Source organism: Metopolophium dirhodum, chromosome 1 (assembly GCF_019925205.1).
Source record: "Metopolophium dirhodum isolate CAU chromosome 1, ASM1992520v1, whole genome shotgun sequence".
Taxonomy (NCBI): domain Eukaryota; kingdom Metazoa; phylum Arthropoda; class Insecta; order Hemiptera; family Aphididae; genus Metopolophium; species Metopolophium dirhodum.
This window is the reverse complement of record NC_083560.1, coordinates 5,345,927-5,418,015: the sequence shown is the minus strand read 5'-3', so window position 1 is coordinate 5,418,015 and position 72,089 is coordinate 5,345,927. Positions and strand designations below refer to the sequence as shown.

Sequence of the window (72,089 nt, the reverse complement as noted above, 5' to 3'; positions counted from 1 at the left end):
AAAAAATAATTAAATATTACAAAATGTTGTTTTTCTAATGCATCTAATGTACAGGGTGTATCTTATGTCATTGTGCGAATTTCGTTTAAGTAGCCCGCGTACTTTTTGTTGATTTTACGTATTATAATTCATATTCCAGTTTAGGAAGCTTAATCATAAGCAAAAAGACAAGTTTGCACAAACCCTCCCCCCCTCCACTGTTAAACATTTCTGGATTCGCTTTGTTGTGTAAAATCGGTTTGTAGTGGTGGACGAGAAATAATTATTATCCTCGTCTGTAAAAGCGTTTCGAGTTGCCGCCGAAAACTAAGGCGGTGTCTAATCAAGTATTATCAACTCAATCAAACCAGCTGCGGCTGCAATTGGCTAAAGTTCCAGTAACCTGTAGTAAATACAGTGCCAAATTATAGGTGTGTCTACGGACTAATATGGGTGGAGTGATTAAATTATCTATTATCCTAATTATAATCATATTTATCTTATAATGTTCCTTAATTAATATAGAACTGCTAGAGCTTTATTGATCAGTTATCATCAAAATGTCATTATAGACTCATTTTTTATACCACCATATTCCGAAAGCTATATATATATCTTACACTCCATCGAATTTCTAAATGTCTTCTAGAAAATATACAATTTTTTTTTATTAAAGAAAAAATAGAATACATTACAGTATACATAAAAAAATTTACAAGTTAAAACTAGAACTCTTACAATGTATTATTATGTTTAATCTACCTCATTAAGCAGTGCTTGAGGCGAGGTAGACGCAAGTTGAACATTATATTATTTAAAAGTAAAAATAAGAAAATTAACTTTAAAACTATTAAGCAATATTTAAAATATTTAAACTCGTATTTAATACAGAAGGAAGTCTATATAACGACAGTAAGTAAAACAATAATAAGTAAAAATTTTATTAAAACTAAAACAAACCTAAAATTGTGATTTTAAATAATATTAAAATACTTAAATTCTAGATATTTTAATATTGTTTTAATTAATCATATACATTTTTCTTTTTTATCATCTCCTTAAGTAATTATTTATTAATTTATTCTTATATTAAACTTACACTTCTTTTTTGATTATTGTATTATATAGTATATTATATATATATTATAGTATTTTATAGTTTATCTTGTTTTATATTTATATTTTTACTTTCTGTTATGTATTACTAATATTAGTTATCGTCCGTTAAACAAAATAAACTATAAACAACAATTTAACTTGCCACCAGCTATCTTATTATTGTCATTAATTAAATATTTAATGTCATCATAAATAGCTCATTGCGTTCCTGTTGGAGGTATGATCTTTGGCTATAGCTATTATGACCTATAAATAATTGTTAGGCTGTCGAGCTCTTGTCGCACAGTACAACGGTTTTTAACACTTATAATTAATAAATAAGAAAGAATAATATTATATATTATATGCTAAACAACATTGTATTGAATATTGCAAATAATAATAATTGTGTTATACAGACTAATCTTGACGAGGACGTTTCCCAGATCGATTCACGCATAAGTGTTTATAATAATAATTGAATAATAAAAAGTAATACAAGATACAAAAAATATAATAATATATTATAAATAATAAGATGATAGGACTCATCACTTAACGCTGTTGTCCCGGAACGCGCTGGTGGACAGCGGCCGTTGACCTATTTTCGTCGAATTTATAGATGTGGCTGACGTCCGCGTTGTCGGCGATGGCGTATTCGACGACGGTGAGTGGCGGTGTCAACGACGGGGTAAGAAACGACGGTAAATGTGCCGACCTAAGGTTGATGTAGTTACTAGACTGGGGCAATAACCCCAGTTACCCCCCCCCCCCCCCCCAATGACGCCACTGAGCACATGACAACGCACACGCTACAAACTGCCAAAGAACCCACTTCCGCCCGCTCACTGGAATAAAATATATTACTCGCGGCAACTCGGCGAATATGGGTCGTACGCGCCCGTATTGTTCACCACGACGACGGCGATGATGCGTCCGACGGCGGATTAAAATGTTAATTCGTCCGAACGCGCCGTGTGGAAAGAATAACACGAGGTTTTGTATAGCTGCTGTGGCCCTGTGGGTTTCAGCGACGTCGTACAGGACGTGCGACACAGGCAATAGAAACCACAGCAGCTTACGGCAGACTGACTCGTTGTCGTGCGCACGAATATAATCAGCAACAAAACCGTCCATGATAACGGACAATGCGCGACAACGAGCGATACGGGCAAATTTCTCTGAGATTCCTCGTCCGTCACGAGCTCGCTGAGCGGACTGATTCGAGAAAAAAGGCAGCGGCTTGAACAATAATTAATAAACGACGAAAATTCATCCATCTAAATAAGCTGTTTATCTAGATAAATTCGTCTCTATATATAAAATGAAATCCACTTTTTACTATCAATTTATTATTTTTGATAACCTCGTATACAATTTAAAGGTAAGATTATTAACTAGGCAATATCATAAGATTTTTAATATATATTAATTTTAAAGTGAGTTATGAGTATTTTAACCCATTACAATTGTACAATTATTTAAACAGAGTGTATCTCTAATCTTATGTCATTGTACGCAGGGGTTTTTAACGATTATGCATCGATGACATAAAATTTCGTTAAAACGAAAAAAGTTGTGTTTCTTCATTTTTAACAGGAAACTTTATTTTTCAAAAGGTAACTACCATATTTTTTAATGGATTCCGGTAAAGCTTTTTTTTCTGAAAATTTTGATAGTCAAATCATCAGTGTTGAGACTTATCTAGATAAATTCGTCTCCATACAAAAAAATTAAATACACTTTTTATTGTCAATTTATTTTTTTTTGATATTAAATACTTTAAATTTGAATTGTCGTCATCTCAGTAAAAAAATTGTATATTCATAATAATATTATATATTAGGTACCTACCTATTATATTTTATTAATGATATTTTCGATAGGGGCCCTTCTTAGTGCTCAAATGTACCTACATTTCATTGTTATCTTGTGTTGGTGACTCGTCAACAGTATTTAATTGTGTTTTCCTAGTTCCGACGTGTATTGTACCAATACAGGTCAACTGTGTCAACCAACTGCAATGGGCTTGAATTTTTAATTAGGTTTAGGTACGATTGATATTTTAAGTAATCGGAGCTACATAAATCTTTATATAATTATTATTTATCAGTAATAAATTAATAACTAATGAGTAAAAACATTACATTTGCAACAGTGTATATCGTTGTAGATGCGTTTGAATAAATAATATTATAAATTAATTCTATAAATAGTATATTGGTCTTTGTTGTATCATTAATGTTATAAATATTATATTTATAAATAATTCATATTACCTGTCACCTGTGTATAAATTATATTATCATTATATGACATGATCATCACGTAAAATAAAATGTTCTCTTATTTATTGTATAGTATATACTTATGCAATGTACATAATATAGTATACATGATATTAGATGTACTTTACATTATATTAACAATAATTGTATATTTACTAAAAAAAATTTAAATACATACTAAAAATGTTGTAAATGTTCATAATAATTAAAGTTTACTATGACGAGTTGTTTAAAATAGTTTTTTCTTGATATTTAAACCTAATTTTGAAAATGTATTTTCAGATTGTACGGGCCGGAGTATATAATAATAATATACGAGTCCGGACACCAAACTCCTTTTTTTACGCCACTAACACCTAGGTCTAAAAAATATAAAATGGAGGACTAGCTGGTGTGTAGTGTTGTAATAGCTCCAACAGTAGTGGTCGGGATCGCCTAGCAAATACTGTCGGCTATGTAGTGCTTGTTGTGGATTATGTGTATTTGTGTATTAATATGTGTATGTATGTGGGTGTGTGTACAATAAAACAAATAATAATAAAATGGTAACACGGTTTCTGGTAATAAGTTGCTGTTGTTGTATAATTCACAATAATAATAATAACAGATATATAATAAAATCACAGCAACACAATTGTATAAAAATATGATAGTAATAAATAATTAGTGCACGGCTCTTATAGCCAGCAGCATGAATAATATAATAATTAACAAAATAATAATGCACGACCCTTATGGCCTAACAGAATATATATAAATTGACCAGCTATTTAAGCTGTTAGCTCGTGTAGAGGTAAGTATGAAATATAAAAAGAACACGTGGCCCTTCTGGCACACGATACTATAATAATTAGAAGATATCTGCGGCCCTATGGTTCAACATATTCAATATATTATTATAAATAAATAATAATATAATAATAAAAACTTACAGTTTGTGGAGCGCAGTCTAGCTAGCTGGTCCTGTGCTGAAAGATGATATAAAATAATACAAGGCAATGCTACAATAAATTAACAATAATATAATGATAAAAGGTGACGATTCACACACGTAAAATCTGGACAAATATAATAATAATAATGCCTTTATGGCTCACAATAATAAAGGATGCGGTTGTGCCGATACGGCGACATATACTTGACGATTAACGCACACTCAGTAAAAAATAATAAATGAGTATTGCCCTTATGGCTCACAATGATCAAGAAAAAAAAATAATACAATTAATACGTATATAGGCTCGAGCCTGGTCACTGTCACGTTAAAAATTATAATATTAACCCTTTACCTTTAGAGTAGTATACAATAAAAAATAGTTGACATACGTCGGTGTTCTCGGTAAGACGTACAAAACAGGACAGATTCACGGCGGCCATGCTAAATAATATTCGCATAGACGGCGCGGCGGCGTGCGATAACGTTTAATCTACATAATATTATTATATAACTCACAAGACACATTCAATACCAAAAAAAAACAATACAAATAAGGTGGTATGTGTGTGTGAGACCAGCTGTCTTCAATGACCACTGATAATTAAACTATAAAAATAATATTGTTGTTATGTTGCGGCGGCAACACAGATATACCTTAGTTATTGATTAATAATAATGTTCACTGCTAACATTAATTTAAACATATAACTGGTGTTTATATACCTAATATTGAAGTCCTAAGTAGTATCTAAGCTGCTACTCTCAAAAGTTAGACTTTATATGATTCCTCATAAGTAGGGTCCGGATTTATATGCAAATGCATATTTTGAAATCTGATGAAAATTTTCCCCGATTTAGATCAGTCTTATTAAAATAACACTAATTTTACTTTGCATTTTTTGCATATTTCAACGTTTTTACCTATTAAATGCAAATTGAATGCATATTTGTAGTTTTAAAGTGCATATTATTATTTATAGGTAACACATATATTCGTTTTTCGTCGTATTTTCACGTTTACAGCCACATAATATCGATAAAATTTTTTTAAAAGCTCCATCACGTACGATACTTTTCCGAAACTTGGCCCCTAATCTCGCACTTCCACCACAACCTATATTAACGCGTTGGGGTACATGACAACTTGGAAATTTTTAAAGAATTCAAAGACTCTATTTCAATTAAAAAATCGCAAGATTTGATATAAGATCCTAATTTAATTTACATTAAATCAAATTTTGAAATAATTCCGAGCACGATGAAAATGTTAGAACCAAAAGATTATACTTGTTATCAGAAACCATAATCAAAATTAAAAACCCAAAAACCACATTAAAAAAAACAAAAAACAAAATTGGTGGTATTATAAATGCCAACTTACAACCGTACTAAGAAAAAACCTTGGGTATAAAATAATGAAGACAATTTCAAAGATTTTGGAATGAGAAATAGACGGAAACTATGAACTACCTGAAGATTTTAATGCAAGTGATATTTCATGTATGAAGTACGCTCCTATAAATACTTCTGAGGTCGAGCGAAGTTTTTCAATGTATAAAAATGTACTTACTGATAATCGGAGGAATTAACGTTTGAACACATTAAGGATGGCAAAATTTACAAATTTAAAATTTAAAATTATTTTGTAGTTAAAAATATATAAAATGTTTAGCTTTTATAGCTATAAGGATTGAAAATTTAAAACAAAGTTCCATGTAAATAGGTACCTAAATAAATTACTTTATTCACAAAAATATCATCAAATATACTTCATAATATTATAGTCTTCGCTCAGAATCGTTTTTCTTATTATACAATGATATTATATCATTGAATTCGAATTTAACACCATCCATTAAAGACGACAGTGATCCAATTGTAATTTACTGTACAGCAGAGTGGTACACACTTACCCAACTTTTTTTTGAGCACCCGCTGTTTATAATCTTCTAGATTCACGCCTGGTTAAATTGTTAATAGTTTCACTTAAAAATGATCAATTTTAAACATTATTATTATAAGCCTGCTATAAGGAATTTCATTGATTTTTGTTTATTCATAATCTAAATTCTAAAATGTGTGAAATAACATTTCTTGTTTATAAGAAAAATAAGTTCTAAAGTTGTGGTTGTCCGTGGCGCATCGAAAGTTCTCAAAGTGGGCCGTCTAGTGTTTGTTCGAACGCGGAACGGGGTCGCCGCCAAAATCATGAACGCTCCAAGTCGCGCGAGATGTCGAAGCTCCGCGCGACGCGTTCCCCCTCCGGAGTTACCGCGCCGCCGTCAACATCCGGCGAGCTGGCCATCGACCGCGGGCGCCGGGCCGTCGCGTACTTTGTGGTTTTTTGTCTCTGTCCAGCGGTCGAGCCCGACGCATAGTTGCGTCCGTCGCCGCCGCCGTGTGCTTGGTACCAGTAGTAACCGCGTGTGCGGACAACGCGTTGTCGTATTTTATCGGCCCAATCTGTCGCCGAATTTGCCGTTTGTTGTACTGTTGACCATTACCGTGCCGCCGTCGACCAGCCGTGCCGCCGCCAACCAGTGTGTATCGCCGTTTGCCGTGCCGCCGTAGGCGTTTAGGAACACACCGGCCATCGCCAACTACAGCGGATCAGGTCTAACATATATTTTGTATTGTCACACTTAATTGCATTATTATGTTATTTGTTGGGGACCCTTTTGTTTCGGTACTATTACCGCTGATTGTTTAATATAATAGGTATATTGTTTATTTTTTGGTGACCCGAACATTGAAAATTACATACAGGCATTTATTATTTGCAATTATATATTTTTTTTTTTGGTAACCCTTCTCGCTCCTGTCCCTAGCCCAATCGCGAGTCGTTGCCGACAACCGCCATCTTCGTAGGATCGGTATCGGCGCAAACAGTGTCAAAAAGATTGGGAATCACTGTTATAGACTGACAGACCACCTTCGTTCAGAATTGTTTTTCGTATAAAATTGTTTTATATCATTGGATTCAAATTTACCCACATAAGTAACCACGAATAATAATTTTATATTAAAAAAATTTTTATAAAATGTTTATTCTTCGTTTAAATATCTATAGTTTCATCGAACTTTGAACTTGAAATATCTATAAAACAAAAACTGTAGATTTTTTCTAACATATTGACAAATACAAAAAATGAAAAAAATTTAATTTAATTTGTAGGGTGTCTGGTAAAATACAAAAGCATGAAAATGCCTTAAAAATTCGTCAATTCATGAAAATTAGCAAATTATTTTTATTGTTAAATATGTATACCTTTTTCAATTTTTATAGTCGAAGCATGATTTCAGAATCTGAAAAATAAATTTGTAAATATATAGGTATTGTGTATGAGCAAAAATTATATTTTATGTTCATTTTGTTATTTATTGATTATGCTGTTATAGGTATACCGCTACTATAAATCAAATTATAGATTTCTACAATTAAATTAACAACGATTCGTCGTGATGTTTCTTGGAGGATAGTTCCAATATTGTCATATGCTTTGTGTTTAAGAGATTTGTGTCGAAAGTATAATATAATAGTAGGTACTTATATCTCTTTGTGACTTCCCGCGATCAAAAACTATTTAATTCGTAAAATTTCAACTTGCAGATTTACAATCGTGACCAAACAATTTTATGCAGCACATTAACTATAATACAAAATATATTATTATGTGTTACTTTTAACAATTCGAAATTTAAAAAGTATATTTACAACACTTAGAAATATATTATAATTTATATTTTATTTTTTAATATAAGTAATAAATAATAATTTTCACTACGGGCTTACGGAAATGGCAATATTTTACTTTATTGTTTAGGATAAATAAAATATTAAATTTATGTTAAATTTCGTATTTTTATTTTACAATTGTGCATATAATAATTTACAATAAGCATCTGCAATAAACTTATACTACGTATAACTATCGTATGTAATTCACGGAAGAAAATTTTGATAGTACCTATACTGGGGAATTACCCGTTCGCGCCAAAAGAAATTAATTAGTTTTGGGTACAATTACATGTTATTTCAAATTGTAAGAATTTTTTAGTAATTGTATACCATTAAAAACAATTTTTTTTTAAATTTGTTTTAAAAGGGGAGATGTAATATGAGGCAACATTGTTGAAATATACTGACAACAGAGTGTTCATGTGTGTGTAAAATATATTATCATCACAAGTGTGGCTCACGTTTTCTCTCTAATAAATATGTTGTCATAAACCTTAACTTTCTTTCATTTTTTTAAAAATATATTTTATAACTGAAATACTATATCAAATATAAAACATAAAACACAGTCTATTTGTGCCAAAATAAAATAGGTGTTTTTTGCGACTGTCTATTTGCGCTAAATTTACCTGTACAAACATTTTACATTAACGACTTGGTTTAATTATTATATTTAAAAGACACAGCGTACGTTATAACACTTGTAAGTTGTAACTCATAATAAAATTATTTTTATAAGCCTAAAGATTTAAAAGTTTTACATATTATTGCGCAGACAGATTGACAACAAGTTTTATATCAGTTTTCTTATGTTGTACTATGTACGATGTAGCCTTGTAGTATGTGTATATTTTCTGGCTAAATCCAGTACAAATATCCACGTTGTGTTGTGTTGTACCGTTGCAAGTAAACAACTTAATAAAATATAATTACCTACGTAAAGTCGCTAATATCATAACGATTAAAGCGATAAACATTCGGCTTTTACTCAAATAAAAATGAACAACAGTATAATTTAAACTATTGGTACCTATCGATGAATTTAAGGTTTTTTAGATACTGTGGGCCTAATTTATTATACCTATTTTAGATAAATACCAGTTCACTATACTATATTTACTACCTATTCGCTGTGGGCGTAATTTACAATCGTACAAACATCTGGATCCGCCACTGTGTAATAAAAAAGGTAGGTACTTTTGTAGTGTTGTATGCGGGCTGCCTGAAATTCATATATTGATGGTTTTTGAAATATGGTTGAAGACAATTTCAAAAGTGAATTATAATATAGTGTACATATTTCTATTTAAACAAAATTATAAAAGTATACAATATGTGTGTGACCTGTGAGTGGCCGAGTACTAACCTTTTAGTAAATTATACCGTAAAAGTATGCCCTGTACAAATAGTGCAAATACTTACGTATACCTTAACATTTAAAAAAAATACATGGCATGTGATTTAATAATTAAACAAACTGTATAAATGTATTATCATGTAACTCGCACCTCTAGAACAAGACTGTCAAAATGTTTAGTTTTAGGAAAAAGTGATTTAAAGTTCAAATATAAGATTTTTGAGAGTTTTTTACCTATGCGTTTGAAAATAAAACTTAAACACTTGCAAAAATACTTTACAATATGACTTTTTCAAATATTATAAAATACTTTCTTAAACCAAAAAATACAACTTGTGCCTTTTTACAATTTTTTAGGTAAGTGTAAGACTGTTATATTTTTAGATGTGGCTGTATTACATACAGAAATTGATTTTAAGACAGCCATATATTCTGTAGAATCAACCGGTGTTGTTTTAACTATAATAGAGGGTAATATTCTACAGGACACATCAAACTCCATTTTTTAATATTTTAATCTCAAACTTTTTAATATGTCTTCAAAATAATACAATTTATTTTATGAGTTTTTTTACAAATTATATTATATTATTATTTGGAATAAAATTAAAAGAGTTCGATACGGCCTGTAGGAAATCTTCTTCTCTCAGATTTAAAAATAGTAATCGAAATCTGAAATTCTCAAAGGCCTGAGAATTATTCCCGTGAAGTAATTTTTTCAATACAATATACAGTATACACAGCCCATCATCAACCCCCCTCCCCTCCTCCCTCGAAATAGGTATCGGGCAGTAGATAAGTGGAAAAATATTATAATAAAATGGGAAACTAAAATATAAAATTAAGTTTTGAAATTTAAAAAACTGGCACTGCGTGAGCTCCTTAAAAATAAAAATAAACACTGGGTTTGGTTTAGGTACACGATATAATATTATGTTCTTCCGTCATCAACTATATGTCTTGTAAGAATTTGGAGTTTTTACACTACCAAAAACTACCCACGACCAAAGGGGAAAACTTTGTTCGTAACCTATGAGCCGCACCGCGTGTGATCTGAGGGCCAAGTCAGTGGAACTCATAGGTTTTGTTACACGCATTAATAAATGAATTTTAAAAATTTATATAAAGGGGAAAAAGGTTGTATGTGATTGTATTTTACATGGTTATATAATAAAATAGGTGAAGAAAATAATAACAATAAATTTGGCACATGGCGATGCATACAAAAAAAAAATAATAATCAATTTGGCACATGGCAATGGCAATAAAATTATAGAATTGTTCCATTTTTTCCCGGCCCACGGGAGGCGACGCACCATATCACAGGGCGACGCCCTCACAGGGTTACTGAGGAAAATCATGTGTGAGAATAAAAAATTTAGGGACTTGCGTCTTGTGACGCCTCAACAATATACGTGCTTGTGTAGGGGGGGGGGGGACAGGGAAAGAAACAAAATGAATATATTACGAACAAATGCGATGTGATGGTAACATGGACTGCTGTATTTTCGCCCGCCTCGGGTCCGTAGTCGTTGTCCTTAGCCCATCATTTTGTTGGTGCAGACCGGGTGGACGAAAAAATCAACTCGGCGTAGTATGGTTTGTCGTGCCGGATATCACGAGGTTCCTTCGGAAGATATTTGACAACGTCGGTATAATGTCTAGAGTAGCGACGTCTGGTCGGTAGGCCGTTGAAAAAAGAATTGAAAAGACGGCGGCGGTGGAGTCCAGCCGTTGGTCTCGACGGAGCTTTTTGTCGTCCCTCGAAGTGGGGCAGGTCAGTGTGGTCGTTTTAACATTTATTTACGATATTTTCGGCGGAGTACAGCTTGCCCTGCGGCCTGTACCGGCGGACGTGACAAAAGCGCCGATGGCAGGCGGGTGGCGGACAACTGCGACTCGTCAACGACGGACACTGCGTGATGTAGGGGGTCGGGGGGACAAGGTGTTACATAACTCTGTTGTGGCTTCATTTGTATACGTGCAATAACTTATTTATAATATGGTGTGCTGATAGCTAAAATAACTGTAGACAGAGGTATGCTCGCGGGGCGTATTTTAATAATAATGATGCCTAAAGTTCTGTGATGTTACATTCTATTAGAGTGCGGATCGGCTATAGCCTATAGCCTATCTACCTAAAGCATTATAGGTATTTAATTATTCATATTATTCAATCATTTATATTCGAGTGAAATAATTTGAAACGTAATAACTTTTTTCAACATAATATCCTTTTTGGAAATTTTCAGTCTTACGTAAATATAATATATTATATGTTAAGGTCTTTATTTTTAATTCCTTAAGTGAGAACCGTGTTGGGAACTTTTAACAATAAATAGACACGCCGGGTCTGTGTATTTTATTATGTTTTATTAGTTGTCAGTGTCAATTGAAAACCTTTTGAATTGCGTGGTTATGATGACAACTAAAACACCTAACTGTAGCAGAAAAAATTACTGTTAGAATTTTACGAAAAAGAAAATGTGAGCGCGCGTGCTCTCGTAGATAAATTTGGAATAGGAGAACTCAATCCACTGATTTAATAAATAATAGATATATGGTTTTTAAATGTTGGAAATCCAACGGTAATGAAATAAAAATTATAAAACGTCGTTGTTGACGCCGAGTCCGATCCTAGTTTTGGTATTCGCGGTTATCGGACACGACTCGCGATGTGTTGGGCTGGAGGAAAGGTTACCCAATGTATATAAAAAATATTAATAATAATTAACGGTGTTCGTTACACCAAATACCATGTATTTTACCACCCAAATAACAATAAATAATTCTTCAATATTATAATTACATAAACCTAATTGAGAGCGCCCCAAGCGTATTGATACGAACTAAATAAATAATAAGATTTACAAATACCCATTCGAACACACTGGAATCGGTGTTCGGTTACAACTACAGTAATGACAATAGTAAATAATAATAATTAATAATACAATTAATACACAAACCGAATGACCTGGTTTGCGGCCGCTTTGTCGGTACACAGATCCACCGTCAACTCGATGCTCCGGCAAGGGGGGTTGCAGGTCCAAAGGCGGCAACGGGCTGTAGGGAAAAATGATGCGGAACTTCGATGATGAATATTGACACACAAACAAAGGCTCTTCGTGGCCGCTAAACGGCAAGACAACAGTGACGTTTGTGCTGAGTCCACGCCGACTCGAACGGTATAACAGCCGAAGAATCCGACAACGACGCATCTCGCGGTTTTTGGCGACGACAATAGCGGCACGCACCACTTGGGTTTGCGGATAACCGAATTGCTCCCCTAGTGCCCTACGTACGCGCATACCACAACGATGAATAATAATTGTGGCCACAGACGGATTCGCTTCGTGGAACCGATAACGCATCGACTTCTTACACGCGACAACTTATCGGCGCAAATCATGCGGTTTTGAGCGGCGGCATAAAGGGAGGCACGCAAAAAAAACACGGCTGGTGGACAGGTACGTGCAAACTGCACGGAGCGGAACGACGACTTAACATAACAATGTGTACGCGTCAGGGCTTATTCTAAGGATTTTTATCAACTGCGCATTTTTTAAGCCTATAAAAATAGAACTATAATAATCTCAAAATATGATATCAAGTTATAGTTAAAAATGATAATATTTTTAGCTTTAAGGTGTAACAAATTAAAATTTAACCTATTTGTTTAAACTGCCGCCTTTTCATATTTGAATGTCACCACCGATGCGCGCGATTCCCGAACTTTAGACTCCATAATCTGGACGGCTCGGACGTCGTCTCCGCGACGCCAGTCAGTCTGCGTTCCACGGTGCCGATGTACAACGGCCCGTGCGTTTTGAGTTACACTCGTGACTGCCGTGGCATTTCGTGTTGATTCCACGTGGTACGTTTGCAAGTACTTACATCGTTCGAGTCGATATAATATTGTGCGTTGTTATTTTTCGTCGTGTTCCGATCGCCATTCGGACGATTTGATTCGGCTGTACATTGGTACATAATAATCTGTAATCGTGGGTGAGTGGGCCTATAAATATTCGAGTGCGTATACCGTGTCGGTTTGATAGCACTAAAATTTTGAACGTGATCCGTTAAAAATTAAATAAGTACTCGTCGCCGCCGCAGCCGTGACGTCATTGTGCCGCCGCCGTCAGCAGCTGGGGTCACCGTCCTATCATCTGCCGCCGCCGCCGACGTTGTCATCATCGTAACACATCAACGACTATCAGTTATCACTGCCATCGTCGCCGTGGTATCGTTATCAATTATTATTGTTTTGTATTTTACAATTGTCATAAAGACATATCATTATTGTTTATGATCGTAATTATTATTATTCGCTGACCGTCAAAGAGACGTCTTCACGGTCGCGACTCTGTGCAATATTTATCTATGTACATTATTATTAATTCAATTCCATATATTATACACTATCATTTAACGATTAAACTTTGTGTTAGAATTTAATATCAAAAGACCAGTGTCACCTCACTCCCATACCGACGCGAGTCGTCGTGGCTAACCGCCATATATCGTAGGAGTTACGTCGGCGCCAACACTATTACGATAGCGACAGATTTAATAGTAGGTAGGTACTAACAAAATATTCATCAATATCTATACGGTCTTGCAAAAAATTAGCCAAAGTTTCTACTATTTCATGACATATGGATCTATTTTCAGTTACATACATATGCGCCTATGTTTTCGTTTTTTTGAAAATCAATTAATTTTATATCTTTTAGAGCTTTTCCATCGGTACCCTTCAGTTCATCATTGAGTACATCTGAATCGCTAACTGCAGAAAGAGGACAAGTCCATTAATCACTCGTAAATACATCGTTTACTGCAGAAAGGAGTCAAATCCTACTATCCAAACGCGAAATATAGTGTTTGGAAATTTCAGTTTACTACAGAAAAGGGACATGTTATGATTTCGTTATTTGTCTCTCCTGAAAAGTTATAAAAAATGGACCTATCCCCTTTCTGCAGTTAGCGATTCATCTACCCAACCACCAACTAAATTAATTGAACTCAATGATTTAATTTTGTTTACAACTGACTCAGTATGTTTAACAAGATTTCTTTATCGGTATTAGAAAATCCTAACTCCAAAGAGCCTACGGTTTCTAATAATAAACATAATTTAGTAATTTCATTAATTTATAATCAATGGTAGGTACTTAGTTTACATTTTTAAATTATAATTATTAATCGTTAACGTACTACCTAACTACTAAGTATAGGTAGGTAGTATATAGGTATATATAAAATGATTATCTTATTGCAAATAATTTCTTAGAAACTACAGATCTACTATTTTGCTTGTCTTATTTTATTAATTTAACAATAAATTAACTTAAATTAAATTGATTATCCAATGCGCATTTAGCTATTCCAAATACGCAAAATTAGCCCAACTGCACTTTAGAATAAGGCCTGATACGCGTCGTCCGTTCCAGCGGTCGGTTCTGCCGGGACACATGTGCACACGGCGGCGGCGAGCGGACTCGACGTTGCGTCAAGCTCGGCCGCTAGAAAAAGACAAGTGTTTATGTATTATGTACAACAGAACGAGTACTCCCGGCGGCGACATGCACAGCCAACGGCCGGCGCTGAACGGCGGAGGAGGTGGTAAGCCACCTCACGAACTTCGTTGGTCCGCTGCACAACCGAGAGAGAATATGTCGAAGCTACGGTGGCGCGAAAACACGTCTTTGAACATAATCACATGCGCCACCGGAGAACCGGACGCACGACGTAGCAAGGGATGAAGGTCCGAAGCAGATGGATGTTCAGTGGCTGGTCACATATGCGCATAACCTGTGGGTGTACATTATTTTTTTTTTACATTGAAAACAAAATATTCGAAAAAAAATCATTACGTAATTATAAATTATAATTAATGACCAAGGCATAGCCATATACAATTTATTAATAATATAAATAATTGAAAAATAAACCAATGAACATAATATGGTTCAGGTAAAAATTGTTTCAATACAAAATAAATACACATGGTAATAAATAATAATACAAAGTACGAAATAACAATACTACGAAACAAATTCATATATTTATATACATAAGAGGAATTGAGGACTTCCCCGGTCCCAACACCCAACCAATCGCGATGTATACAAAGTTTAAAAACGTGCAACACAGCAAAATAATTAACAGGTGCGTTGGGTCGGTGAGTTAGACGCGTCGTGTCAGAGAGCACAGTGCTTACATGTGAGACAAAAGGCGACGCGACAACATTTATCAATTCAAGTTATTGGCGGGTAATAATGCCACCGTGGACATACGCCACTCATTACATTTTGACTGAACATTATTAGCCGCAATTCGCACATAGGCAGCGTGCCTACCCACAGTCCCACCGTCGGGGAACGAGGCGAAGTACTACCCCGCGTATTGGCGGGGCACAATAATAGACCAAGGTATTGTGAGACACAGGAGACCGACGCTACATACATGGTACGTCTGTGCAGTGGCGTGGTGAAGGGGGTCTAGAGGAGCGACCACTCCTCCAAATTTTGAGTGGGTGGGTGGGTATTGGGTAATGGGTATTAGTATTTAGCATACATATGTACATAATATAACGTCCGTCAAGTTGGCACCGGCAAAATACGCTAGAACTATACATCTGATATAAAAAAATTGCTAGGAATTTGCTAGATTTTGCTAGGTCATTTTCAGAATTTGCTAGTATTTCGTTTAAGTGTAAATCAAAATTCAAATATGCCGGTGCCAACTTGACGCAGCACCGGCACATTGTCCGATCGGCTCGAAAGTGGTACCGAAATATTGCTAGTCATTTGCTAGATTTTGCTAGGTAGTTTTTGGAATTTGCTAGACTTTGGTTTTTCCAGTAACCCGGAAAATGGAAAATGGCTCAGCACCGGCACATTGTCTGAGTTACCTATTTCTTATTGTTACTTATTGTTACTTTGTTACCTATTACTTATTAGTTTAAACTTTTAATTTTTAAATGTATAGACGTTATATTTTATAATTTATTTAATAAATTAACTATTTACTATTATAGTATTATACATTTATACTATTTTATGTGTATTTCAGTTATTTGTTTTTTTTTATCCACTTAATTATTAAAAAACAAAAGAACTGTAAAATTATTAATATTTATTATTTATTAATTTGTTATTATTTATCGTAGCGGAAATCTAATATGTTTTGATTTGTCACATGATTTAAATGTTACATCGGTTTATATATCGGGTATCGGTTTTTGAAAAATATATCGGGTTTTTAAGTATTTTTATATCGGTTCATGGAAATAAAATATCGGACCGGCTATCGGTTTTATATCGGCAAAATACATCGGAATATCGGATATCGGAAAAAAGTGCTATCGGCCCAGCTCTAAGTCAAATAGATTTAAAAATATTTTAATAATTTTTTTCTCAATAAAAACAATACTTATGAGATAATAGATAAAAATAAATACGTTTAACTCTACTCAACAAATTTGAAGTCTTGTATTATGTCTCGTAGGTGTTATTAGTTATTAAGTTTTTTAGTGTTTTATTAAATAGGTAGGTACTACTTACGTGTATGAAATTATTATATTTTTTGTGGATTCCCTCATATAATAAGGAGTCACTATTTGGAAACAACATATTACAATTTGTACCTCAATCATACCAGGAATTTTACGATTCAAATATGTTGGGCCATTCAAAACCATTTTAATGTTTATGAGTAGGTATATTGGGTATCATGCTGTATGGATCACGCAATATATCGTCGTTGACACGAAAAAATCTCCCATGTGCTTAAACCTAATTTTTCAGGAGAGACGAAAAACGTTTTAAAAAATCTTAAATCATCAATGATTAATGAAAATACATTTAAAAAACGTAATAAAATATACATTTTTATTCTGAAAAAAATTGAAGTAAAAAACTTAATATAATATATTATAATATGTATTTATTGTACAAATTGTCAATATTTCATCACATAGGAGGTTATGTTAATCAATCTTTTTTGCCAAACATTACATATTATATATTATTCTGTGGTATCATCACATATAATATCATGCTTACTGCTAATGTGATAAACATGACAAATATAAATCTAGATCACAGACAAAAACATCATACAGGACTGTTACAAGACTGTATAACAATATTATTATTATAGTACATAAATAATATTGGTTGAGAAGAGTACGGAAGTATTTTATTTACGATTAGTTATGATCACCAAGACATAACGAAGTGTAGTGTGTACATTACCCAACAATCGCATTTGTTCTACAGTCCCCCCACACCCTCCATCAATGTCTTTCGACAGTCCTATATCCCAGTCTGCGATCTAAATATAACGATTACTATACTAATATATTGTAGTATTGAAATTATTAATAAAAATGGAAATAGTCAACATTTTGTTTATAGACATTTTTTGCAATTATTTTATTTTTATGTCTATGATATTATAATATCATTGTGTTATCCGCATTTGCTCGAGTAAGTCGATACCAAGCAGTGTACGTTGGATTGTGAATCGTGTGGTAATTTTTTGTTGTTGTATCTACTGTTATGTGTTATTAAAGTGTTAATATTGCTTATAATAATTACTAAATACACAATGGCAACGAAAGTAAGTACTTACATCTAATTTACGCAAATAATGTATATTGAATTATTTATTATATATTGACATTTTTTTTATTTATTTTAAAACCTCTAGTATAAAACTATATATAATATATATCGAAATAATTAAGTAAAAATCATTACTCAATTATTGGGTGTCAACGTACAATCTCAGAAAAAAAAATAATTGCTCCACCTGTAGTAGATAGGATAAAATCATCGGGATAACATTTTGAGATTTGAAAGCAAATTTACTGCATGAGTCCACTGTTCAGATGTTCAGGACTCTTGGATTGTCACTTACACTAGGTACTGATAAGAATTTTAGATCCTGAGCGATGCAATGAGTGGTTAGTTTTACTATAATGTGTTTTTTATCCATATAAATAATTCCTAGGTATATAAATGGAATAATATTGTCTTATAGTTCAACATTTTAGATTCTGAGCGAAGCGATGAATGTATTGATTTTACAATGATGTGTGTTTTTTTTTAATTTTTTAATTTTTTTTTAAGTCTGTCATCACCTTTTAGGACAATAAAAGTGCTTGGATTTTCTTCAATAGTAACTTTTCTGATAGGAAAGTGAATCTAGTTGGTACTTTGGGGGGTCAAAAGTAAAAATTTCCCAGTAGTTTTCAAAAGCGCCATGAAAAACAAAAGAAAAATTAAGGAAAAACGGGAATTTTTACGCAAAATTTGTTTTCGAGAAAATCGATTTTGGTTTTTGGTGCAACTCAAAAACAAATGACCATAGATACTTGAAATTTTCACTGGTTGTTTATATTTGCATTTTCTATACACGATAAAATTTTCAAAATAATTTGACTCTTTTTTAGCTGTTTGCGGACATTGTCAGTTTTTAATTTTTTTAGTTTTTTTTTTTGTAAATATCAATAAAATGTTATTTGTTGGGTAAAAAAGCGTGAAAATTTAATATAAGGCTCCTGATATTTTTTTCTAATAGCAGTTGAAAAATATTTAAAATACATAGGCACAATTTTTTTTTATAATCATTTAAATTTTAAATTTTGACAACATTTATCAAATTTATAATTTAATCATTATTTTGTAGTTAAAAAATTATAAAATGTTTAATTTTTATAGCTAAGAATTAAAAATTGAAAACAAGGTTCCACGTAAATAGGTTATATATAAATTACTTTATTCACAATAATATCATCAAATATACTTGGTAATATCATAGACTGACTGACCGTTTTCGCTCAGAATCGTTTTTCTCATACAATGATATTATATCATTGAATTCAAATTTAACACCATCCATTACAGTGATCCACTTGTAACCTACTGTACAGCAGAGCGACATCCACTTACCCACCTTTTTAGTATATGTTTTTATGTTTTTTTTTTGTTTTTATTATGTTTTTTAATTTTATGTAATTAATTAATAATTATATAAAATTACTCATATCGACTTTATTGGTTACGTTTGTTTAACTCTGAAAAAGGAATACAAATTTTGAATATCCAGCCACTTAATAATATTTATTTAGTATTGTATACAGGTAACTATAATTTTTATATGAATATTGTTTAATAAAATTTTTAGTTTGTTATTATTTTATTAATAATTATTAACACATAATACTATAATAGGTACATTTATTATGTTTATATGATCTATTTCTTATTATAATATTAATATGTTTATAAGGAGATAACTATAGACTTTTAAAGAGCATACAATAATATATAATTCTAGAACTTATCACCTAAAAACCCTAAGATAATACAAGTCCACTATTAATAGGCAAATACCCAATAGACCAGAACTGAAATAAGATCCACGCTCAGAGTGTACGCAAATTTGTTCGTAATCATAAATTATATTTTCTTTTCGTTATTTAATAAAAAAATTGCATGTTCTCGTACTTATAGGTACAAGTATTATTCTTTTAGTAAATAAGATATTTATATTTATTCTAACTTATGAACAAAATTTTAATATTTAATAAACCAGTTTATTTCAAATATGTTATCACTTAAATAATTAAACCTGATATGGAAAATATATTAAATCACATTATCATAATATTTCATACGTATTAGATAAATAATGTTAATGTATTTTTATACTTATGGATTTGCATAAACCGCTAATTTTTTTATGCAAAACAAATGTCAATCTAAAAAAATATTGTGTATCTAGGAAATGACTAGCAATATTTCGGTACCACTTTCGAGCCGATCGGACAATGTGCCGGTGCTGAGCTATTTTCCATTATCGGGTTACTGGAAAAACCAAAGTCTAGCAAATTCCAAAAACTACCTAGCAAAATCTAGCAAATGACTAGCAATATTTCGGTACCACTTTCGAACCGATCGGACAATGTGCCGGTGCTGAGCCATTTTCCATTTTCCGGGTTACTGGAAAAACCAAAGTCTAGCAAATTCCAAAAACTACCTAGCAAAATCTAGCAAATGACTAGCAATATTTCGGTACCACTTTCGAGCCGATCGGACAATGTGCCGGTGCTGCGTCAAGTTGGCACCGGCATATTTGAATTTTGATTTACACTTAAACGAAATACTAGCAAATTCTGAAAATGACCTAGCAAAATCTAGCAAATTCCTAGCAATTTTTTTATATCAGATGTATAGTCCTAGCGTATTGTGCCGGTGCCAACTTGACGGACGTCATAATATACTATACAATTAATGAAGTACTAATGTAAAAAATAGGTGGCAAGTGGGTACCGCTCTAATGTTTATTAGATGTCAAATGGGTAATTTTAATGGATGTATTAAATTTTAATTCAATGATATAAAATCATTGTACACGAAAACCGTAATTGAACGAAGACAGTCTGCCAATATTAATATAAGTATATTTTATAATATTGATATTAAAGTAATTTATACTAACAGTATGTTAAGTTTACTTTGTCGAAAACGTTTAATTTGCTTTAAAAGTTTTATGTATACCCACGCATAATATTTTTAAATTACAATAAAATAACTAAAAACATTTTTTATTTAGGTACATATCTAATTTTGTTCAAATTAGAACTTAAACTGTATATACAAATAACTGTGTGAATATATTTTTAGAAATTTGGGTTAAAATATCAAATTATCAACTACTTATAAAAAACTATGTTTTAATATTTCAATCTTTAACTAAAAAATTTATCATTTTATACATTTTTAACTGCAGTATAATTTGCAATTTTTCGTCATTTTTTTTTCATCATTTACATTTGAAAATGTTTTATTCATTTCTAACTGAAAAGTAATTTGCAAATTTTCGAGACTAATGAATTTCGTCAAAATTCTAGCTTCAGACAGTCGTAAAAAATTATTAAGGATTTACGCTCAACTTTTTTTAATTTCACTATTAACAACTTAGGCGGAACTGTACCAATTACATTTTAAAGTTTATTGCCCTACCAAAAAATTTTTTACCGACAGCAATTAAACAAAAATTGCTCATATAGTTATCAATAGTTCAAAAAGAATCAAAATATTTTGCCAATATTCGGTTAGACAATTTCATGTACCTGTAAATTCGGCTATTACTTCATTATAAATCGATTTTCTTGAAAATTGGCTTTACGTAAAAATTCTCATTTTAGATTCTGAGTGAAGCTATTTACAATGATATGCGTTTTAATTTTTTTAAATTTTTTAAATTTTGTTTTGTATCCGTCATCATCTTTTAGGACAGTAAAAATGCTTAGATTTTCTTCAACAGTATCTTTTCTGATAGGAAAATGAATACTTTAGGGGTCTAAAATTTAAAATAGTTTTTGTGAGCGCAGGGAAAAAGAAAAGAAAAATTAAGAAAAAACTGGAATTTATCGGTTTTCGACAAAATCGATTTTGGTTTTTGATATAACTCTTAAACAATTGACCGTAGATACATTCAAATTTCACTAGTTGTTTATATTAGCATTTAATATACACAATACAATTTTCAAAAAATATTGATTTGTTTTGAACTGTTTACGGACATTTTCAGTTTCCAATTTTTTTAATTTTTTTCTATGAATGTCAATAAAATTTTATTTGTTGATAAAAAACTTGAAAATTCAATACAAAGCTCTTAATATATTGTTACTGTGGCGTTTGTAAATTATTAAAAATCCATAGTCACTTTTTTTTCATAAGCATTTAAAGTTTAAATTTTGAAAAAAAATCGTACAACTCACGAAAATGTGCAAATTATTTTGAATTAAAAATTCCTAAAAATTTTTCTTTTCAAGTCTAAGATTTTCAAATGTAATATAAGACTCTATATAAGGCTATCTACTTTTATAAAAAATGTGTATAACAAAGTCAAATTAAATTTTGATGAGCGTTTGAAGTTCAAATATTTACAATATTGGATATTCACTCGACTTGTCATGTAGCGTTTTTCTTATTTTGTTGTAATTCAAAAACAAATAACCATAGATTCTTGAAATTTTTATCATATATTTATTTAATCAATTCCTATACTTGATAAATTTTTCTAAATATTTTGACTTGTTTTGAGCTATTTATGTGCAGTTTAAAATTTCAATTTTTTTCTATACATTTCAACAACATTTTTTTGTTAGGCCAAAAAATATCAAAGTTTACTATAAAACTCCTGATATATTGCCTAAATAGTAGTGTAAAAATATATAAGCACAATTTTTTTTATAAACATTTAAAGTTCAATTTTTGACAACATTATTATCAAATTTAAAATTTAAAAATGATTTTTTAGTTCAAAATTTATAAAATGTTCAACTTTTATAGCTAAGGATTGAAAACTTACACAAGGTTCCACGTAAGTAGGTTATTCTGTAACCAAAAAATCACAAAAATATAAAATGTTCAAATTTGGAGGAAATTAGGTACATATAAAGTAACCAATAGTTACGATTTTAGTTATTTTTTTGTAATTTTATAATATTAATTCAACTAATCGGCTACCATATTAATAATAAGTAATAACAATAAAATATAATTTAAAATATCATCACTGACAAACCATCAACGCTCAGAATCATTTTCCGTACACAATGATATTATATAATTTAAGGTGATTCGATACCGTGGTTTTCTGTTTTTGTCTATCACACGCGTGACATACATAATATACAATACTATAGTATTTTAGACGTGTTTTTTGCCAAACATTCCAATTGATCTCATGAAGCGATAAGAATTCTATATTCTAATTTCTATCATAATCTGCCTCCGTCGAACACTACACGCACGGAAACAAATTACTTGTAGGTACATATGGTACCAAAGCTCCGCGAACGGTAACAACGACCGACGGGTCACAGTTACGTCGACATCAAACGACAGTCGTACGGCGCATATAAACCACAATGCGGTCACAATTACAAGTGCGCGTAAACAATTTGTCGCGCGATCCACAAAAACAAACATTTGGGGAGGTCACACCGGGATACCGATGGAAGCGAGTCGTCCCATTCCGACAGGTTTTTCTTTGATCCATGTGTACCACATAAGTATATAACGAATCGATATGAAACAATCGGCATTAAGTCGCGCGACGACTTATTTGCGTTATTCGATGATTTACCGTACTGCCAAAAAACAGTCGGTTATTAACAATATGTGGATATGATTGCCGCGACTAAACACATATTTTTTGAACGATTCGTAAGGGCCAGTTACCCCAAAACACGATGATAGTCACGATCTGCCCACGAATGACTGCGGCGACCACCCGTATCGAAGACGGTGGCGCGCTGGTACATGTACCGAAAACGACGGACACTCAACACGTTTAAATATTGCCGGCTAATATATATGTATTGCAACATAACCAACAAACCATAATCGGACATGAACACGAGTCAACGATTGTATAACTGTTGAGTGCTACTAATAATATTCCGCTCCGCTACCGTAGGACGAATTTGCGCCAAAACAGTTTTGGATGCATCGACAAGGTCATGCACAGTGAAATGTAAAGCACGCGAATACTCATCCGCGCTGTTAAGCTCAAACAAACAATTTAAGACGGCCGGATCAAAAGACTTAAATTTATGCCACAGCGAGTCTAGGTCAGCAGCGGGAAAGGAAGACAGGAAAGCTATTGTCGGTACAATATTTAATAAACCATGTATATTGTCTACATTTTTTAGTTCATAATTGAACATGGAAATTTTAAAGATTTTGATCTTATGTATTTTTTATACTTCGGTATAAATAGGAGAGATTATAATAAATTAGTATTCAAGTTTATGGCAGCACTAGTACTTTTTAGTACCATATAATATTAACTGTACTGTACGGTTTTTGCCAGGAGTCAAAAGACACAATAGGGATAAAAAAATCTGTGAATGTTTAAAAACGGTTACCCACAGTTTAATTAAATATTATAACTGCATTTACATATTTTTTATTTTAGGTACTAATACTGATACCAAAATGTGTAAACAAATATAATTATTATACTTTCAAGAATAATGGTACCAAAATCTGCTACAGTCAAAATGTAGGTATTTGAGCATTGACGAATCGTATAAAATGACAACAATGTTAATTTTGTAAAAATCTGAATAAACATTAATAGACAATTTTATATCATGATTCTCTAAAAAATTTCAATCATAAATTGTAGGATGAGTTATTTCACTGAATTATTAATCAATCTATTAAATTAATTATTAATTTAATAGATTACTAAATAATATATTTTTTGAATTCTTATATTATACTTACATAAGCGTGTCGAATTGAGATGAGTTCATAAATAACTACTCGAATTTAAATAAACTGGTGATCAGTATCTGTGGGTAGGCTGATATTACCAGGCTGATACATGCTGATATATATTTTTTTATTTATTTAATTTAATTTCATACATACATATGAATACAGGACTTCTTTGAGAGAACTCGTGTTGGTGCCCAGGAGTTCAAAAATATTGTGACAATAAGATTACAGATAATTAAATAAAAATATATATAATATACCTATGTTAATAACACTCATTTTAAAAAAAAAAATGCCTATGTATCTTTAATATTTTTATCGGCGTTGCAATTAAAACAACTTATGAGAAACCTTGTATTAAATTTTTCAAGCTTTTTGCCACAACTTAAAAAGTTTTTTAAACATTAATAGAAATAAATTTAAAAAATTGATAATTTCAACTGTCTATAGGTATCTTATATAGTTCTAAAGGTGACAAAATATTTTGAAAATTTTATCATATTTATCGAAAATCGATTTATTAGAAATTAATAACCAATATCGAAAAAATGTCCACTTATAACGCTTATAAAAAATGAAAGTGAATTTTCGGTAAACTTATTTTTATTATAGGTGGAATATCTTAACTAGGAATTTTGTATTACTTTTCAAATCTTAGAGATAAAAGAACAATTTATTACGAATTTATAAATCAAAATATTATGCAAATTTTCATGACTTACAAATTTCGTCAAAATTCTAACTTTAAATGGTTTTTTAAAATTATACCTTGACAATGAATTTTCGATAATTTTTGAATTGTATAATCACGTGATCAAATTATGAGTTATGAGCAATCTTGTATAAAATGTTTTCAACTATTTGACCAAGCAAAAATATTGACATAACAAGTATAAAAAACTACCTACATAAAATCGAAAACGTCATATTATGACTGAGGTAGCTTTCAAACTACACAAAAAAGAAAACAATGTCAGTTTTGTTTAAAACCAGTGGAAGGTACCTATTAAAATTTATAAAAATACCCGTTTTTTCCTTAATTTATATTTCTTTTTCACGATTATAATTAAAATGTCCTGGGAATTTTCGGATTTTACCTCTCAAAAGTACTAACTCCATAGTCGGAAATCCATTAACATTTCAGGGGGGTTAACATTATTAACATAAATGTGAGTAGGGGGGCTTTAATCCTACACAGCTAATAAAAGAGGGGGCTTGACAGACTTTGGGAGGGGGGATGCTAAACCCCCGGAAGCCCTCCCCACCGGTCACCGCCTATTACTAACTCGGTCTGCTCAGAATTGAAAATTAATTTATTTGTTATAATTGGATGTGAAACACTATTTATTATACTAGCGAGGTATAACATACTTACACACAATAACTACCTCCCAATACCACCCAACTATGAGGAGCAATATCTCATCAACGGATTAACGAAAAAGGAAAATTTGAACGTCATAATTAATAAAAAGAATAGTGAAAAATATAAAAAAATATTAAAAAAATATACAATTCAAGTGTAAATCTACAGTTTTGAAAAAAAAGTCAATATTTTTTCAAATAATGAGTGTTGTTTGATAAAAGAATCACCCTGTATGAGTACAATAATATACTCTATAAACAATTACAACTTCTTATAGGTACATTAAAATATACTTTTTTTCAATACTTATTGTGCTAAAAAGGAGATATTATATAGCTACAATGTCTTTTTTTTAATATTATTTATAATTAATAATATATTATTATTTTTTTCTATTTACAATTTAAAAAAGGGTATTAGCTACAATATTATGTTTTATTTTTATTTTAAAAATGTTTAACATTTAATATAATGGTATAAGTAGTATATCCTAAATATCTACCTATTATATACATAATATATATAAGTGAAATTATAAAATACTCTATAAACAATTAATAATATATTTGTTTTTTCATTATACATCCTAAAAAAGTTATATTATTAGGTACAATTATATTTATTTTTTTTCAATGTATACAATTTTATATTACAACAAATATATTATATCATACTGCACATTTTTTTTATTATAGTATCAACCCTAATGGACAATATTGGGACATTTCAAAGTACCAAATATTTGTAATAATATCAATTTAAATTTAAAACTCAAATGCTTATAAAAGGTTTGATCATGCTTGTTAATAGAACAATAGAAAAAAATGTTATATCAACAATCATTGAATAATACTTAAAAATCGTATTATTTAAAATTGTATATATTATACAGAAAAATATCATAATATAAACATTTTAAGTATATGATTTATAAAATAATACTTTGTTGGCCAACTGACAATATAAAAACTTAAAAGAAATAATATTTTAATCAAAAAATTGGGAAAATAAAACATTTATTTAATCATATCAATACAAACAGAATCTTAATAAATCTTGATTCTCAATTTTGATTCGGGCAGTACGCATTCAAGCAAGTGTAAAATATAAACATTAAACAATTAACAGTTGAGGTTCACGATCGGGATATAATTAATAATCCACCGTTCATCCCAAATGTTATTCGTGATTTATTATTCTATTTTTTAATATTAATATTTACTGACCTTGAAGATATGTTACCGGAAATCAAAATTGAGAATCACGCGCATCTGTGAACAAATAAAAAAAAATATAAATATTTTTTGGAAAACATTTGTACCTTTCGTTTGTATTTCACGGCGATTCTCAATTATGTCGGAATGGGTTCTTAAAGAACAGCTGTTGCTAGTTTAATACCCAATGCGCGTAATCGTATTCCCCTTTAGTAGTGTGTTACGGTAAACGGAAAATTGGTACGGTGATTGTGTTTTGAACAAAAGAAATGAAATAGGCGGAATATTGGTACTATAAAATATTTTATTTTCAGTGGTTCAAAAAATTAAATTAAAATAAATATATGTTCACAATTAATATTAATAATATAGTAATAATAATATATTAAAATTAAATTAAATATATATTCATAATAGTAATATGATAGTCAAAAAATGTGTCCAAAATTAAATAATTCATAATAATTCAAAATTAAATATAAATTCACAATAGTTTCCCTATGATATTTAAAAAAATATCCATTGTAATTTCTTTATTTACGTAACTGGTAATAGTTTCATGAAGTTTATATTGAAGGGAAGCATATTTTAATTTTTTTTTCGAGATGTTAAATTATTAGGTTGTTCATGCCGTATACTTTCAATTCGCATCGTAGATTCATCTTGTTGAATACATTGTAGAACCCAAAATGATGGGTTGCTTGTTCCTACAAGCTTATTAAAATAATTATTCCACCCTTCGCAATAGTTATTTGTTCTATCACCACCGTTCAATGTGACATCGAATACATTCCACAAAATTGGAGAAAACATTGGGGTACCGCTAGTACCACTGACATAGATGTCATCAAAATATTTAGCCACTAACAATAGTTCTATAGGAATTATTGTGTACAAATAAGCCATTCCACTGGATACTTCATTGAGAGGTAAAAAAGCTAAAGCATTAATCACACTGCAATTTATTCTGATATTTTTGTTATTTTTATAAACAGAACTTAGACCTAGGTGTTGAATTTTTCGCCACATTGACTGGCATAAGTGAAAAAAACATCCTTTAACCTGCACACTATCACCAAATACATGTTTAGTAGCACTTATAGCTCCTATTTCGAAATCCATCACGATATATTTTGGTTTTGGATTGTTTGAAGTTTGAAGACAATTAATAGCAACTTGTTGTAAAATATTGATATACGTACTTCTTAACTTATTAGGCAAAAATGCATACACACAAGTAGATATTTGATTTTTATACTTTCCTCGTATAACATAAAGTTTTTGGAATATAGTAGATGAGCGTTTGAAAGTTCCATCCATAAACCAAGTTTCCGCGCAAGACAAAACATTTAAAGCGAAATTAGAGGCAAAAATCAAAATTCGTGAATCAGCTTGTTTATTATCAAAAATCAAAAATGGCTTAGGTTCAGCACCCATCGTAGTTTTCCACTCTTCAGGAAGACAACAATTTGCATTTAACGGTTCATCGGGAAATTTTCTATGTCGGTAATTTCGTATGTTACGTTTTATGGAAGACAAATTTCCCAGTGTTACCGCTGTATCTTCTACAGCCATAAAATATTAAAAAAAAATTAATAATAATAATATTTATTTAATAAAAAAAATTATCATCTAACCAGAAATATTGTGCATGATGGATGAAACCATCTGACTTGGAGTTTCTCGTGTGTCTAAGGCTCTTTTTTTTATATTATGTTTAATAACAATTATTTCCTCAATTTTATTATTTGAAGTGTGATTATGAGGCACTATATTTGAATAGTTTATATACTAAAATAAAATTAATAATAATACATTACAATACAATAGATACAATAATATGAATTATTACTAATTTAAAACTTACGGGTTTATTTAAATTCGTTGTAATTTTTCCCGGACATTTTAATGTTGTATTTTGTGAACATTTCCACCTAATAGTATTATTATTTTTTCTTAAAATTACATACGAATAATTCTTGTACGGTATTAATTTATTTCCCTTTTCAGTTTTAAAACTTTCCATTTTAACAAAAATAAGAATTGAAAATTGTGGACACGTGGCAATAAGTTGAACGTTGCAGTTGCACTAGGTCGCATGAAACCTATACAATATCTTTATTCATCGTTATCGATATTGTCATTTGTCGTTGTAGATTAGATTAATACTTCCCTACAATTTCATGCAGTACTTATCTAATTTAAGATTGTTTTTTTCATAGTTTAAGAAACGCTGGTTTTTAACGACCGTACCAATATTCCACGATCAAAACAACCGTACCAATTTTCCGACATTATTATGTTTTCATTCATTATTATAAAACTATTTTTTTTCTCTCTTTCTCTCTCAAATTAACCTATTGTTTTCTGTTTTAGTCTATTTATAATTATGTTTAATATTTAAATTTCTATATTAAGAACTCGTCACCATCTACACAAGCACAGCTTATAAATTATAGAAGGTGAGCAGACGATACCTATTATAATTATATTTTCAAGTGCTATTAATTGTTTTGTTTGCAAATAAATTCTAATTCTAATTCTAACTACTTATCGTATACAGACACAAAAAAAAATCAATAAGAAAAAAAATAAAAAAAAAACTAAAAGAAACAACAAAAGAAAAATTAAAGAAAAACGGGATTTTTTACGCAAAATCTGTTTTCGCGAGAATCGATTTTCGTTTTTGATGCAACTCTAAAACAAATGACCGTAGGTACATGAAATGTTTATATTAGCATTTTCTATACACCATAACATTTTGAAAATATATTGACTATTTTTGAGCTGTTTACGGAAATGTCAGTTTTTAATTTTTTAGTTATTTTTTCTATAAATAACAATTTAATTTTATTTACTGTGTAAAAAAGCGTGAAAATTTAATGCAAGGCTCCTAAAATAATGTTACAATAGCAGTTGAAAAATATTAAAAATATATAGGTACAAATTTTTTTTATAAGCGCATTTAAAGTTAAAATTTTGACATAATTTATCAAATTTAATATTTAATAATTATTTTGTAGTTGAAATTTTATAAAATGTTCAACTTTTATAGCTAAATATTGAAAATTTAAAACAAGGTTCCACGTAAATTATATTAATTGTACTAGCTCAAAGTGAAACTCGGGGTCCGTTGGACTCGCTGAGAGTGGGTACCGATTTTGGAGAAAATGTAGTTAGAATTATAAAAGTCGCAAAGGTTGTAAGATGAAAGTTTAGGATTTGTGTTAAGGATTAATGATAAGGATTAGAGATTTGCCGCTTTGGCGGGAATGTTTAAGAGTTTGAGCGTCACGAACGTTGTAAATGGATAGGCTGGATACGATCTCCAGGATCACCTACCGTTTGTCCGCTGCTTTTGGTTGTTAAAATTGTTAAAAAGTGTAGAGTTGATAGGTTTATTTGATTGTCTAGGTATCAGTCATAAAATCACATAGGTAGGCGGACAATATGCGAAGCGGATATCACCAGGTATGCAATACATTTTCAGTGGATTGCCGACAACGTTGGTAGCGTAGGTAACTGAAGAATGGAAAATATAGTTAATTAAAGATTTATGTCTATGGTTTAAATTTTGTTCAGTGATTATTTCGTCATCACCTACCGTTTTTAAAAATACTGTGCAAGTGTTAACTGTACATCACCACTTATCCTCACCCGGACTTAGAGGCCGATTAGTTTTCCGAAATTTAAATTTTTCAATTATTTTCATGCTTTTTTCGCGCTGCGAAACGAATTGTTCGGCCATCGTGACTTCACTGATTAAACTGAATACGACATGTACTAAGTAGCCCCATGCCGGATGTAGTGATTGATAAGCCATCAGTAGATGCCGTATAACTGCAATAACTATTCAATAACGTGTTGGTATTTTTAGACAACAATATAATTTCTGTGATATAATTGCAAAAGTACACAATCATAGTGACATTAATAATTCAAAAGTTTTATATATTTTACAAACGGCGCACAGCTTAAGTTGTAAGTACCTTTTAACATGGATAAAAATTTGGGCGCAGTTTACATAATACCTTTTTAATATGGATAAAAAATTTGGGCGCAGTTAGACCCGACGTCAAGCGGCTTTAAGTGAAGAGAACACAACATTTGAAATAATTTACGAAAAATAAAACAAATATAATAAGTATTTATTGTATGATATAATATAATAATGACAATTTAGAGAAAATAATATGTGTTAAATTCCTAATAATTTAAATAACATATAGGTATATAAATATAATATATAATATACAGCCATATAATGTAATATTAATCAATAAATATTAACATGCATATTATAATATTATGTATATGAAAAAAAACGTGAAAACAAAATCGAATAATAAATAAATAAATAGAAAAACATTGTACAAATGTATGAAAATAAATTATATTTAAGAGGACATCGCACCCGCACGTGTTCTATCCGCTTCTACACCTACGACATAACAAATGTTCGTTCGCTAGTTTCGAACCGTTACGGACCCGTTAGTCGATTTTTCGAGTTTCGGGTGCTGGAGTCCACTGACCCTGGCACCCGCAAACGGAAAATGGATTTTGGGCGGTTATACTTAAGTTACAAATTCCAAATTTGTGGTTACGAATTATTACGAACTGGTTACTAATTTGTGGAACCATTTTTGTAACAAAATGTTAAGTTTGCGGTGCCAGGGTCTAATATAAAATTTTAATGAAAATGTCATGTAAGATTTATTTTAGAGTTGCACCAAAAACCAAAATTAATTGTGTCGAAAATCGGTTTTATCAAAAACAGTTTTTACGAGAAATTCTCGTTTTTCCTTAATTTTAGATTCTGAGCGGAGCGATGAATATATTGATTAAACAATGATGTGGGTTTTTTATTTTGTGTGTCTGTCACCACCATTTGGGGCAGTAAAACTGCTTCGATTTTCTTCAACAGTATCTTGTTCGATGGGAATGTGAATCTAGTTGGTGCACTCGCGAGGTTAAAATTCAAAATTCCCAATAGTGTTCGGAAACTATAAATTGTAAATACATGAAAATATCACTGAATGTTTATATTTTCATTTTCTATACACTATACAATTTTGAAAATATTTAAACTCTTTTTGAGCTATAAATGGACAATTTCAATTTTCCATTTTTAGAGTTTTTTCATATAAATATCAATAAAAAATCTTTTAGTTTGGCCAAAAAGCGTGAAGATTTGATACAAGGATTCTGATATATTGTTACAATAGAAGTTGAAAAATATTAAAAATACATAGGCACAAATTTTTTTTATAAGCAATTAAACTTCAATTTTTGACGAAATGTATCAAATTGAAAATGTACAGTATGTTAAACTATTATAGTTAAGGATTTAAAAATACAAAACAGGGTTCCACGTAAATAAATTATAATATATAAATTACTTTATTCACAATAATATCATCAAATATACTTAATAATATCATAGACCTACTGACCGTCGTCGCTCAGAATCGTTTTCTTATACAATGTTATTATATCATTGAATTGAAATTGAATACAACACATTACAGTGACCCACTTGTAACCTACTGTACAGCAGAGTGACATCCACTTATCCACCTTTTTTTTATTTTTTTTTTCTATAAACATCAATAAAATTTTATTTCTTGGGTAAAAAAGCGTGAAAATTGAATATAAGGCTCCTGATATATCGTTCTAATAGCAGTTGAAAAATTAAAAATACATAAGCACAATTTTTTTGTATAAACATTTAAAGTTCAAATGTTGACAAAATTTATCAAATTTAAAATTTATTAATTATTTTGTAGTTAAAAATTTATAAAATGTTCAACTTTTATAGCTAAGGATTGAAAATTGAAAACAAAGCTCTTAGGCTCCATGTAAATAGGTTATATATAAATTACTTTTTTCACAATAATATCATCAAATTTACTTGGTAATATCATAGGCTGACTGACCGTTTTCGCTCAGAAACGTATTTCTTATACAATGATATTATATCATTGAATTCAAATTTAACACCATCCATTACAGTGACCCACTTGCAACCTACTGTACAGCAGAGTGACATCCACTTACTCACCTTTTTTTAAATTTTTTTTTAACAGGTGAAAATGTACAATACCTACTGCATTATAAATATTAAAATGCAAGTATTGCTGTTTATAATAATTTCACAGGTAATGGCCTTTATATCATATGACTGTACGGGACCACATATAAATATAAATGGCATCATTGAATAGCTTACTAGTGACTACTGCGATCCTCCACCACCAACGAATTCTATAAAGTTCAAAGAATAAAACTTTTACAAAAAGCTGCAGTTTTTAATATTGGATACAAATCATGTATGATCACCATCGACTATATTGTAATGAAATGTTCAATGTTTGATGACGCTCAAATGGTAGAAGGAGGTTTTTTCACGGAAGTTATCACTAGGCAGCGTTAAATGTGCAGAAATGCACCAAAAACGTATTTATCAATCCCCAATGGGAAGAGTTTTTGTATTGAAAAACAATGACTCGAATATTGCGTCTAATACTGTAGTTGGTTTATTGGACAGGGAAGGAAGCTGCGAAGGTCTCGGTTATACTACCGACAAAGGTTCTTGGACAAATGTTGTCGTGCAAGCAAAACTTACAATATAACTTTTGGATGGCATATCAATGGCTAATAATAAAGAAAATATATCAATTATGCCAACAGGAACTCGATTTAAGCTTAATCATGCGTACGGAATAGACTCTTACAAGGGAGAAGTTATATGGAATAATAACGAGTATGACTGTGATACTCATGAGTTTGCCGTGCTTTATGACGGACCAGCGTCGCTAATAGTTTCGAAACCTCAAAACGAAAACTCTTATAAATCTCATACATACCTATATCGTTGAAACAGAAAAAATTGTTTTTGCCTTAAAAAAAATTTAAAAAACATTTGCTTGTGAAATTCTGGTCATTCAAACCGAACACACACAGTTGTATATACTGGTGGACCCAATATTCATGAACTATTTTTTCTTGAAAACATTATCACCGTATAGAACTGATCTAATGGCATATGTAAATACAAAATTTGTTTACATTGAAAATGTTCTACGATCGACGGTGACCTCAATGTACACTGACATACTTATGAAACAGTTTTGGAAAGAAATATTTTAAAACAATAACTATCGATGGCTCCACACAGTTTGTCGGAGTTTGCTTATGAAATGGATGGAGGTCCCGGCTTAAGTGCGATGACAGGAGGAGAAGTTATATATTTATTCAGATGCACTCCTGTTGACGTTGAAGTTGAACGACCAAATACTTGCTACAATGAATTGCCGGTACGATATAATAATAAGACATACTTTATGGGACCAAAAACTCACGTATTGGAACAATATGGCACTGAAATTGATTGCAACGAACTACTTCCATCGACATATGAACACGGGGGCTTATCGTTAGGAATGGCACATACAAGTAGATAAATTAAAATACCACAAGCGCTAAAGCCAGGCACAAAATGGACTTGGATATACAAAAGTCCAGTAAACTTGATGTCGTCTGGATTATAAGACCAGGACTCCATGAACGCTTTGCAACAACATCTTATGTTCCCAATTAATGCCAATGCGGCTCAAAATAATTTGGCAAGACAAACCATGGGGTACGAAACTCTAGAATCTAGAGTCTAAACAATGAAAAAGGATTAAATTCTTTATTGGTGGTGATATTATAACTAAGATCGTAGACGAACATTTCAAAAAGATGTGGGGTTTTTTTTACCGGGTTTGGAAATGTCGTAAGTGGTTGTTTGGGATTGATTTTCATCTGGAAAATATTATTGTCATGTTTCAACGCAGGATTAAATATATCAATACTATATCAAACATTCGGTTGGAGTATCAAATTAGTAGCAGGGATATTTTCGAGCTTAACGCATTACATTATGCATAAAGCACACAAAAATAAATATACACAAATAAACGTAGATATAAGCCAAACTGTTCGAACGCGGACTGTCGAACCACCGGTTCGCGCCCGCCGACTTGACCACAAGCTGCGCCAAACATTCTCGAAGCCGCCTGGGTGTTCTAGCGCTTCGATCGCACGACGGCGACGCCAGCCCAGCTTCGGCGACTGCGCGCTCTTTGTTTTTTTTTTTTTTTTCCGAACCGTTGGCACGACGCCTTTGTCCGCGTCGCCGTGCCTCAAGTTTGTATGCGCGTCGCTACCACGTGTGCGACGAGTGGTCGATTATCGAAAGCAATTGTTTTACCGTGTGCGTGGCCGAGCTGAAAGTGCGTTTTCGTAGCGGACCAGCTATATACCTACATCGATAACTTCGGTTGAGCGTTGGTGCCGCGACGTCTTGGCTGCCCGAAACCTCGTGGTTTTCTGTATACCCAGGTGGCCTTTACTTTTGTGTGCTGCTGCTAAGCTGATCGAGTGCGGCCCGGGGCTTGTGACACCGTCTCGACGTCAACTGCGTGTTGTTGCGCCACGATTATTTCATACGCTTCCGGGGAACGCTCTTTTAGTAAATTGAAACTTACTAAGACGTATTTACGGTCAACCATGTCGCAAAACAGATTAACCAATTCTGCAATATTATCAATTGAGCATGAAATAACAAAAAGCATTGATTTTGAAGACGTCATTGAAGATTTTGCTTCAATAAAGTCCAGAAAAATTAAGTTTTAACTATATGATACTTATATATGATACGCTCTTATGATACGATTACATATGAAATTAAATTAAATAGGAATGAAACGCATTATGATTAATGATAAATAAAATAGGGGGCGAATATTTTTAATTTTGCCCCGGGCGCCAAATCGTAACGGCACGGCTCTGTATACAGTAGATACCTATAAATTATAATAATTGATACATGTCATGTTATATATTTTATTTTTAATCGAATATTATTATTGAAATATGTCAATATTAATAAAGATAGGTACCTGCGGTAAAACAGTGGTGCCTAGCTATATGTAAAATTGTTCGTATTAAGTTTTTATTATTATTAAATATTTAATATGGCACTCAATCGACAATTTATTAATATAATAATTATTTTCGTTTTCAAATTGTATACATAAATATATCTTTGCGTAGTCCATAATATATAATACTAACTGGACACGGCAATGCGTTGTTATTGCTAGGTTTTTGTGATTATGCGAGCAGTACCTACCTGCGGTAGATCGCAGACCCCGCGGGTGCGTCCGTAAGTGTAAAGTTTTACTATAAAGCAGCGTTTCTTAAACTTTTTACCAGTGGTACCGTTTATTATGTCCACTTTAATTGTGGAACCCCTAATTTCACAAGAACACAGTATAAGAAACGGTGCTCTAAAGTATCAAAAAATGCAAAAATTGTGGATCGAATTCTATACATTCTGTACTAAAATACACAGGCTTATCGTATTATTAATAATAAAAATTATTATTAAAACCAATAGCAACCATTTATAAACAAAAAAAATAATAATAATAATCTCAAAATTTCTGTTTAAGAACATCCCCGTGTTGAACATTTCATTTACCTTTTTTTTTGTGACTAAATGTATCTCCTTTCCCAATGTTTAATCCATCTCTGTACCAAATTTTATCGCAATGAGATGAACGGTTTAGAAATAATAAAGACATAGTCAGACGTAACCATGTTGTGTCTTTTATGTATTAAATTGATTATAATTTATAACTAATAATAATAGTGGATAAATTATAATATGCAATACCTCATAGTACCATAGATTTTATCATAATTTGTTTACCAAAAAATAGGGTATAATATACTCAAATTATTGATACACGTTTCATATTAAGTTTTAATTCATTTTTGAATTAACTACAGCTCGTTCCGTCAAAATATTGACCTAATTACACGCACCTGTGGTGGTGAAATCACGTCCCATTTCTGAAATAATTTTTATTTTTTCCCAATTTTTTTACCAAAAGATAAGGTATAATATACTCAAATTATTCTTATACGATTCATAAGTTTTAATTCATTTTTTAATTAACTATAGAACGTCCCGTCAAAATATTGACCTAATTACGCGCACCCGTGGCGGTGGAATCCCGTCCCGTTTCTGCAATGATGAATATTTTTCGCTGATTTTTATATTAATCGATGGGATTTAATCTACCTACTTAATATTTTGATATTATATAATTTATAGGTTTTAAATCCTTTTTGAACTAACTACAGCTCGTCCCATCTACAATTTCAACAATATTTCAGCACCCTTGGCGGTGGAATCCTGTCCCGTTTCTGCAATAATTAATATTTTTACCTAATTTTTTTACCAAAAGATAGGGTGTAAGATACTAAAATTTTTGATATACGTTTCATAAGTTTTAATTCGTTTTTGATTTAACTACAGTTCGTCCCGTCTACAATTTGGACTATATTTCAGTACCTATGGTATGCAAATCCTGTCCGGTTTCTGCAATAATAAAAATGTTTTGATAATTTTCATATTAAAAATTGGGGTTTAATCTACTCAATGATAATCAGCAGTGACAGACGGAGCCCTCAATTGTACTATGTTTGCCTATATCCTAGGCTATTCATATAATAAATACGGCCAAAATGTTAAGTGGCTGTAAACAAAAATGACTATTTTTCGTAGGTATAAAGAGCAATATTTGTTTTGTATATTATAAAAACTTAAAAAAATGTGTTCTAAAAAGTCATGTTCAACAAAATATTGTTACAATACAGGGAAATTAAATCCAATTTTAGCATTTCATAGATTTCCATCTAATGAAGAATTATAAGTTTCTTAAAATAATTATGTACAGAACCGTATGTATCAGGGTACAAAAATAAATATATGTAAACTTAAATTCATCAAAAAATTTGAAAATGTTTTAATTAATAGTTATATAAAAAACTGTAATAAATACTAATAATAGTATGGCCCACTATAAAATTAAAACAGCAAACAAAAAGTAAAAAAAAATTACACATTCATAAGAATAAATATTTATTTCATATTATTAGTGTTTAGCAATAGTATTAGATCTCCTTAGATTTGATATACTATACACCACAACGTTTACTCGTCTCTAAGGTTAAGTGTATTTAATAATATGAATAATAGATCACACACTTCGGATAAGGATAATATAAGATATATTTTTACATATGACGACAATCAAATATAAATTATAATAAGTACATACATACGGCAATACTGTTTTTACAGACCTCTTATTATAAATTCCCTAACGGACCGGTCTCAGATACGTATATTATGTGAATGTCGACAGTAATAATAATTCACATTAAATAATAATATAATAAAAAAGATTTGACAGTATGAGAATTTTAGCACACCATGGATTTACAATAATAATAACTAATAACGATACCCGACCGTTATGGAGCAGATTACGCAACAATCGTAACACAATTATAATGTAGCCTACGGTAGTGCCAGAGTATAACGCACGCACACCACTATAATATACGTGTATTATAATTATTTATAAGTGTCAATCGCCCGCGGGACAATAATATCGTCCGATCACTCATCTGAACAGTGAACACGACACAAGAAAAGTGTTAAGATATTTCGACACTATTACCACAAGCACCACGTACATGAAAATAATAGTAACGACGATCGGCCAACACATATTATGTCATGCGCGATCCGACCAGCAGTGGCGGCTATCCTATACCTCATGTGTATCGACGGATACACATGATTTTGGGGTGGGTCGTGGGTGGGTAGTTGGGCGACTGCTTGACATATTATTGGTATTATATTATAATATAGTGTGAATAGCAAATAGTATACATCAGTGGCGTACGCAGGATTTTCAATGGTGGGGGGGGGGGGGCTTGAAAATTAGTTACAATTTTATTAGTATAAGAATATAATATACTCGGTTTATTTTGAAGTAGGTAAAATATTTTTATTTAAGCGGTGATTGGCAGTCGAACGCATACTGACACTAGACTTCTTATACTATTATATATTACATAGTGCTCGCTATCGCGAGCGAATCGTTTACAAATTATTGGAGATAAAATATACACGTCAACAATACTCTTTCTCGAATAACTTCGATTAGATCCCGATTGTAAGTTTCTCTTAGGGAAGTCACATTAACTAAACAAAGTACAGATATGTTACGGATGTTGGGAAAATATTACATTACAATTATTTAATTATTGATGTGTATAAAGAGATCAACATTTTTCTTAGAAAATTAAAATATGATAAAATACCTAACTTATTGGCATTGTAGGCATATCAGTAATACAAGTTAAACAATATTAAATTTAAAAAATAACTTATCGATTTGATCATCCGTCATTTCAAATGCAAGTGTAGGGAAAAATAAATGCTTAAAAATCAAACTAAAGCGAAAATTATACTCGTGCATGCGAACGTTTATAAATGAAAAAACAAATAACACGTTCAGTTTAAAAGTATTATTTTAATAGTCTTATAATATAATCTTATCGAAATCGTACCTTAATACCATTATTTTCCGGTTGATAATGGATAAGACGATAAAGTATACAGTAACTTTTCTGTTAGGAAAGTGAATGTAGTTGGTACTTTGGGGGATAAAAAGTAAAAATTTTCCAGTAGTTTTCAAAAGCGACGTGAAAAACAAAAGAAAAATTAAAGAAAAACGGGATTTTTTACGCAAAATCTGTTTTTGAGAAAATCGATTTTGGTTTTTGGTGCAACTCTAAAACAAATAACTGTAGGTACATGACATTTTAACTGAATGTTTATATTAGCATTTTCTATACACCATAACATTTTCCAAATATTTTGACTTAAATTGAGCTGTTTACGGACATTTTTTTTAGTTTTTTTTTTCTATAAATATCAATAAAATTTTATTTGTTGGTTAAAAAAGCTTGAAAATTTAATAGAAGGCTCCTAGGTTATTGTTTTAAAGGCAGATGAAAAAAATTAAAAATCCAAAGTCAACATTTTTTTTATAAGCTTCTAAAGTTCAAATATTGACAAAATACATAAAAATGACGAACATTTGCAAATTATTTTGAGTTAGAAATTCATAAAAAATTTTCTTTTTAAACCAAAGATTTGAAAATGTAATACAAGATTCCTCATAAATTTGTGTATAAAAAATGTCTACAAGAAAGTAAAATTAAATTTTTAAAAGCGTTCGAAGTTGATATTTTTACAACATTTTATATTCACTCGATTTCTCATGTAACGATTTTCTTATTTTGTTGTAATTAAAAAATGAATGACTGTAGATACTTGAAAATTTCTCTGAATGTTTATATTAGCATTTTCTATACACGATAAAATTTATAAAATAATTTGACTCTTTTTGAGCTGTTTACGGACATTGTCAGTTTTAAATTTTTTTAGTTTTTTTTTCTATAAATACCAATAACATTTTATTTGTTGGTTAAAAAAACGTGAAAATGTAATGCAAGGCTCCTGAAATAATGTTACAATAGCAGTTGAAAAATATTAAAAATACGTAGGGCCTATTATTTTATAAGCATTTAAAGTTCGAATTTTGACAAAATTTATCAAATTTAAAATTTAATAATTATTTTGTAATTAAAAATTTATAAAATGTTAATTTTTTTATAGCTAAGGATTGAAAATTTAAAACAAGGCTCAACGTAAATAGGTTAATATATTAATTATATTATATTATTGCTTTATTCTCAATAATATAATCAAATAGTAATATCAAAGGCTGACTGACAATTTTCGGTCAGAATCGTTTTTCTTATACAATAATATTATATTGTATGAAAAAAATTAATTAATATTTATATATATATATATATATATATCTAATCAAACAGTTCTATAACGTTCAATAATCAAATGAATCACTTAATTTTCTTAAATTACCATCAAAATACTATAACAAAAATAAATAAACACTAAAATGTAGTTTTTTTTTGTTTTTAGAAATGGCCAGCTAAAAATGGGTTTCAGACCACTGTGCGTTGGTTGCAGTAGCAGTAATAAGTGACATGCAGCATGCACTGACGCTGGAGGAATAGTCTATACTTTCATTTTTATTAAGTATGTCTATAAAATATATTAAATACCATTATAATTTTAAGTTTTCAAATAGATGAGTATAAATTAATTAGTGTCTATTCGTATTTTTTGTTTTTTGTAAACTTTAAACCTACCCTAACATTCGTATAAAACATTTTAGCTAAACGAATATGATGGTTGTATAACAATACATTTATATGACATGTATACTATGTGTGTAAGGAAATGTTGGTGGGTGGGTGTCCACTGATTTTAGTAATTTGGATACACATGGTAAATTTACTGTAGCCGCCACAAGCGCAAGTGCAACGGCAGAACTAAAACTGCTTTTAATTATGCATTGCATATTATTAATGCGATTGCGATGTACAGCGGCGGCGGATTTAAATAACCGTCGCCCATTCGCCGATATCTGCATATTTGTGTACAATGTATATTGATATATCTAGGTCCAAACAATAATAGTATAATACTTATTGGCTATTGTGTATTTATATATTTTATTTAAAAGTAATTTATTGTTACCTACGTAAATTGTAAATCTATATCTATATATATAAAAATAAGTGTACATTTTGAATACATTTTATAACTCAAGATCCACCAAACCGATAAAAATTCCAGGACATATTAAGATTGATATGTAGATGGTTTCTGTGAAGTGTGTACGCTGTGGGATAAGTGGTTCCGGAGTTATGGCCTCTTAACACACCTGGTGACATGGCCAAAAACAACAACAACGTCTATATACAATTATTTTAGATTCTGAGCGATGCGATGAATGTATTGATTTTACAATGATGTGTGTTTTTTTTTTATTTTTTATTTTTGTGTCTGTATCACTCATCACCTTTTATGACAGTAAAAGGGCTTGGATTTTCCTCAACAGTAACTTTTTTAATAGGAAAGTGAATCTAGTTAGTACTTTGGGGGGTCAAAAGTAAAAATTTCCCAGTAGTTTTCAAAAGCGACGTGAAAAACAAAAGAAAAATTAATAAAAAACGGGAATTTTTACGCAAAATCTGTTTTTGAAGGCAGATGAAAATAATTAAAAATCCTTAGTCACAGTTTTTATTTATAAGCATTTAAAGTTCAAATTTTGACAAAATACGGAAAAATCACAAAAATCAGCAAATTATTTTGAGTTGTGAATTCATAAAAATTTTTCTTTTTAAATCTAAGGTTTAAAAATGGAATATAAGATCACTCATAAGCTTGTCTACCTTTATCAAAAAAAAAAATGTCTTCAAGAAACTTAAATTAAATTTTTATGAGCGTCTAAAATTTATATTTTTACAACAATTGATATTCACTCGATTTCTCATGTAACAATTTTCTTATTTTATTGTAATTAAAAAACAAATGACTGTAGATACTTCAAAATTTTACTGAATATTTATATTAGCATTTTCTATACACCATACAATTTTGAAAATATTTTGACTCGTTTTGAGCTGTTGACGGACATTGTCAGTTTTCAATTTTTTTAGTTTTTTTTTCTATAAATATCAATAAAATTTTATAAAAAAGTTGGATAAAAAAGCGTGAAAATTTAATATAAGGCTCCTAATATATCGTTCTAATAGCAGTTGAAAAATATTAAAAATACATAGGCACAATTTTTTTTTATAAGCATTTAAAGTTCAAATTTTGACAACATTTATCAAATTTATAATTTATTAATTATTTTGTAGCTAAAAATGTATAAAATGTTTAACTGTTATGGCTAAGGATTTAAAATTTAAAACAAGGCTCCGCGTAAGTATGTTATATATAAATTACTTTATTCACAATAATATCATCAAATATACTTGGTAATATCATAGGCTGACTGACCGTTTTCGCTCAGAATCGTTTTTCTTATACAATGATATTATATCATTGAATTCAAATTTAACACCATCCATTACAGTGACCCACTTGTAACCTACTGTACAGCAGAGTGACATCCACTTATCCACCTTTTTATCTTATATTATAGTATTATTTTACTATTATCAACAAGGTTTGTTAAAGTTTTAAAATTCTAAATAATATGTTATTCTTATTAACAATAAGGTTTGTTAAAATAATTTTATATTAGTTATTTTCGAGACTTAAAAAATAATTACATATGAGTTTTGTTACATAAAGTTGTTTTATTAATATAAATAACTATATTTAAAAGTTATTCAATGTATTTATATATGTATATCATCTTACTCCGGGTAAATGTCAACTTACCCCAGCCCATGGGTAAGATGACGAATTTCGTTTTTTTTTTATTAAAAAAAAATTGGTTTAAAGACAAATTTTGACATTGTTGTTTTTTTTTACAAAAGTTAAAAGTTATAAATTGGTATAGAATTTGAACTTGTATCATAAAAATTAGTCATCCGAGAATACTTCAAACCTTAGATTCGTCAATTTGCCCGGGTCTCCCCTACCTACCTAAATAGTCAATTATTAGGCTATATGACATAAGCGCCAATCTAATATTTTATGCCTGTTATACCCTTATATGACATAAGCGCCAAAGGGGCAAAAATGACATATCATTTTCGCCAAAATAAATATTTTATATAAGTAGTTTTTTCAAAATTGATATATCTTATAAAAATTATGTTATATTATAAAATTAATAAATCATAAATTATGATATACATGCAATTCAATATAAATTTAATACATCGGTTGAGATTTTATAAAAAAAAATTAATATTATTAATTTAAAATTGCAGTCAAATCCATCTCTATTCTAGCAGAACATTTTTTTTTTGGTACACCTCAATGACACATTACCACTGGCCATTTCTCGTAAAAATCTATATTTTTGCTCTTTAAACAAAATACACACTACACCTTTATTCGTAACAGTTTTTATAAAATCCATTTTAACGAATTCTTACGAAATAGGTACTAACAATATGTTATAACTAGGGCTTGGAAGTTGAGGCATTTTGCATTTTTTTTTGGAACTTTTTAGACGATACTCTCCTGGCTACAAATGTGTTTCATTAGCATGTGAATCTGAAAAACTAAATTTTATTTTGCATTTTTATGCATTTCTTGGCTTTTTTTCCTTTTAAGTCATTTTTTGACATTTTAAGTCATTTTTATTGATTTTACACTAGTTCACTTCTGATCGTTTCTTGTCTATGCCGATAACTTAAAACTTGGAAATTACCACGGACTAAGATTAGTACCTATCCGATTTTATCTCGCCGATTACATTTTGTCGTTGTCGTGTTTCCTAATAATCGATTAGTATCCGATTTTATCTCGCCGATTACATTTTGTCGTTGTCGTGTTTCCTAATAATCGATTAGTATCCGATTTTATCTGACCGATTACAGTCGTAATTTCAGATATGCCCCAATCACTTCAGTGGACGTGGAGAGAAGTTTTTCAAAGTATACATATTATTTTATTAACAGATAATCGTCGTTTATTTACTTTTGATAACATCAAAAACGCTCTAATTATACAATGCAATGATTTTTGAGTAATTTGTACGGTTTGATAAATTTATAGGACAAATATTTTTTATTTCATTTTTAAAGACATTATTTGTAATTTGTATGTCATATATTGAGCAATTTGTAAGCTTTGATAAATGTATATAGAATTGTATAGTAAAATAGAGTAAAATATTTAAAAAAATCTTTTGATGTTTTTAAGGTCATCAACTTCCAAGCCCTAGATATAACACAAAACTGCTCACACACGACTGTCTAATGTCTATGTGACAATCTATCGTAATCAGATTATACATTTGTCGATTAATATCTATTAACCGTGACACACAGGTACCTAGGATTTTGGCGCTTGTCTTCCACCGAATTATTAGTAGATATCCGTCTATCAATGAACAAAAATAATAATAATAATAAGGGGCAAAGGTAGGCCACCAATAGTGAAACTTAAGGCATTAGTTTTCGCCACATTATCATTGGCTTTCTCGTATTATCGAGAATTATTTATAGTATTTACATGATTTCTTCCCGGCCGACGATGGCACTAACGATGTGGCTTGATGTTGGTCACCCCCTTCCGAATCGACGAACGGCTTCGCCAGCGGTTACGGCTTAACCGCCGCCCGGACCGACTCTCTCGTCCCGCGACTACGCTATAGTACACATGCGCGCTGCACCGCTTTTCCTCATAATATACATTCGTCATTCACAACAACCTCGTGACCAACGCTTTTGTCGCATCGCCAATAAAGCCAACGAGCACCACTAATAACTTGTACTGTTTTCCACCGTTCTCTCTTGTATATTTTGAATAATCGTTAAATTGTAATCAACAAGCCGCGTTGTTCAATTATTTCATTTTCTCGTCACGCCCCACGTGACTTGGTTGGAGGTATAATAGTCAATACGCTTACTATATTGTTAAAACCGACGCGCCGTACACACGCACAGATATACGCATATACATAGAGTGGATAAGACGCGTCGCACAAATGTTCATTTGGTGCGGAATACAAAGACCGACAATATTGTCGGCAAGAGACGCACCAATCAGACGTCGAGTCAACTTTACTGTACCGCGCTACACCGCTCGAATTTCAAGATTCAACGCGATGCGCAGTGTGATCCCGGCTAGACGACGTGTTCCAGACAATACTTCGCTCGTCTTTGGCCTTTGTTTGCTGCCCTAAAACCGACTGTCGGACTAAGCTCGCGTACCTATCGTATTTTTGCCAAATAGTCGTGTGGTTAAGTCGTCGCGCTGGTGATTAGCATAAGACGCGTTGCGTTTATACGCCTTGTTTCTCGCCCGTGATGGTCGTCAATGTTGACGTTACCGCCGCCGAAGTGAATCGATGCGATCGTCATTCGGCTCTAACGAAACCACTACCAATCCCGCTGTTCACTTTCCAGCATGGAGTTTGTGTGTGCTCTGCAAGTTGCGGAAGTCAATCGGTCAGCTTCACGTCCTGTCCAGGGCGACCAGAGTGATTCCGCGCCGGAATCAACCCAAGTTATATACGTAAGTGTTGTTATATCGTTTTTGTCGTCACTCGTCTTTGGTAACTCTTAAAGTCTTAACCGTCAGTAATATTGTTACTCTATTACTACATTTAAATGATGGCGTTAAAACTATCCCGTTTTGAAAGCAAAAACGCTCGCACTAGTTAAAACCGTTTTATTTGCTTAAACGTGTATATGTACATTTGATAAACCGGTTAATGCAAATAAAACAGTTTTAAGTTCTTAAACTACTAGCGCGAGCGTTTTAGCTTTCAAAACGGTTTAGTTTTAAACTGTTTTAGCGCCATAATATAAACGTAGTATATATGGTTTAATTTGTCATGATCACATCTGTATTACCTCCTATTCATCGGTTTACTATCATTGATCTCTGTAATTTATTATATATTATAGTACAGCGCCCAACCATAGGTACCCTTAATTTGTTATTGTATTATTATAATATTATATAACTGTATATATATATATATATAGAGAGAGAGAGGTAAACAGTGAGGTAACCATATCCCAGCACCCCTCTGCCTACAGCATATCTTGATCGTTTCCGCTAAGCACAAATTTAAACACAGAAACGGTATCAGCGCAACATGCAGTATGCATCGACTGTACACTTTTCGGCCACTAAACATTAAATACAATTTGCTTCTTTTACAAACAAAATAAAAGCTGAGACGAAAATATCGAAATGTAAACAACATACCCACATGAATATTATACTTCTCGCACAATAATATAAATTATAATAATATTATCTATATTCTTTTCAAACTTAATGAATACTTTAGAGAATTGATAGGTATATTTTCTATGTATATTAAACAATAGGCTAAATTAATTAATAGAATATAATAATTATATCACTATGTCTTGCTCGAGGTCTTGCTTGAGAAGTAGTATGCTTATTGCATAAGATCATATATTTTATTAGCATATTCTTTAGGTAGTTCCTTAGATATCTAAGGAACGTTTTGAAAATATTTATAGAATATGGTATTGGTATCCACACACGACATTAATTTGATATGCAAGAAAAGATAGTAATCTTCATGGAATATCTGTCAAGATATTCGTTAGATATCTAAGGAATACATAACTTGACCATCAAAGTATATAACTTTCATTGATCAATACAATTTATCTAACAATACATATGTATACAAAGGTATATAGGTGTATAAGTGTATATACATACATCAATAAATAATTTATATAGTATAGGTACCTACCTAATATAAATTATAGAACTTGAAAATAAAATAACATTACCTAACTTTATTAAATTACCAATTGATAGGTACATACCCATATCAAATATCAATAAAAAAAATTTCATATACCTATTATTTCGCCTTTTATAATAAATAAGCTTAAAATTATAAAAAAAAAAAATGCCTAACATATTTTATTAAGATTGAAACTTTTTGTTAATCATTTATAATACATATAAATCAATACTTATACTATAATAATATGTTAATCTTATACATGGGTTTCAAAACGGAAAAAAAAATCATCTTTATAAGAATTTGATCAATTAAAATATTAAATACCTAAATAGTTAATGCAAATTATAACAAATATAAAAAAAAAAAAATTTTTATATAGGTAGGTATTATAGTTCAAATTTTAAAAAGAAAATAATCACATAATAAATTAACATTGAAACATTAAGTTAACCAATTTCATTTTGTAGTCATAATATTATTAAAAATGTGACTAACTATAATTCAGTGTTTTAAATATAATATATGTATCGTTTAACTTAAAATGTACACACCTTGCATTTAAACTATGTGATTTAAAATTTATTTAGGTATATGCAGATAATCATTAATAAAAAAAAATATATAATTTTAATTTTTAGCAAATAAAATACATTGAAAAAACAAATGTTATGACAATAACTAGTCCAGATTAACATTTTAAATATAAGCTAAGTAACAATATAAATGTATATTACTTATTTAATTTATATAACAGATATAAAATAAGTATATTTTTTTAACTAAATACTTGCACACCTCGCATTTCAATTATGTGATTTAAAATGTATTTGTATAACAGGTAATAATTTCTAAAAAAAAAACTATAACCCACTATAAACTTAATTTTTAGTAAAAAAAATACATAAAAAAACTTAATTACAATATCTAGTATATGTACAGATTAACATTGCTTCATGTTAATTAATTATTTAGTTAAAAAAAAAGTAAATTCATATGAATAAAAAAAACATTTACTAAACTTAGGAATCAGCTGGTGTTGTTGTTTTTAGTTTTTCACTTGCTTTTGTGAGCCAAATAATAGCAATAATTTCCATATCTTTGATTCTTGTGGTGTTAAAAGAAGAATGTAGGTACTGCTTCTAAAAATTTTTAGTAAAAAAAATACATTAAAAAAACTTAATTACAATAACTAGTATATGTACAGATTAACATTGCTTCATGTTAATAAATTATTTAGTTTAAAAAAAATGTAAATTAATATAAATAAAAAAACATTTACTAAATTAAAAGAAGAAGAATGTACGTAGGTACTGCTTCTAAAATTAATTTCTTAAATAAAATAAATAATTTCAATACCTGCCAACTGGCCAATAACTTATTAAGAAGTAGAGAACATAATTACTATTTTACTAAATGCCTCGCTAAATGCATTTTGATTGTCCTTATGGCCGGTCGGTATAGCTATTAGTCAACAGTTTAGTTGAGTTTAGAACTATATTTGTAGATCAATCTAGACAAAAATGACTACACTGCTTTTAGTAATAAGTAACATAATAACTAATGCATGATGTACACATAAGTAATATCATAATTTAGTGCCTACAGTAGGTATGCTAAAATACGGCTATATATACAAGTGATCTATTGGCCTTGTAATTGAAACATTTATTTCGTGATTCGTACAACTATGTTGTTATCATTGAACAGTATGATGTTACTTTTTATACAATATTCAACACAGCCCCGTAATTAATATTCTATACAATAAAGAATTAATGTAATTTCCAAAACTAACCAAAACTTTGACTGTTTCGTATGCCGAAATATATTCTGCTTCAGTTGAACTGAACGTTACTATGGATTGCCTCTGCGCTAGCCATGACAGCCCTAGCATGAACAGATGACCTGAAATATTCCTTTCTATTTAATAAATTAAATTTGCTAACTAGTGTATTAGTAAAATTTGTTTAATGTATACATAATGATCCGTCAAAACATCTAGTTCTTTCAATACCTAGAAAATAATCTAGATTACCTTGTGTTATTTCAAACTATTGTTCAAGACCTTGTAATAATATATTTATTTTTATTTTGTTGCTTGACAATCAAACCATCATCAACAAAAATAGCTAAAATTAATGTTTCATTATTATTGTGATTAAAATAAATACACGGATTCTATGTACCTACTTTGTTCTATTTTCAACTCAAATAGAAATTGCCTGATTCTATTATTCCAACATCTTGGTGATTGTTTTATTTAGTAAAACTTCTATTGGGTTTGCATACTCGTTCTGTTGAATCTACGAATCCAATTGGTTTACAACTTGTCATGAGAATATAATATTGGTTACCTATAATGGCATATAACAGTGTTAAATGTATCCATAGCTTAGTGGTCATTATCAGTTATTTCATCCTACAAAAAACTTCTCCACTCGCTTTTATTTTATTTGTTTCTGAATAACATGTAGACATGATGTACACATAAGTAATATTATAATGTAGTACCTACAGTAAGGTAAAAGGCGGCCTTATATACAAATTACCTATTGATCTTGTTATTGTAACATTTATGGCGTGATTCACAATTTAGGAATAACAACTATGTTGATATTTATGTTCAATATGATGTTACTTTTTATCCATTATAAGTTATATATTCAACCCATTTTCTTAAAATTTTTCTCACAGTATCTTTATAACTGGAACCCCCAATTTTGGAAAGCATATTTACTTTTTTAACATGTTAGAGAAATAGATATTACCTATAGTATATAAAAATAAAATATATGATAAATTTAAAATAAATATATCATTACCTAAGTAATAAAAAATGTATAACTAATAAGTATTACTATATAGATAATACAATAATTGAAGTCTCTTTACCACTAAAAGATTTTTCATTTATTCATTGCATATGATAATATAGTATGTTAGAACTTATAATTTAACATTTCCATTACTTTGATTTTTGGTTAAACTTTTTAAGTTTTAAGTATGAATTTACTTAGGTACACATATATGTTTAGATCTAGACAATCTACCAATAAGTTAGATTTTAAATGAGAGATATAAATTTAGGTATGTATCTATTTATTGAGTTTAAATAAATCACGAATTTATGAAAAAAAAAACCTGTTAAAACACAGATTGTGCTTTGCTCTATTAAGTATATTGTTAAATTGTTCAAATTTGTCGATTTCTATGATAAATAACAAATTATTTTATCATTTTTAAAAGTAGCAAATTTCTAATTATTAATTACATTTCACAATTACTTACAATTTGTTCATATAAGGCATCATTACATAAAATGTCTTTTAAAGTATTCAATGCATCTTCATTTGGTATTGGAAGTATTTTATAAGCATTTTCAAACTCATGTTTATTGCATAATGCTATGTTTGGTTGAATTGAAAGTTTTTGTTTTTTTTGCACATCATAGTTACAATCTTCATCATATATTTACACTTTCAAAATTATTGAACACAAATTTTAAATTAAATTATGTCTTATATTGTCGTATAACCTGTAATATTATATCTGTTAAGAAACAATAACATTTTAAAATCTATTAAAATCTATGAAACATACATATTATAGGAACCTATTTAAATAAATGTATTTATAAAATAAAATATAATAAACAGTAAGTATTTCATTAAAATCATTAGAATACCTGCTGGATTTACTTGAATCAATTTTAAGTTATTAATCCCTACTCTATCAGTGATTGCAAGTATAGCTACAGATAATTTAAAAAAAAAAATTATGCCTAACAGTTATATCTTGGTTATAATACATTTTCTTTTTTTGTAAAAATGTATTATGTACGTACCATTTTATTGAATTTAGCAGAATTTTATCTTCGTTAATATCATAATTATTCATAGGTAAATATATTAATTACTGAAACATTATTTATCCAATTATCGTTGGCCAGTAAATTCTCAAGTATAGAATTATGATTTTTATTACCTACCTACCTATTTGAATATAAAAAATATATATTATTAAATCAACTTAAATTTTTTGTAAAAATATTGTATTTCATTAATTAATAAAGTAACCTGTTTTATGATCTGGAGATGAATTTACATAAAGCTAAAAATATTTTTTTCACATGCATTAATTGAAACATATTCTTTGGCATTGGTTAATGGTTTATAATTTGTCAGTTTCTAAAATTGTAGGTAAACTTTATGGCTATGAGTCTGTGACCTCCTTTTATAACTTAACAATTAATATAAATAATATTAAATTAAACAAATTGTATATTAATTTAATAGTATAATTATTATAACATGAGTTACTTGTTTGCTAGTTGGCGGTCAGTCAAATACATTTTGCATCCTAAATAAAAGTATATCTATTATATCTTTAATGACAAACGCTTGGACCATGAAATTGTCTTCAGCTTTATCTGCAAACAAAACTGCCAATAAAAATAATCAAATTTAGAATTATAAAGTAAAGTTTTAAAATATTTACCAACTTTCTTTAAAAGCGATTTATAAATCTTAAAGCCCTTTCCAGCTCACATATTAACTTCATTCAATCTAGTATCCAAGCTATCACGTGGAAAATCTTCCAAAATATCAATATAATCACACATGCTTCTATCATTGTAAGGCTTAAGATGTTTGAATATGTCTTCCAACATGTGTTGTTGTCTCGCCCGATTTTATGTAACTTTGTTAGTTTTTGCATTTAATGAACTAGTAACAATATTGTACAACCTGAATTTTTTTTTTCCCGGTAACTAAAATGTATAAAAATTTTCATTATAACCAAATAATATGTATAACGAGTTATTTTAATCAATTTGTATTGTGGTAAAGTCTTTGTACTATGTCCTGCTACTTGCCCAAAACATGTTAAACCTCGTATAGTTCTGTACCTAATATTATGGAAAAAATTATAAATTTTTGTACAAAAACTATGGTGTTATTATTGTCGTTGGCACAAAATTTACATAAACAGAATATAAAGAAAAAAAGGTGATATTCTATATTAGCTAATTCATTTAACAAGTGGGTAAATTGTACATGTATAGATGATCGATTATAATATGGTATCAAGCCCAACGATATCACACTGCCATTTTAAATTTCTCGATGACTACTAGAACAATATTTTTTTAATCAGATTTTTTTCAGTTCATAGAATGTCTACAATAGTTTACTTTAAATAAATATTAATTCGGAGGAAAAAATAAGTGTTGTAATTTAATTTTTAAAACGTGTTACTCGCAACCGACCACAGGAAGCGACACATCGTCGAATTTTCACCAGTTTAACTCTATCAAGCCACCGTTCGTTAATCCGTATAAATATTCTGATCTTAATATACTCCGTTTACTTACTTATACCACTCGGCCGACCAAACCCTTCCTGTTCGTGCATCGCCGTCATGGAACTGCAGCGGCTGTATAGTGTACTAGTGAGTTGTATTATTACCTCGATTATTACACTATCAATTGTTTGATTCCACTCGCGCGTAAACGTTTACTCTAACGATTATCACACATAATAATTTATATATTATTTGTATTATGTTTTAATTACACGTAATTATATTCCCTTGCGAATTATTATCTTTTTTGTTTGTACATTTTCTTACTGTTTAAGAATCGCGCAAAAACCCGATGTTTTCGTGATTCTTCGATAAACGACGGTTTCCGATGACTGTCAACCAATCACAAAACGCAAGTCGGCGGCTCAGACTTCGCGCACGTATATTCTTAACGTGAATGCAGTTTTTTTTTATAGAAAACTTATAAAAATTATAACTTTTTCCATCAATTCTTCGGATCAAAGAACACGTAATTTACTATTAAATTTAAGAGTGGTCCGTTACCGTCGGTAGACGCGGCAAGTTTTTAGATACATAATAATATATTATCTATCTCAATGTAGGTATGATAATATCACAGAACTAAATATGATAAAAATATTGATAATAAACCTTATCATGTCTTCGCCCGCGAACCCTATTTTGTATGTTTTTCATCACAATTATAAAAGTGCGTTCATATTTGAGTTAACTTACATGATTTAATAAAAACCCTTGGGCCAACGGATTGTGTGTGTGTGGAAACTTTTATGCACAACGTAAATTTCTACTATATAGTGTTGACGCTTTATATATTTTTTAGTTTTTAAAGATAATTGCTGTTGACGCAGTTGCCAGGAGTGGTGCTGGAAGTCAACTAGTTGAAATTATAGGTGCACCTTCCGAGTACAATATTTTTAATACAGTGAGTACAGATTTATGTGATCATATTGGTTCAGGCCATTATGATTTTATTAACCAGTTGAATCCATAAAGCATCTTTGTTTTCAATAAAATATTTGGTTTGGGATTTTCATTTTTGATTCCAATAAATTGTTGATTCTATTGTGGTAAACTGACAATCGGGTCGAATGTGTGGATTACCGGGTAGCAAGACTGTTGTGATGAAGATTTTCTTCTTTTGGATTGAATAAAATATAACTCGTTGAATTGTTAAGATGTTTATTAAGATGTACTTCAATGAAATTATTCCAAGTCAAAATAATACAATTATTAGTCTGTGTGACATGAAGATGCTTGTGATGCCAATGGGTGACACGTCTGAATACAAGCCGTTTTAGGTCTGCTTTTATAAGGTCCCATGCTCTCCTACCTTCCCCGTTGTCCATCGACTTATCCTTATTGCGTAAAGTCATTATCTATATCCTGCATGCTTAGTTGTGCAAAAAGTCATATCGTCGTTTCCTCGAAACACTAACATTCATTAGATACTATGTCCTTGTTTCTAGTTTATGTATATATATATACATATATATGTATGATATATGTTTCCATATCCTGCCACCATATATGCGATTCGTGTTTTGCATGTATGATGTGAATTTTTATATTAAAAGTTAAATAAATATGTACTGCGCTTTAAATACTACTCCCGTATTTCATGATCACTCGGCTGACCTCCTCCCCTATCATGATCGTATATCTGTATTTGACAATTTGTGGGTTTGGATCCAAAAGGTTCTATGTAAATATTTTATTATTTTTTGATTACCAAATTTCTTCTCAATTAACTTTCGAAATAATACAAATTCTGAATTAATTTAAAAGGTTTTGATAACTTATACGTTCAAATCTGAAAAATATTTAAACATATTAAATTGGCTTTTCTGAAAGATTTCAAATTTACACATAGAACCTTTTTGATCCAAACCCGCAAATTGCCAAATTGTTGTTGTGTTTGCTTTTCTATCTCCCACAGTATTATTATTCATTGCCTTTCAATTAACTACCTATTTTAATTATTTAATATACGTCGTAGTAAACAGATATCATCCGTTACACTATAAACCAGTGATCATTAGGAGGAACTCATTGTAACTTGAATTTTCTAATTTATTGTAGTATGTAGTTCCTTTTTTGTGAATTTCCATATTACGTACTATTCACTACTTCATGATATAAGTATTGAGCAATACTCTTGCTCTGTACAGTTATGCAAAGAAGGAAATTCAATATCTGTCGAATATATATTTTACAAATTAATATTAGTAGTACCATCATTGTTTACGTTATCTGTATACGTCAATATAACATTATAATATTATTAGCCATCATAGGCTGTCGTAATAATTGTTATATTATGAGGATATTCACAAACTAAAGAATATATATAATAAAAAACATAACATAATCACTATTATAAGAAAGATGGTTAATGTAAATTATTGTTATTTATGTTGGTACTTATAGGGACGAACACTTAGACGATGGATGGTAGTTATTTTTTTACTAAATCAAATTACTATAGTGATACCAGTGAATTGGCTTATTTAATCAATTGATTTGTAGGAACAATCAAACACACTAACCTTGATTCGTTTCAGTATAATCTATGACTACCATTTAAAGTAACCAATATTGAATTACTTAAGCCATTGATCTATGAATCTTGGAAGTTATTTAAGATCATTTAACATTATGATTTAACATCATACTCTGTTGCATCGGTGTGGAAATTTATAACAACATCTAATAGTTAACAAAACGAAAAAGAATAATATATAAAAAATAATTTTTTTTTAGTATAATTGTATGTATAGATTATTATCACTCAGTGATTATACCTATTATGATAGAATTAAGAGTTAATTCTTTAAATGGATTCTTTGCATTGTTCTTTCCATCAAAGTTATAATATTGAGCGCATGTATCACTCATTAGTCATTACCATTCTTAATATAGTAGTGACAGTTTCTTATATACTATTTTGGCACCCACATTGTCTTAAGTGATTTTTCTAAAATGATAAAAGCAATTATTTATAAATTAAGTTTGAGTTAATAATCATGAATAAAAAATTACCATTAAATGCTGTGATGCTGGATCGTTCAACTTATTTTCCATTTCAACAACATCTTCTAAGGAATTAAGTGGCAAATTGTGGAACTTGCTTCGAAATTTTTCTTGAATACTTAAACTAGCTGGTTGGACAGTTTGATTATTGGATTGTAGTAATTGTTCAAGTAAACAATGAGTGTATAGTGTTGCTTTGAACTGTTTTTACATGATGTTTGCAATGCCAATGGTTGATAAGTTTACTAAAATTATTAATTTTAAGTTATTACATTTTATTTTACAATAACCAGATTTACTATAAAAATTAATTTACCTCCATCATTAGAAGTAATTTCGTCTTCCATCTTGAGATACTTCTCTTGCTGAAATATTCAGCTCAACCATATTTTTGTCACTATTATCTGTACAACCTAAGCAAATATAGAATTTAAAAAAAAAAAACTATGTAACTTATCAAATAATAATTGTATTAACTAAAACTAATTGTGACCAATATGATTTGTTTTATTGCTTTTTTCCGTTGAGTGGTATGCTGGCTCAAACATATCATCCTCACTATCATCTGTACAACATTAGCAAAGATAGACGTTATTAAAAAACTATGTAACTTACCAAATAAGAACTATATTAACTGAGACTAATATTTTTACCAGGGGTTAAATGTATCTATAGTTTACTGGTCATTATCAGTTATTTCATTCGTACAAAAAACTTCTCCACTCACTTTTATTTTATTTATTTCTGAATAACATATAGACATGACGTACACATAAGTAATATTATAATGTAGTGCCTACAGTATGGTAAAAGGTGGCCTTATAAACAAATTACCTATTGACCTTGTTATTGTAACATTTATGGCATGATTCACAATTTGCGAATAACAACTATGTTGATATTTATGTTCAATATGATGTTACTTTTTATATAATATTAAATTATATATTCAAGAAGTTTTCTTAAAATTTTTCTTACAGTATTTTTATAACTCGAACCTCCAATTTTGGAAAACATATTTACTGTTTTAACATATTAAAGAAACAGATATTACCTATAACAATTAGTAACAATATTATTATTATAACAGCATAAAAAAAATATCCGATAAATTTAAAATGAAAATATTATTACCTAAATAATTAATAATTAATAACTAATAAGTATTACTACATAGATAATACAATAATTTTAAGTCTCTTTACCAATAAGAGATATTTTTTTTATTCATTATACGTGATAATATGATATGTTAGAACTTATAATTTAACATTTCCACTATTTTGATTTTTGGTTAAACTTCCAAAGATTTAAGTATGAATTTACCTAGGTAATCTAGACAATCTACCAATAAGTTAGATTTTAAATTAGAGATAATATAAGTATAGGTACACTATTTATTGAATTAAAATAAATTAATCATTTATGAATAAAAAAAACATGTTAAAACATAGATTGTGCTTTACTCTATTAAGTATATTGTTAAATTGTTAAAATGTGTTAATTTCTATGATAAATGGTATTCATATTCAAATTATTTTATCATTTTTACAAGTAGCAAATGTATTTATAATTATTAATTACGTTTTACAATTACTGAATTACTTACAATCTAACCACCGGTTGTTAATCCGTATAATTATTGTGATCATATACTTCGGTCACTTTAAGAATATTATACCACTCGGCCAACCAAAACTATTCTTCGCGCATCGCCGAGAACTGCAGCAGCTGTATACGTAGTGAGTTGTATTATCACACTATCACAATTTTGTTTGATTCCACTCGCGCGTATACGTTTGCTCTTGCGATTATCACGCATAATATCACAGAATAGATAAATATGTTTAATATGATAATATGTTTTATTTACGTGTAATAATATTCCTTTGCGAATTATTATCTTATTGTTTGTACATTTTGTTATTGTTTAAGGATCACGCAAAAACGCGATGTTTTCGTGATTCTCTGTATGCACGGCGGCGACACCGTCGCTTTCGATAAAGGACGGTTTCCTTCCTTCTGACTGTCAGCCAATCACAGAACGCAAGTCGGCGGCTCAGTCTTCGTGCGCGATAATATAATAATTATTGAAAACTAATAACAATTATAATTCTTTCCATCAATTCTTCGGATCAAAAAACACGTAATTTATTATTAAATTTGAGAGAGGCCCGTTACTGTCGGTACAGTGGCGTATACATAACTTTTGTATGGGGGGGGATCAGTTGCAAACAAATTATTATGGAACAAAAATACCTAAACCTAGGTATGTGCACATTTAAATACCTAATAAATGATAAAACATATATATTCAATACATTTTATTTTAAATTCTACAAGTAGTTATATGTAGTTATGACTTGTTCGTACAACTGACATAATATTTGTGGTTGTTTTTTGTTTTTAGATAATAATATTTATTATTTAAGCTATTTTTAGCTATTTTTATATTTCTTTTTCTAATGTATAGGAAAATGTACCTATTATTATACGCACGGACATGCGGGCGTCGTCTCCGCCGCGTTGATATCGGTGACGGTGGCGACTGGCGACGGCCCGTGGCTGGTCTGCCACATATTATTATCTTATAATAATTTATTATACTTGTATATATAATATACATATTACATATTATCAAATATCACATAATACGATTATATGAATATGAAATAAATATATGATTACTGATTAATATTAAGTAAATTATTTTTAATTAATTGTTGAATGTGTTAAAATAAAAATTTACAAAAAATCCTTGCCATTTTTTTTTTCTTGTAATTTCCTTACATTAAGTCATTAAGAACACTATTTTATAAAATTTAAAAAAAGGCCTATTGGGGGGGGATCTGACCCCCACATCCCCCCCTTGTATACGCCCCTGTGTCGGTAGTCGCGGTAAGAAGTTAACAGTAGCTGCTACCGCTCGGCATGTTCGGATGCCGATGTACCGGGCGGTGTAGCCAACCACGGAAAGGGAATATTGGGGCGGTGGTGTATCATGTATTAGATACATAATATATTACTCGATATTATATTATATCTCATGTGTAGAAGTCCCGGGGCGTCGGAGGTTGACCTAGTACGACTACACTTACACAAATACGCTAGTCACTACTGACTTCTCGTCAGACGGAATACACGAATTTAAATAATTTGACAAAGTATTTCGGGTACGACGCGTGAGCGTCTGTAACTATTGTAACGGAATATAATACACCATGGTCTATCATCATAATTTCGTGGAGCGGCGGCTTGACGGCGTCGACTCGAATGAAAACATGACTGACTGGTTCAGATCGCTCGGGACGAACGTAGTGGGTCGGTTGCTGTAGAGTGTAGTATTTAATACTAGTATAGTACCGCGCGTGAATCGCAGCTGCGCCATGAAATCCCGGAGCGTCGCTACGTGCTCGGGTAGTCGGGTGGTTGAGATTCTGCGAAGGCGGGGTGAAACAATTCGCCTGAAAGTCGAAGTGTCGCACCGTAAACCAACTCGGCTGGCGAGTGTTCGAAACCAGTTTTCACCGTGTTGCGAAGCGTGAACAGGACGATTGTGATCAGCACACGATTCTGGATATCATTAAATAAAAATTGTTATATGATAATTTGCAACTATTCACGTGCAAAAAATTCGAATAAAATATTAATTTTAATCGTTGAATATAATAATATCGTACTGGTAAATGACATACAGTACAATCTTTATTAAAATACAAATCAATGTTTAATAATATTTTAGAATTTGAGAAAATACATAATGTTAATATTTTTGTAATTATTTAAAAAAAAAGTAAAATAATTAATAATATAAAATCTAAATGACATTTCTAATTAGCTAGGTGACGTATTTATAATTTTGTAGCGAGCCGTGACTATATACCTATTAAATTACCTATATAAACACCTATTTAAGTAATATCATAGTGTATACGTAATCATTAGGGCTCGGAAGTTGAGGCATTTTGCATTTTTTTTGGAACTTTTTAGACGATACTCTCCTGGCCACAAATGTGTTTCATTAGCATGTGAATCTGAAAAACTAAATTTTATTTTGCATTTTTTGGCTTTTTTTCCTTTTAAGTCATTTTTTGACATTTTTCGACATTTTTATTGATTTCACACTAGTTCACTTCTGATTGTTTCTTGTCTATGCCGATAACTTAAAACTTGGAAATTACCACGGACTAAGATTAGTACCTATCCGATTTTATCTCGCCGATTACATTTTGTCGTTGTCGTGTTTCCTAATAATCGATTAGTATTTAGTATCCTATTTTATCTGACCGATTACAGTCGTCTCGTCGTTTTCGTGTTATAGTAAATAATATTGTACCTACATTTTATTATTTTTTCGTAATATTTTCGAAATGCCGAAAATTAAAACGACGGTTAGTGCTCGTCTGCGTGCATTTGTGTCGGAATTCGGCGACGATATTTATATAAAAATGTATTTTTATAAATTTAAAACAAATATTTGTAATTTTTTTAGGTCATTTTTTAAAGACATTTTTCGTCATTTTTATGTCATTTGCATTTTTTTAGGTCATTTTTTGATAAAACCTAATCATACATAGTACGCGCCGCGTAAATATAAATATATAATATGCGAGCGAGCGCCGCGTAACATTAATCACACCAAAAACACTTCGTTATAACTCCGTGTAAAAAAAAAGCTAAGTTAAAAAAAAAAAAATTAGTAATGATTAAATCTTTAAAAGACGTGATATAATATGGAAATTAAGTAAAATGCCATTTTATAATATTACAAATACCTATGATGACAAATACGATAAATTGTAATGTTAAATACTTAGTCAACATATTATGTTTAACTATTTGGCAGGACGTAGAAGTATACTTAAATAAATACAATTAAGTAACCACTACAGTATTTACAGTTATTAATAATGTATCAACAATATGTTGACTAAGTATTTAACATTACAATTGATCTTATTTGTCATCATAGGTATTTGTAACATTATAAAATGGCATTTTACTTAATTTCCATATATAGGTATCACGTCTTTTAAAGATTTAATCATTACTAAATTTTTTTTTTTTAACATAGCTTTTTTTACACGGAGTTATTACGAAGTGTATTTGGTGTGATATCAACTATTTTTAATGTTGATGTGTTAATTATCTGGTATTCTATAATAATAATAATAATAATAATAATAATAATAATAAGCTTTAATAACCGCTGGCCTCCTAAAATAGTAATATAGAAGGAAATAATAATAAAAGTATAAACACGTCGCGAACAATCGAATGCAAGTCACGAAACGGTTTGTTTTTGCAATTGTGAGTTGTCACCATAGAGTAAGAATATCGTCCGTGCGTCGTCGTAGTACATCGTCGCTGCCGCCGCCGCCCCTATGAGAGTAGTGGGAATGGATAAGCGGATAAGGTTAGGTAAAAATATTCATCAGGTGGTTAAATTCAATAAAAACTTTAAATAAAATTACATAACATTAATGAATTTAGAAAATAAACTGTGCCAGAGTGAAGTGGTTATATTTAATTTAATTTAAATTTTAAAATGGATTACATTTTAGTATTTGGTGGCACGCATACAACTGTTTTTTACTCGTCTGCAACACACTGACGTTATAGATATAGGTATTAGGTACCACCGATAACCTCAATTTAGTTTCTTCCATTTATGTTTTAGTTGCTACTTGTTTAATCACTGTACCGCCGAAGCAGCCACCGTTGTTTCAGAGGACACATATTTCATTTTTCACGGATCCCGCTGAGTGGTTGATTTGTATATCCTGACGCTGGTCAGTGTCATTCTGCAAATCTTCGATAACATGTCTTCAAGGTCAGTAAATATTAATATTAAAAAATAGAATAATAAATCACGAATAACATTTGTGATATAGGATGGATAAATTATATTCCGATCGCAAACCTCAACTGTCAATTGTTAAATGTTTATATTTTACACTTGCTTGAAATTTGAATGCGTTATGCCCGAATCAGAATTTAGAATATGTTACCACCAACCTGTTTTCGCGCATCCGTGAACAAGTAAAAAAATATATATATAAATATATTTTTTGGAAAACATTCGTTACTTTTGTTTGTATTTCAAACGGCGATTCTCAATTATATCGGAATAGTTTCCTATAGATCAGCTCTTGTTAGTTTAATGCCCAATATGCTTAAATATAATAATATGATTGTAAGTCGATATAATATAATATCAAAGAGAAATATTAGTTCTAATATACAGGTTATCTAACTCATTTATAGTACCATTCATTATATAATTTTTACATGTAGGTACATAATTAAAACAGATAGAGAGTAGAGACCTACCTATATTATTTTATTCAAATCATTTTCGTTGTAGATCCTCATAACTTTGGTATTTTCATCTTTCCTTACTAATATATCAATTTTGTCAGATGATTATTAATATACATTTTCGGTGTTGGCCAGTTGTCTCGATACTGATTAGCTGCCCATTTATCTTTTCGCTTCTGTGACCAACCGTTTTCTACCATTATTATCTGACAGCCAAGCAATTATTTTCATATCGGTTTTATGTTCAGTTGTTATCTTATAATCTATATGCTTTCAATACATCACATTCTATTTTAAATTTTTCAGTTATTCCTTTAACTATATACTAGCAATCTTCATTCCACATTATTATAGGTAATGTCCAATAATTTAAACTGCATTTTCAAATGACTTCTGGTCCAACTCTTCAATTTTTGCTTTCAATTGAAAGTTTTTCATAATTTTCAAATAATTTCAAGTTTTGATCTCTAAGTTCTTTCATCTTATTAAGTATTGTCCCCACTAGTATATTAAACTGGTCAAATTATTATATAACCCTATCTTGACATGTTCTACAATTCATTTTCATTTTCTAGTAATAAAAGCACTATAAAACGATTTTAGATAAGTGAGCGAAAACACTCAATTAGTATTAAATAAAAAGATGTCTGAAATTAGATAGATATTTTAAATATAAGTATAGTAATAATGCTTATTGGTTTAATTGGTTAAGTGTATAAAAACAAATAGTTTAGTTACTATGCAGACAAAGTTAAAAATAATGGCCTATGGATAACAGATTACTAAAAGTTTTTTGGTGTCATCTGCAAGATACATTTTTAAATTAATGATACATCTATTTTGTTATATTATTATTAACATATTAATGTATTTTTATTCCAGTGTAAAAGAAATGCTTGAATGTGACCCTAAACGTAAAATATCTAATTCAAATGTCACAAGTTTTGCATCAAAAGGAGCCAAAAAGTTTAAACTAGATAAACCTGATAAGGACAATAGTATCTTGTTTGATAGAACAGTTTGTGTTGTACCAGCTAATATACCTCTAGAAAGGAATTTCCCTCGGAATTTCCAGTATCCTACTATTGAGAGTGGACAAACTGTATATGCAATGCAGTTAACTATAAAAGGTTCATGTTATGATCCTAATTCTAAATATGATGATGAATTTTATGCTGGTATAGCAGCTGAACCTCCAAATATGCTTAATAACTTTCGGTAAGGTTAATTATATAATGACAATATAGCAATAGTTTTCAATACTAATAATTATTCTTTTTTTAGATACTTGATTTTTTTTTATGATAGTAAAGTTCAATATCGACAACACCAAGGTATTCGTTTAATTGCACGTTGGAGAAGTATACATGTTGTATAGATGAAGTAGAGAATTCCTGGTATTTTATAAAAAGTTATTTGGAAAATTATCCAAACCGTCAAATGGTTGAGTTGACCAATCAACATTCAGTACTAGCAGTCCAACTTCAACAATGTTATTAGGTAATGAATATTAAGAATATGAATATTATGAATATTCAGTACTGCTAACCCATTTTGTCTGTCTTCTGTCATAGAAGATCTCATATTATTTTTCAACCACCGTAGGGAAGAAAATGATCTTTCTGCTGTTGCTGATGTAATGGTAATTGTTGCAAAAATTTTAATATCTGGATAAAATAACTCACAATATACCAATATATCAATAGCAGTTTTGGGCTTTGGATTTTCTATATTGGTCCATTTCATCTTCCAGAGTACACGCGATACGAAAAAATAAAGCCTAAACCTTCAAAATCAGTGCGTGAATACTTTGGAAACAACGAGTGTGTATATATTATAGATGCCAAAATTAGAGGCAATATTGGACGTTATTTCAATCATTCGTGTTCTCCAAATATATTTGTCCAAAATGTATTCGTTGATATGCATGACTTACAGTTCCCATGGGTATCGTTATTTGCACACAAAAACATACTGGTGGGAACAGAACAGACGGGTTCCACAAAAATAATATGCAATTGTCAGTCTCAAAAATGTAGAGGGAGATTACTTTAAATATGTATACGTAATAATAATTGAATAAATCAACAAGTTAATTATATTTTATTTATTATTCTCATGAAATTATTATAATTTCTACTAATTTAATTTTAATGAGACAAAGATTTAAGAGGACACTAACCTAACTTAAAAGTTTGATAACAGGTCAATTCACTCTTAATATCAAAACTAACAGCACACTAACTAGTGAATGAAAATTTGATATATCGTACGTGTGTAAGACAGGGACAACAAATGCATGGGTAGTGTCCTCTTAAATTAAAGTATCAAATATACAACAACAAGCATCAAGAGGACCAAAGCGATTATAAGTTTTTATCAAAATTCTTTAAGAAATTATCAAAATAATTAAATAATTTGCCATCAATATTTGGACGCAATATAATATTCAATGCATTCAAAACCATAAAATGATCATACACTTAACATTAAGTACAATTTTCAAAGCAAGTGGTCTGTTATAAAGTAAGAACTGACGAAGCTCGGTAGCCTTCAATGACCAACAACTTTACTTAGTCTTGGTTTTCGTACAAAATCACTAGTTATTGAAGATTTGAGAAACATTAAATTTGTACTAATTTTTTAGATTATCCTACTTGGTATAGTAGGATACAGTCAAAGAACCTTATGATCTTCGTGTGTTATTTCTCTAGAATTACTATATTAAAATGGGAAACAAGTACTTCCGACATGTTTACCCTCTGCAAGATACCTGGTGCAAGAAAATTAACCAGTATGACTTGATTTTCACAGTAAATGACTTCGGAGCATCAGCACAAATTGCATGTATAGAAACTGTTCTTATTATAATATCAGAATAAATACAATTTCTAACTAAATCTTCTGCTTTGTCTATAAATTTTTTTTAAAAATCATTGATATGCTGGTTTAGAGTAGAAGTAGAAGATGGAACATATGAGCATTATTCGTAACAAGATCCGATTCATTTAATGGTTTAATTGATTTTAAAATAGTTGCTCGATTATTAAGAAATGTTAGTTCTTCTTGAATTTCTTTGTACCACTAAATTTATTAATATCATGATATAATAATAGGTATAATGCACACATTGTGATACGCATTCTCCTCGCCCGCTGACCATCACTCAGACAAAAAATGGCGCTGGTCTTTCGCCGTTTTTAAATTTCTCATTATGATAATAATATTATTAATATCTAAACCAATAAAAAGTATATTTTAAATGAAAATTAATATCAAATTGTAAAAAAAAAAAAATGGTTTAATTAATATTTTATTTTTGTAACAAATAAATGTAACTAGATACCACATGGAAGACTACCATGTTAGTATACTACTACCTATATTAATATTTTAATAATAAGTTTAATTTCAAATTTTAGAAGTTTTACTAAGTATTTATATTATCTACATGGCAGAATTTAAAATTGTAATAGTTTAAAACACTAAAAATATATAACTACATATTTGTGTTTACAATATGGTTTAATGCGGTCAACTAGTAAATTTCATATTATAGGTAAGGTACTTTAGTAATTACTAATTACTATGACATACCTTATTTTAATATGGTATGAATAATATAAGAAATTATATTATATAGAAAAATTAATTATTTAAAACATGACAATAATAAATGATTGCATTTACCTATGTACCTATTGTAGGTAATAACAATTTAAATAAATAAAATATGAGATTACTAGCAGTAATGCCCCCTTGTACAATTTACCATGAAGGAAAAGCAAAATATTTTAAAACTCTTGTAAAGAAGACAAGGAAAGACAAATAAAGATAATAACACGAAGACCTAACAGAAAAAAAATCATACTATTTAAACGTTTGATAAAATTAGTTAAAAATATATGATTAGTAAATAATTTAATCAAAAAATATTGATACATAAAAAATTCTAAATACTTGCCTTAGATAAATGTTTTTTCCATGAAAATTATTCTTACAATCATTACACAAATTGGCTATTTTAATTCATCCAAACAATTTAAATTTAAATTTTTTATTTTCAGTATTAAAAATAAAAATATTTTTTTTTATATTATAAGTGTAACGCAAGTGAATATAAATTATATGTATAAAAAAAAAATGTAAAATATTAATTAGAATAAAAGTTATTTTATCTGTCAGATCTTCCTATTACACTCTGTATAACAATACAGCTATATTATAAACTATAAAGTAAAATAACGGTTTTTTGCGTTTAGCTAATATAAGCCAGTGGCCAGGTTAGTTATGAGTTTATGACTATAGATAAAATGGATACGATACTTTATTACCAACTAATTTATTAGTAATTAGTTATCTATGTAACAAAACAAAACATTTCAGTTTGTCTTAGGTATGACAAATGGCAATAATTAATAATGACCAACAAATTTTCAAAGTACACCTAGGCATTAGAAATTAAATAAAACTACAAGAGCAACTCTTATAAAATATAAATTATTACCTACTTATTCTTATTTAATTTATTAGGTACCTACTATTTGGGTAAGTAATTTTAATGTTGATAGGTAAATACTTTTGCATGACTAAAGAAATAAAGTTAAATATAATAACCACTGATGGCGATAACTGGGGGCCATAGACAGTAACAGAAAGTAGACACAAATTCAAAAAATAAAAACATGCAAATGCAACAACTTCCAAGCCCTAATTATCAGTATTTGTATGAGGTTTTTTTATAATAATTTAGTTATCAAGTGAGATATTATGAGCACTTTGAATTTACGCTATTATATACCGTGTGTCCGCGGAAACAGTTAAAGGTAGGTATAATTTAAAAAAAATTTACTTAATTAGATTTTTTTAACTGTATGTACGTATATTTTCCTTCTAAACACCATGATTGCACATAATGAATAATAATAATATAAAATATTAATTCATAAAAAGTAATTAATTGATAACTTCAATCATAACAATTTTGATTGTATCATGGTGTTTAGAAGGCAAAAGTACGTACAATTAGAAATATTTACAATTTACAGGAATAGTGTATGGTACACAGATCCGTGGGAGGATATGCCCCTCCATCCCTTTATACTATGGTAAACTGTTTTGCAATAATTTTTAATTTGTATAGGTTTTTGTATAGTTTCTATGATTGTTAACATGACGCTACATCCGCATGTGTTGTCTCCATCTTACAAGTGTAAAACATAGCAAAAACTGTTTTGCTATGAATCAGCACCACTCAGGATGTAGTCCAAGATAAGCAACCAAATTTCCTCACTATAAATTAGAGAACATTTACTTTGCAGTGTTATTTTTATTTCTTCGATATGGATAAGGTTTTCGACAAAATCGATTTTGGTTTTTGGTGTAACTCTAAAACAAATGAACGTATATAAATGGCATTTTCACTGGTTGTTTATATTCGTATTCTCTATACATGATAGAATTTTCAAAATGTTATGAACTGTTTATAGACATTTTCAGTTTCCAATTATTTTCATTTTCTATACACCATACAATTTTGAAAATATTTTGACTTTTTGAGCTTTTTACGGACATTGTCAATTTTCAATCTTTTTAGTTTTTTTTCTATGAATGTCAATAAAATTTTATTTGTTAGGTTAAAAAGGTTGAAAATATAATACAAGGCTCTTACTATATTGTTACAATGACGTAGTCACAATTTTATATTATAAGCATTTAAAATTTAAATCTTGACAAAACACGTAGGTACAAATCACGAAAATGTGCGAATCATCTTGAGTTAGAAATTCATAAAAAAAAAATTTTCATTACATTTAAAAATGTAATACATGCTTCCTTATTTTTTAAGTGAGTTATGAGCATTTTTAATTTACATTTATTATAAATGCTATAAAAAAACGTGGGTAAAAAAGTGTGAAAATGTAATACGAGGCTCCAGTTACAATAGCAGTTGAAAAATATTAAAAATTCATTAAAACAATTTTTATTTATAGGCGTTTAAAGAACCAATTTTTTTTTAAATGATATCTAATTTGAAATTTAATAATTATTTTGTTGTTAAAATGTATGAAATATTCAACTTTTATAGCTAGGGATTGAAATTTTAAAACAAGGTTTCACGTAAAAAGGTCATGTACCTATAAATTACTTAATTCACAATAATACAATCAAATATACTTAGTAATATCATAGGTCTTCTTAGGACCGTCTTCGCTCAGAATCGTTTTACTTACACGATGATATTATATCAATGAATTCAAATTTAACACCATCCATCCATTATAGTGGGTCACTTGTAATCTACTGTACAGCACAGTGACACCCACTTTCCCACATTTTTTACTTTTATTATTTCAGATTTCGTCAAACCACCCATAGACCATAAAAATAACTATTTGTTTATGTAATATTCATTATATTTGGTGAGCAATTTAGTAATGAGATTTTGACTTAATTTAAAAAAAATTGTATACTACAAATTAAAAAAACAAATTTTCATGGCAAAACATTTATTTTTTTTTAGAATTTTGTAAATACTTACATAAATACAACATACAAGTTATGTAATATATGTGTTGAATATTATTTAATAATGTGAAAAATCACACCATATCATGCGATATAATTATTAGCGAATCTGATATTGTTAAACAGTGGAGTGAGACTTAGGTCAATAGGTCACTTGTATATAAGGCCGACTCTTAGCATACTGTAGGTACTTCCTACATTATAATATTACTTATGTGTACGTCATGCGTTTAGTAAATGTTACTTATTACTAAAAGCAGTGTAGGCATTTTTATCCAGATCGATCTACAAACATACTCCTAAACTCAACAATATGTATAATTATTACAGATCTAATCATAAAATAAAATATAATTTCTATTTTATTGATAGTTTATATACCATATATTATACCTATCAAAATAAATCTATCACTTGCTGCATCGTGAGAATTACACCATGAATTAGGCCAGAATTGCGCCATCCAACCTCTATTTTTTTTTTTTTTTTAAATTTTTTCAACACCAAAGTCGTACTTCTTACCAAAACAATATTTGGTTTTTATACTTAAATCAATTTTTTTCTAAAAAAATGCATCTTTGCAGTATAAGTATAAACATTTATCGGTCCCCTGTGTGGGCTGTGCTGGAAAGAGTTAAAAACAGCAAGGGCTATAATAGCTATTATAGCGACGTTATACAGCGACGCACACACTTACTCGCGTTTCGCGTAAGTTCTGTACAAAAATAAACTAAATATCCCAAAATGTTGTTTATCTAATGCATCTAATATATGTATAATATATTAAATATTTTAAATTAAAGTAAACGAATAAAATTCATAATAGTAGGTACCAATAAAAAGTAAACAAATATTTTTTAATTTCTGAAATTACAAGTGAGGCTCCTCCCAAAACAGCCACTGTACCTACCTAACCTAACCTAACCTATTAAGCACGGTTTTTTTATAATCATTTGAAGTAAAAAAAATTCAAAATATATACCTACAAATAAATAGTTTTTGATTAAACAATTTAATTGACTTTACTTTACTTTAGCAAACCTGTAATTCCCTAAACCAATACAAAAACTAGTACCTATGAAATAAGAAAGAATAGAAAAATGTATTTTTTAGTAAGTAGGTATTTAAAAAATTTTGTATATACGTACCAGTGGCGTATTTATAGGGAGGGGGCTCCCCCCCACCATTTACTCGTGTCTCGTACATGTTTAATGGTGTGTTTCTACATGATTAAGAAAAACAAATTTTATCATACGATACAAAGGATTTTGTAGAAAATTTTCGAAGCTTCAGTTATCAACATTTTCAATAAATATCGTGATTTTTTGTTATCAGTTTGGTACCAAAAATGGTTGAAAAATACTGAGTTCATTTTTTAATTCAAATATTTTCTAGTTTTGTACATGGCCAGTTTCTACAGGCTGTAGTGATGGTTGGAGATGTATCTGCTGCGTGTACGCCAACCAAATTCAGACTATGTGCAGAACACGGAACGAACACGGCCAATCTATTTTTTTGTAAAATATGAGCTTGCACACCATTATAAATTCCAGCCATATTAGAACCATTATCGAAACCTTGGCCTCTACAATCATTAATATTTAATCCATCATCAAACAGTTTTTTTGTTATTTCACCAGCTAACCTAATACCCTTTATTTCCTGTGTAGCTATAAAGTCAATAAAAGTCTCTTCAATTGTAACTTCTTTATCAATAATACGTACGTATCGAATTATTTCTGTTAACTGTTCTTTATGAGATACGTCGGGCGTACAATCAAAAAGTATAGAAAAGTATTTTGCTCTCTTAATTCTATCTAATGCTTCGTTTTTTACTTTTTTCCCTAAAAGTACAATTAATTCATTTTGTATTGTTGGAGAAAAATAACTAAGTTTATTTTTACTGGAACAACTATTAATACTTTTTATGTGATCAAGCAATACGGTATCATAATGGCTAACCAATTCAATTAATTGGCTTTTACCAGTGGCGGTTTTGGTGGTGAGGCAAGTGAGGCACCACCTCACTTGTAATTTTTACGAAAATAAAAAATATTTGGTTATTTATGTTGGTATTTTGTACTATTTTTAAATTAAAAATTTTAATCGCATAATTTAATTTTTAATTTTAATTTAAATATTTATATTTATTTATTTTAGACATAAAATGCTTTAGAATTTAAGTTTAATAAACAACAATATTGAATATTATTTTTTTGTACAGAACTTGTTTTAAACTTTAAAAAATACATTAACATATTTTGTTCCTGTGTTAGAGTAATAGTGTATTTACTATTTAATATTTTACCTCCTCATGTAAAATTACATGCCAAAACCGCCACTGGCTTTTACCTACTATAACATAAAAATATACCTACTATATAATAGTGAACGAGTAGAATTTATATACTTACATACTCAGTTGTCTTAAAAAAAATGTACGTGTGATAAAATGATGATTAATGTTGTATTCTTCAATTCTTCACTTCTTCACTTCTTATTTGATTGAAAAAACAAGTGAAAATGACAAAATGTTCGTTTCGTAATTCGTAAACATATTACAGATAACAGTATAACATATTATATCGTTTTTAGTTCTAATAAAAATATTGTTATTGACCGACGACCGTATGGTATGAATAGTGAATACAAAATACGTCAACGCATATAGCATATAAATACATATTGCATGTTTAGGTATGGTCGGAGGGGCAGTGATATAAATAAATACCCTAGCATAGTTTCCAATATTATGCGAATTCGCGACGAGAAACGTATTGCGATAACGTTAAAAATAAACGGTGGATTTTTTTTTTTTTGTAAATTATCATATTTCAGTTGAGATTGTCACTCGATGAAATTGCGCCTTTCGTATAATTGCGCCCCTGGCAAATGCCCTCTTGCCAGTGCCTAGCTACGGCCCTGTCTACAGCCACTCCAGAGAGCTCCTTTTCAACCTTAAAAAGGTTGAAAAGTTATCTAAGATCAACTATGAATGAATAGTTATGTATTTTAGGAAATATTTGTATAAAAGTTATAACTTATATTATAGTGGTGGCTATCCTAGAGTAGAGGTGTGCGCCCACTACACCTTTAATTAGAGGTGAGTGGAGTGGGTTGTGTATGTAATTGTTTGTATGTGAATAATACAGAATTATACTTTGGAATATTTTATAGTAACTGTATTTATAGAATGTAGATTGCAAGATTGTAGGTACTAGATGTCTAGATGTGTTATTTATTAATTTAAATATTAATTTAAAAAAAAAATTAAGGAAAACCGGGGATTCTTACGCAGGGTAGAACACGATTAAGAACGGTACCTTTTTTAATATCAAGATTGAGAACGT

At 29.9% G+C, this 72,089-nt stretch overlaps 1 protein-coding gene, 1 long non-coding RNA gene and 1 pseudogene across 9 annotated transcripts; 1 reads left to right on the top strand and 2 right to left on the bottom strand.

Moving 5' to 3' along the window:
- The first annotated feature begins 45,416 nt into the window (after nucleotides 1–45,416).
- Nucleotides 45,417–65,033, top strand: LOC132937005 (uncharacterized). Of its 7 annotated transcripts, none has more exons than XM_061003833.1 (5): nucleotides 45,417–46,289; nucleotides 53,681–53,782; nucleotides 61,571–61,723; nucleotides 63,094–63,429; nucleotides 63,496–65,033. In XM_061003833.1, the coding sequence occupies exons 3-5, from the start codon at nucleotides 61,713–61,715 to the stop codon at nucleotides 63,587–63,589; spliced, it is 441 nt and encodes a 146-aa protein (XP_060859816.1). In that variant the 5' UTR covers nucleotides 45,417–46,289; nucleotides 53,681–53,782; nucleotides 61,571–61,712; the 3' UTR covers nucleotides 63,590–65,033. The 7 variants fall into 7 exon arrangements, 4 of the variants coding, with proteins under 4 accessions (XP_060859816.1, XP_060859815.1, XP_060859817.1 ...); XM_061003834.1 differs by lacking the exon at nucleotides 45,417–46,289 and adding an exon at nucleotides 53,534–53,611; XR_009663570.1 differs by lacking the exon at nucleotides 45,417–46,289 and having other exon boundaries at nucleotides 53,535–53,782; nucleotides 63,496–63,711; nucleotides 63,817–65,033.
- On the bottom strand, nucleotides 48,239–53,383 carry LOC132937007 (uncharacterized). Of its 2 annotated transcripts, XR_009663573.1 has the most exons (8): nucleotides 52,889–53,383; nucleotides 52,015–52,285; nucleotides 51,837–51,946; nucleotides 50,806–51,066; nucleotides 49,708–49,871; nucleotides 49,553–49,646; nucleotides 48,920–49,422; nucleotides 48,239–48,656 (listed from the first exon to the last, which is right to left on the bottom strand). It is a non-coding gene; the product is annotated as an uncharacterized LOC132937007 (long non-coding RNA). The 2 variants fall into 2 exon arrangements; XR_009663572.1 differs by having other exon boundaries at nucleotides 48,239–49,422; nucleotides 50,806–51,052.
- Nucleotides 55,556–56,438, bottom strand: LOC132943229 (uncharacterized; annotated as a pseudogene).
- Nucleotides 65,034–72,089: the final 7,056 nt, after the last annotated feature.

Excerpts from the sequence above, each read along its gene's own strand:
- LOC132937005 (XM_061003832.1), top strand. Across the intron at positions 63,430-63,495 it reads AATATGCTTAATAACTTTCG|ATACTTGATTTTTTTTTATG; the intron begins GTAAGGTTAATT and ends TTCTTTTTTTAG.